The following is a 72,089-nucleotide window of genomic DNA, read 5'->3' on the forward strand; positions in this document are numbered from 1 at the left end:
CATTTTGATGGTTGTTTTCCGTTTTCTTCCATGCATGTTTTTTTTGTTTTTTTTTTGTCCATTTCAAAGCATTGGAGATCATTGTAGATGAACAGCCTATAATTTTTTGCACCTGCGTACAAGTTTTCCCCTCTCCAATCAACTACGCTGTTCTTTCTGAACAATGTCTTGAATGTCCTATTTTCCTCAGGCTTTCAAAGAGGAAAAGCATGTTCAACAGGTGCTGGCTTCATCCTTAAATAGGGGACACCTGATTCACACCTGTTTGTTCCACAAAATTGATGAACTCACTGACTGAATGCCACACTACTATTATTGTGAACACCCCCCTTTTCTACTTTTTCTTACTAATAGCCCAATTTCATAGCCTTAAAAGTGTGCATATCATGAATGCTTGGTCTTGTTGGATTTGTGAGAATCTACTGGTACCTTGTTTCCCATGTAACAATAAGAAACTATACTCAAAACCTGGATTAATCTTTTAGTCACATAGCAGTATTATTATTCTGAACACTACTATATATACACTCAACAAAATATAACGCAACACTTTTGGTTTTGCTCCGTTTGTATGAGATTAACTCAAAGATCTAAAACTTTTTCCACATACACAATATCACCATTTCCCTCAAATATTGTTCACAAACCAGTCTAAATCTGTGATAGTGAGCACTTCTCCTTTGCTGAGATAATCCATCCCACTTCACAGGTGTGCCATATCAAGATACTGATTAGACACCATGATTAGTGCACAGGTGTGCCTTAAACTGTCCCACATAAAAGGCCACTCTGAAAGGTGCAGTTTTGTTTTATTGGGGGGGATACCAGTCATGTATCTGGTGTGACCACCATTTGCCTCATGCCAGTGCAACACATCTCCTTCGAATAGAGTTGATCAGGGTGTCAATTGTGGCCCTGTGGAATGTTGGTCCACTCCTTTCAATGGCTGTGCGAAGTTGCTGGATATTGGCAGGAACTGGTACACGCTGTCGTATACACCGGTCCCAGAGCATCCCAAACATGTTCAGTGGGTGACATGTCAGGTGAGTATGCCGGCCATGCAGAACTGGGACATTTTCAGCTTCCAAGAATTGTGTATAGATCCTTGCAACATGGGGCCGTGCATTATCCTGCTGCAACATGAGGTGATGTTCTTGAATGTATGGCACAACAGTGGGCCTCAGGATCTCGTCACAGTATCTCTGTGCATTCAAAATGCTATCAATAAAATGCACCTGTGTTCTTCGTCCATAACAGACGCCTGCCCATACCATAACCCCCACCGCCACCATGGGCCACTCGATCCACAACACTGGACATCAGAAAACCGCTCACCCACACGACGCCACACACGCTGTCTGCCATCTGCCCTGGACAGTGTGAACCGGATTCATCCGTGAAGAGAACACCTCTCCAACACGCCAAATGCCAGAGAATGTGAGCATTTGCCCCTTCAAGTCGATTACGACAACGAACTGGAGTCAGGTCGAGACCCCGATGAAGGACAGAGCATGCAGAGAGCTTCCTCTGAGACGGTTTCTGACAGTTTGTGCAGAAATTCTTTGGTTATGCAAACCGATTGTTTCAGCAGCTGTCCGAGTGCCTGGTCTCAGACGATCTTGGAGGTGAACATGCTGGATGTGGAGGTCCTCGGCTGGTGTGGTTATACGTTGTCTGCGGTTGTGAGGCTGGTTGGATGTACTGCCAAATTCTCTGAAATGCCTTTGGAGACGGCTTATGGTAGAGAAATGAACATTCAATACACGAGCAAACAGCTCTGTTGACATTCCTGCTGTCAGCTCATGCCAATTGCACGCTTCCCTCAAATCTTGGTGACATCTGTGGCCTTGTGCTGTGTGATAAAACTGCCCTTTCAGAGTGGCCTTTTACTGTGGGCAGTCTAAGGCACACCTGTGCACTAATCATGGTGTCTAATCAGCAATCTTGGTATGGCACACCTGTGAGGTGGATTATCTCAGCAAAGGAGAAGTGCTCACTATCACAGATTAGACTGGTTTGTGAACATATTTGAGGGAAATGGTGATATTGTGTATGTGGAAAACGTTTTAGATCTTTGAGTTCATCTCATACAAAATGGGAGCAAAACCAAAAGTATTGCGTTTATATTTTTGTTGAGTGTGTATATATATATATGTGTGTATACATATTATATACTCACAAAAATATAAACCAACACTTTTGGTTTTGCTCCCATTTTGTTTTAGATGAACTCAAAGATCTAAAACTTTTTCCACATACACAATATCACCATTTCCCTCAAATATTGTTCACAAACCAGTCTAAATCTGTGATAGTGACACTTCTCCTTTGCTGAGATAATCCCCCACCACAGTGTGCCACAAACTGTCAGAAACCGTCTCAGGGAAGCTCATCTGCATGCTTGTCGTCCTCATCGGGGTCTCGACCTGACTCCAGTTCGTTGTTGTAACCGACTTGAGTGGGCAAATACTCACCTTCGTTGGCGTTTGGCACGTTGGAGAGGTGTTCTCTTCAACTCTATGCGAAGGAGATGTGTTGCACTGCATGAGGCAAATGGTGGTCACACCAGATACTGACTGGTATCCCCCCCAATAAAACAAAACTGCACCTTTCAGAGTGGCCTTTTATTGTGGGCAGTCTAAGGCACACCTGTGCACTAATCATGGTGTCTAATCAGCATCTTGGTATGGCACACCTGTGAGGTGGGATGGATTATCTCAGCAAAGAAGTGCTCACTATCACAGATTTAGACTGGTTTGTGAACAATATTTGAGGGAAATGGTGATATTGTGTATGTGGAAAAAGTTTTAGATCTTTGATTCATCTCATACAAAATGGGAGCAAAACCAAAAGTGTTGCGTTTATATTTTTGTTGAGTGTATATATATATATAATACACACACAACACACCCCTGGCAATAATTATGGAATCACCAGCCTTGGAGGATGTTCATTCAGTTGTTTAATTTTGTAGAAATAAAAAGCAGATCACAGACATGACACAAAACTAAAGTCATTTCAAATGGCAACTTTCTGGCTTTAAGAAACACTATAAGAAATCAGGAAAAAAAAGTGGCAGTCAGTAACAGTTACTTTTTTAGACCAAGCAGAGGGAAAAAAAATATGGACTCACTCAATTCTGAGGAATAAATTATGTAATCACCTTGTAAATTTTCATCCCCAAAACTACACCTGCATCAAATCAGATTGTCTGCTTAGTCTGCATCTAAAAAGGAGTGAACACACCTTGGAGAGCTGTTGCACCAAGTGGACTGACATGAATCATGGCTCCAACACGAGAGTGTCAATTGACAAAGGAGAGGATTATCAAACTCTTAAAAGAGGGTAAATCATCACGCAATGTTGCAAAAGATGTTGGTTGTTCACAGTCAGCTGTGTCTAAACTCTGGGCCAAATACAAACAACATGGGAACGTTGTTAAAGGCAAACATACTGGTAGACCAAGGAAGACATCAAAGCGTCAAGACAGAAAACTTAAAGCAATATGTCTCAAAAATTGAAAATGCACAACACAAATGAGGAACAAATTGGAGGAAACTGGAGTCAACATCTGTGACCAAACTGTAAGAATCTGCCTAAAGGAAATGGGATTTACAGAAAAGCTAAACGAAAGCCATCATTAACACCTAAACAGAAAAAAATGAAGGTTACAATGGGCTAAGGAAAAGCAATCGTGGACTGTGGATGACTGGATGAAAGTCATTCAGTGATGAATCTCGAATCTGCATTGGGCAAGGTGATGATGCTGGAACTTTGTTTGGTGCCGTTCCAATGAGATTTATAAGATGACTGCCTGAAGAACATGTAAATTTCCACAGTCATTGATGATATGGGCTGCATGTCAGGTAAAGGCACTGGGGAGATGGCTGTCATTACATCATCAATAAATGCACAAGTTTCGTTATTTTGGACACTTTTCTTATCCCATCAATTGAAAGGATGTTTGGGGATGATGAAATCATTTTTCAAGATGATAATGCATCTTGCCATAGAGCAAAAACTGTGAAAACATTCCTTGCAAAAAGACACATAGGGTCAATGTCATGGCCTGCAAATAGTCCGGATCTTAATCCAATTGAAAATCTTTGGTGGAAGTTGAAGAAATGCCATGACAGGCTCCAACCTGCAAAGCTGATCTGGCAACAACAATCAGAGAAAGTTGAGCCAGATTGATGAAGAGTACTGTTTGTCACTCATTAAGTCCATGCCTCAGAGACTGCAAGCTGTTATAAAAGCCAGAGGTGGTGCACAACAATACTAGTGATGTGTTGGAGCGTTCTTTTGTTTTTCATGATCCCATAATTTTTTCCTCAGAATTGATGATTCCATATTTTTTTCCCCTCTGCTTGGTCTTAAAAAAGTAACCGTTACTGACTGCCACAATTTTTTTTTTCTGATTTCTTATAGTGTTTCTTAAAGCCAGAAAGTTGCCATTTGAAATGACTTTAGTTTGTGTCATGTCTGTGATTTGCTTTTTTCTACAAAATTAAACAGCTGAATGAACATCCTCCGAAGCCGGTGATTCCATAATTTTTGCCAGGGGTTGTGTGTGTGTGGTGTGTATTATACATAATATATATATACACACATACACATACCAAAAAACAAACCATGCATTATAGTTACAATCCATGTCAGGCTCAATGATAAAGTGCAAAATTTGTCCAATGTCTAAAAACAACCAAGGCATCACCTAACATCTCTGTGAGATCAAAGGTCACCAACAGCTCATGTACCAATGTTAAACTTTCCTTTATAGATACAAACTTATTAAAACAATCTATATTTAATTGCAAACTTAGATTACAGAAAAGGGTATTTGGAAGAGTCAGTACGTGTTGCTCGGTTTTAAAAGGGAGATCTTTGAAGGGAGTACACAGACTACAACCACACATTTGATACATTAATAATTTCAGGTCTAGCTGTACCACTGGCCTCTAGATGCTATAAGCTACAATCATCATAGGATTCAGATACGCAATCAACAAAGCTTATTTTCCTATTGGGGTTTTAGGTTCTCTAGAAGTCTTGACCTTGCTGGTGCACTTCTTTTGTAAACACTACCAAGTGTGACAGGGTGGTGATGGTGAATTCCTCAACTCTGGTATACAAAAAAAACTAGAAACAAGATCATGAAAGCAGCTGCCTACAGAATACAAAGAGCCAGGGCAATGTAACAAGGATGCAAGTTTGAAATTACAGCGAAACAAAAAAGTATCAAACATTAGATGGTGCCCCATCTGGGATGCATGACAAATGGGGCCATATAGAAATCATGTAGTATGCCAACACGCAATAAAACAGACACTTGGGCCAACCTGGAACATTTGATCATAGGTTATGACATCTGCAATGGCAACATAACAGGGACAACTATTCAAGCAACTACTTATACATTCTCCAACAGCAGTAGTTTTCATTCAAAGGGATGCTTATGGGATTGGAGTAGACATACAAGACTTCGGCATGGTGTCCAGGTTTTAAACTACAGTTCCCTGGACAACAGCTCGCCGAGAGCTGTGGTGCAGCTGCACATGATTCCGGAGCTGGAAAGAGTGGGTGCAAAGTACACCTCTGCGCTTTCAAAATTCATCTACACCCCTGAGAAGCCACGAGACATACAGGCATGGAAAGGGGAGCGAGTTTGAAGAAGCACACGTGAAAGGGGACTAAATTCCCCATGGTGAAGGTGGTTCGTAGGACTGTGCTTGTTGGAGGGTTGTGATCCACAGACAGGTTAGTCATCATCATCATTTTCGTCATAGTCATCCTCTTCATCGTCATCCCCCATGTATGATACTGGAGTCTCGACACGAGACCCACTGTAGTGAGATTCTTAGAGCTTGAGGCCATGGTCCCGTCAGCACAGCCGTCACTAGAATGACAAAAATTCATGGCTTTGAAAACACAGTGATATTGGGAAAAAGTGGCTTTATAAGGACCAGGAAGAACACCTGACTATGTCTTTACAGCCTCTCACCTGCTTGCAGGACACGAGCTCCATTCGCAGAAGACCCTCCGGTGATGTAGACATTGCTGATGGGACCCTTCGCCATCCTATGAAAAGCAACGTGATCATAAATAAATGACTTCATAACTGCATTTTCGCTTCCGATCTGATAATGTGCAGTGGCTTCTTCTTTTTTTTTTAATTTTTCAATTTGTACTGCACCCAGCTGTACAAAGTCAGAATTACACAACCAAAAGCCAGTATGATTGCTTCAGGACCATGGTGGCAAACTGCAAGATGGCATCCCTTGATGAAATCTACTCAAAATAGGAGTGTGGCCAGAGAATGTAGACAACATGCACTGGCAGCAATTCTGTTGAAGCTGAGAGTGCTGCCTGTTTGAACTGCTCCACTGTGCTAATGAAATGACCGAGACAGAACATTCACTGTCTTAAGAAGTCCCCCCTTTAAAAAAAAGATACTTTAGTATAATGCCCTGCGATGCATATCAAAATGTTCGAACAATTTCAGCTTTTTCAATGTGACATATATTTGTATAGAAAACTGTGTAAGATATGATCTATGAACAGAAATATGATGAAAAATGGACCATGATCGAAAAGAGCGTCATTAGGGTTCTGATGCCTAATTTACACACACACACAAAAAACGCAACCTTGATTGGGTCTGAATCCAACTGCCCTCAATATCCCAAGTATACATTTTATGTCAGCGGTAGCAAATCTGTTGTAATTAAATACACAAATTAATGAAGTCATCACCGTCTGTACGGAAGACCTCAACAAGTCTGTTTTACATGTAATTAACAAGTACAATGTAACAAATCAATAACTGGGAAGGGAGGAGAAGAAAAACACTAGGCATGTGGAGATTAATCATACAACTGGTATCTACACTCAAAATATAAATGCAACACTTTTGGTTTTGCTCCCATTTTGTATGAGATGAACTCAAAGATCTAAAACTTTTTCCACATACACAATATCACCATTTCCCTCAAATATTGTTCACAAAACCAGTCGAAATCTGTGATAGTGAGCACTTCTCCTTGCTGAGATAATCCATCCCACCTCACAGGTGTGCCATATCAGATACTGATTAGACACATGATTAGTGCACAGGTGTGCCTTAGACTGTCCACAATAAAAGGCTACTCTGAAAAGGTGCAGTTTTGTTTTATGGGGGATACCAGTCAGTATCTGGTGTGACCACCATTTGCCTCATGCAGTGCAACACATCTCCTCGCATAGAGTTGAGCAGGTTGTCAATTGTGGCCTATGGAATGTTGGTCCACTCCTCTTCAATGGCTGTGCGAAGTTGCTGGTACTCAGGAACTGGTACACGCTGTCGTATACGCCGGTTCAGAGCATCCCAAACATGCTCAATGGGTAACATGTCCGGTGAGTATGCCGGCCATGCAAACTGGGACATTTTCAGCTTCCAAGAATTGTGTACAGATCCTTGGCAACATGGAGCCGTGCATTATCCTGCTGCAACATGAGGTGATGTCTTGGATTGGCACAACAATGGCCTCAGTCTCGTCACGGTATCTCTGTGCATTCAAAATGCCATCAATAAAATGCACCTGTGTTCTTCGTCCATAACAGACGCCTGCCCTCATAACCCACCACCACCATGGGCCACTCGATCCACAACATTGACATCAGAAAACGCTCACCCACATGACGCCACACACGCTGTCTGCCATCTGCCCTGAACAGTTTGAACCGGGATTCATCCGTGAAGAGAACACCTCTCCAACGTGCCAAACTCCAGCGAATGTGAGCATTTGCCACTCAAGTCGGTTACGACGACGAAACTGGAGTCAGGTCGAGACCCCGATGAGCGACAAGCATGCGAATGAGCTTCCCTGAGACGGTTTCTGACAGTTTGTGCAGAAATTCTTTGGCTGTGCAAACCGTTGTTCAGCAGCTGTATGAGTGGCTGGTCTCAGACGATCTTGGAGGTGAACATGCTGGATGTGGATGTCGTGGGCTGGTGTGGTTACACGTTGGTCTCGGTTGTGAGCTGGTTTGGATGTACTGCCAAATTCTCTGAAACGCCTTTGGAGACGGCTTATGGTAGAGAATGAACATTCAATCACGAGCAACAGCTCTGGTTGACATTCTGCTGTCAGCATGCCAATTGCACGCTCCCTCAAATCTTGCGACATCTGTGGCATTGTGCTGTGTGATAAAACTGCAACCTTCAGAGTGGCCTTTTATTGTGGACAGTTTAAGGCACACCTGTGCACTAATCATGGTGTCTAATCAGCATCTTGGTATGGCACACTGTGAGGTGGTGGATTATCTCAGCCAAAGGAGAAGTGCTCACTATCACAGATTTAGACTGGTTTGTGAACAATATTTGAGGGAAATGGTGATAGTGTATGTGGAAAAGGTTTTAGATCTTTGAGTTCATCTCATACAAATGGGAGCAAAACCAAAAGTGTTGCATTTATATTTTGTTGAGTGTAGATACAAACGTGCGCGATGGAAGTCTATTAATTCATTCAGCGTGCATCAATTCAATTGACAGGTAAATCGTGATCGTGTCGCTTGCTGCCTGCTTGCATCGATTTTTTTCCGAGGCACACTGATGCACCATTCCTGCTTTGCTTTTGTTTTGAACATGGACAGACCTGAAAGCACATTACTACCACAACAAAATGGAGGTCCGAGCGATCAGTTGGAGATTTTTGACACACCTAAACATCTAAATAAGGCGTTTGGAGATACTTTGGCTCTTTTTAAAAAGATGTGAAACTCACAATACAGGTCATTTGTAAAGAATGCCGTGCTGCTAAACCATACGGCCGCTGCTGCTCCACTCAGATATCCTCAGATTGCGAACTGAGCTCCAGCAAAACTGGTGAGAAAAATCTCATACAACCCTGGCAAAAATTATGGATCACCGGGCCTCTGGAGATGTTCATTCAGTTGTTTAATTTTGTAGAAAAAAAGCAGATTCACAGACATGACACAAAAACTAAAGTCATTTCAAATGGCAACTTTCTGGCTTTAAGAAACACTAAAGAAATCAAGAAAAATATTGTGGCAGTCAGTAACGGTTACTTTTTAAGACCAAGACAGGGAAAAAAATATGGAATCACTCATTCTGAGGAAAAAAATTATGGAATCATGAAAAACAAAGAACGCTCCAACACATCACTAGTATTTTGTTGCACCACCTCTGGCTTTTATAACAGCTTGCAGTTCTTTGAGGCATGGACTTAATGAGGGACAACAGTACTCTTCAATCAATCTGGCTCAACTTTCTCTGATTGTTGTTCCAGATCAGCTTTGCAGGTGGAGCCTTGTCATGGACCATTTCTTCAACTTCCACCAAAGATTTTCAATTGGATTAAGATCCGGACTATTTGCAGGCCATTGACATTGACCCTATGTGTCTTTTTGCAAGGAATGTTTTCACGTTTTTGCTCTATGGCAAGATGCATTATCATCTTGAAAAATGATTTCATCATCCCCAAACATCCTTTCAATTGATGGGATAAAGAAAAGTGTCCAAAATATCACGTAAACGTGTGCATTTATTGATGATAGTAATGACAGCCATCTCCCCAGTGCCTTTACCTGACATGCGCCCCGTATCATCAATGACTGTGGAAATTACATGTTCTCTTCAGGCAGTCATCTTTATAAATCTAATTGGAACGGCACCAAACAAAAGTTCCAGCATCATCACCTTGCCCAATGCAGATTCGAGATTCATCACTGAATATGACTTTCATCCAGTCATCCACAGTCCACGATTGCTTTTCCTTAGCCCATTGTAACCTTGTTTTTTTCTATTTAGGTGTTAATGATGGCTTTCGTTCAGCTTTTCTGTATGTAAATCCCATTTCCTTTAGGTGGGTTCTTACAGTTCGGTCACAGACGTTGACTCCAGTTTCCTCCCATTCGTTCCTCATTGTTTTGTTGTGCATTTTTGATTTTTGAGACATATTGCTTTAAGTTTTCTGTCTTGACGCTTTGATGTCTTCCTTGGTCTACCAGTATGTTTGCCTTTAACAACTTCCCATGTTTGTATTTGGTCCAGAGTTTAGACACAGCTGAACAACCAACATCTTTTGCAACATTGCGTGATGATTTACCCTCTTTTAATAGTTTGATAATCCTCTCCTTTGTTTCAATTGACATCTCTCATGTTGGAGCCATGATTCATGTCAGTTCACTTGGTGCAACAGCTCTCCAAGGTGTGATCACTCCTTTTTAGATGCAGACTAATGAGCAGATCTGATTTGATGCAGGTGTAGATTTGGGATGAAAATTACAGGGTGATTCCATAATTTTTCCTCAGAACTGAGTGAGTCCATATTTTTTTCCTCTGCTTGGTCTAAAAAAGTAACTGTTACTGACTGTCACAATTTTTTTTCCTGATTTCTTATAGTGTTTCTTAAAGCCAGAAAGTTGCCATTTGAAATGACTTTAGTTTTGTGTCATGTCTGTGATCTGCTTTTTTTCTACAAAATTAAACAACTGAGAACATCCTCCGAGGCCGGTGATTCCATAATTTTTGCCAGGGGTTGTATTACTTTTGCCAAGGCGGTACTATATAAGTGAGTGACTCACTTTAAGTCACTCATTAAGAGTGATCTTGTCTTACTGTTTAAGTTCAGAGAGTGTGATGAAGCAGGTTGCAGGTATGAGTGAACTGATTTGTGCTCCATAATGTTGAATCTGGTAATTTGCTGCTTATAAGGAGTAAAAACAAATCCTTTGCCTCTAGTAGAATCAGAAGAAGAATGCCATAACACCATACTGAACTGCAGCTTCTTATTTTCCATTAAAATTTTTGGTATAATTTCTTTGCAACATGTTGAATCGCAAAGTCTTACACCAAATGGCATCGTATCGCATTGCGAGGAATGAATCACCATCATACATACCAAATCACATTGAATTGGAACAGGGTGAATCTATCTATCGTTGTAGTGTATCGAGATGCGTACGAATCGTTGTTGGTGATGAGATTCACAGCCTAAAAAACACCATAGAAATCCAGTCCATTTAACATTTAGGTAGGAAGGCACCATGCACTGACCTATAACATAGGGCTCCAGGGCTTTGGGTACCAGACTGCGTGCCACTTTTAGGTCCTCTGGAGAACACTTCCCGACCTCCCAAACCACAGGCCATGCCCATGCGTTTCAGCACCTCTATGTCATCATGGATCTCAAACATGCTGTCAAGTTGAACAAATATTCAAACCTGCAAAGAAGAGGAAGAAATTAAACAGGAAATATGTAATTATCTCAAAATCCAGTGCATGCCTAAACAGAGAGCCAAGTATTTGATCCAACTGACTACTCAGTAATTATCATGTCCATGAAACATCATCACATTCATGCCTGTTCATGTGAGCTAACAGTGGCGCAGCTTAACTATAATTTCCATAAAATTGGAGCAACTGTAACTTTTGACCCCTGTACAAACTGAACTTTGTCACCATTTTTGCTGTTTTTACCCTATAACATTCGGTCATAGATAGCCCAGACTATACCTTTTTGGATTGTTGGGATTGGACATTAATGTGGGTCTGTTTTCAACATGATTGGAGCTTTTTTTTTTTATTTGACCCTGTGTAATTCTTATTGCCCCCTGTAGCTTTTTATAGGTCAGCTCCCAGGATGGCCCCATATCTGAAAACAAAATGTGTGTGCCAAAATTGATGCTTTTATCCACAGATGCACAATTGTTTTGCTATGCCGCCCCACTATATGATAGGAAGGCTGTTTTGTTGCTTTTATTTAAACAGCTTGGTGCAAACCTCTGCACAAATGCCAGCATTTTGGGACCTCAAACTGGATGGTAGCATTTCAAAATGGATGACAACTACTACTTTCAACTTTCAGCCATCTCCAACTCAACTTGTCCTTTGCATCCTTCTGTCACTCCACCACTTGCGTATTCCCTTATCACATCTATAACCCCTCTGAACTCTTTTTCTCCACTTACCTGGTGGCTCCATCCTCAACATCTTTCTCCTTATATACCTGGATCTCTCCTCTGCACATCCAAACTATCTCAACTGACCCTCTATAAAAAGGTCCTACCTGTGTTGTTCCTTTGACATGTTCATTCCTAATCCTGTCCATCCTCGTCACTCCTGAAGGAAATCACTCGCCAACTCTGCAACCTCCAACTCATCCTCATCTTATTGTTAGCACCTTCATCTCTACACTGTACAACTACCCCTCTCATTTGTCATAAATCACTATTGCTACCTTTCTCCACCTTTCATGCACTCTCTTCCACACTCTCCATTACTTTGGACAGTTGACCCAAGTATTTAAATTTACCTACCTTACGCCTCCACTCCTTGGAACCCACACTACTCCACCAGGCTCCCTTTCACTCACACACGTACTCCGTCTTGCTCCTACTGATTTTAATTCCCTTTCTCTCCAGAGCGTATCTCCACCTTTTCAGGCTAGTGTCAACCCGCTCTCTGCTCTCACTACAAATGTCATAATGTCATCTGCAAACATCAGAGTTCATGAAGACTCCTGCTAAAACATGACACTTGATTTGAATTGTCCCTGTCCAGCCAGATTTAAATGGTTACCAGCTTTGGCTGGGGAAGTAACCTCCAAGGACTGGCATTGCAGCCTGTTCCAGGGAGGACTCAGACTCTCATCCGCTTTACGCTAAAGCATCCAGAAATAAACACCACTGTGTGTGAATACAAACTAAGTAAAGAAACTGGTGGGCTACTTGAGGTTCTTTAATTATGTACGGCAAAAATGGTGCAGCTTGTCAGCTGATCAGTTCACAACATTCAAAGAACTTGACCATTAAGTTCTAGCGCTCTTGTGATTTTGACACTAAGCTTTGAAGTTTGCAAACAACGGGTCTTTGTCGCAAATCCAAGACTTGGACAGTCACAAAGTCTTGCAAAAAAAATGAATAAAAATAAATAAATACAGTGAATGTGGCGTAAAGATACACATCATCTATTAAGGTCTTGAAAACTTTTTTTTTTTCAGCAGAGCAAAAAGACGCCAAAGTGTGATGAGCTCTTAAACCCAAATTCCTTGGACATACTGTCATCAAACTGCACAGTGCTTATTGTGTCATTATCTAGTAAGTGTTACAAATTAAGTTTTGTGGTCACATACTTATCATTGGAGATGCTGCAGTCGATGACTGTTTTCTTGCTGGTGTTGACGATAATGAAAGGAAGGTGGATGATGGAGTTGGGAGGTGGAGGTCTGTTAGCCTGCTGCTCTGTCTGCCTGTTCCTCTGAACCAGGTTCTTAAAAGCTATTTGCTGCAAGATAAAAATGGAAAAATGATAAGGCATTACACATTCTGCTACTTATGCTTTCAGTGTTGCTTTGTCCTCTTAATGAATGATGATTAGTGATAACATCCAGAATTTAAGCAATCACGAGACACCAAGGCAGCTACACTTACATTTAGCCAGTTAGCATACCATGCCATTTCTGTGTGGGGAAATAAATCTGCATTTCCTGGTGTTTGATGTAGAGGACACGGTGGCACAAGCAGTTAGTATGCTTGCCTCCCAACAAGAAGGTCCCCAGAGGCGTTGTGTGAAGAAGGGCATCTGGCGTAAAACCTCTGCCAAATCAACACGCGACCCCCAAGCAACATGGGAGAAGATAAGCAAAGAAATTACTTTTTGTTGATGTAACATCCAACTCCTGGATGTTGTGTGCCATTTTGTCATGGTACTGGCTTGTTGTGCAACATGCTGTTTTGAGGTGGGCATCCATATCAGTGTGTTCAAAGCCTATTCAGCATTTGATTACCCATAATCCTCCTCTTTGCTTCAGCCAGTGGTAGCACACACATACAGCAAAAAGAGCATAAATTGAGGTTGTTCAAGCCCTTAAGACTTTCCTGCTATGAAGCTCCTTACAAGAGGCCAAAATAACTTAAATGGAACTTTGTACAATTCTTAGAATTCACTTGCAACATAGCACAGAAGACTGTAATGACTTTTTATAAAACTGTTCCGTAATAAACTTGTAACAAATGGCAAGAATCTCTCATCATTTTCTCAACTGGATAATCATCCAGTTTCAAATAAACATCACTATAGTTTGAGAACAATAAGACAGTTGTTCCATATTAAAAAATTAGTATGACGCCTGATTAATTCCTACCTGCAGTATGAGTTCCTGAAGCTGTGACTGTTTCTGCTTAATCCGCTCCAGTCGCCTCTGTCTCTCCACCTGCATTTAACAAAAGTGTGACTGTGAGTGATAACCGAGGTTAACATTTTAAAAGAGGACATTCTCGGTAGAGGCTGATATGAAAAAGGTCTTCATGGTCTTTGTACCTCAAGGTTTTGGCACTCCTGAGCAGAGTTAGTGGGCAAACCAATCCATTTGATTTCTTTCTTCTCTTTAGAGATAATGTTCATGGCCATGAGCACATTAAGTGCATCGTACACACGGCGCCGAATGTTCTTCTGGTCATAGACATGCTACAAGAAAAAGACAAAAACAAAGAGATTCAAGTGGTGAAAAATGTCAATAGTACTTGTGTTAGGAAGGGTATTCTGTGTGAAACTTGTGCCAAGTCAAAATGAGGCTCCACATCAGATCTAATGTGGAGACCCAGAGCAGCAACAGGAGGAGCCAAAAGAAATTACTTGTGTTTTCCCAAAGTCTTAAGATGATGCCCTCAAATATCTGGAACGTGACACAAAGCTATTCAGTTTGCTGTCTGAAGCCCTGTTTGGACACAATTAGTTTTATATCGGGAGGAGGGCAAAGTAATTATTACCAGGCTTCATCTGTGATTCTTAACCAGTACAGATGCGCCGTGTTAGTCATGTTCACCAAGTGCAATGTTCACAGGTTGGTTAACATTATGGCCACATTATACATCTCTGTAAAATGATCTACAGAAATTATGAAAAGGTCTTTTTTTTTTTTAAGAGCTGACGTAACATGTGAATTTCTCCTCTGTGAGATCAATAAAGTTTATCTTTATATTAAATTCTGTGCGAATAGAGATGTCAGTATTATCCTCAAGAAAAGGAGTTTTCCAGCGTTTATCTCAAGCATGGAAATGCTTTGAGGAGCATTTTGAAGACAATCATTACACCAACAGCAGAGATTTGACATTCACACTTGAGATGCATTTACATAGAATTTTTGTATTGTGTTCATACATCGCTGCTATGAAATCATGCCATGATATGTCTCACCTCACTTCTGTGTTGCCTCAGTGTGCATCTCTGGAACACCTGCTGTTTGTCAAACAAACAGTGAAGAGGCTGCAACTAAACTCAAATTCTGTTGCACAAAACATGCTTGTATACGAGGTGTTCCAACCACTTGAATCGGCACACTGAAAAATGTTATAAATTCAGATGTGCCATTTTATTTCTCTTTAATTATTTTTTTTATGACACTGACATTCTTATTCACTAGCACTGTTTATACTGTAATTTAATACAACAAACTGTATTTTGAGATGTTATTTATACATTGCACACCTTGTTTTATTACCTTCTTGGCTTTTTTAATATTTGTCTCCACCCACTCCCCTTCTTTCTGATGAATTAAAAAAAAGAAACCCTATCCAATTTATGACTAAAAACCTGGATGCAATTAGAACCATGACTTGTAACATGCAACACCCCTAGGTTTGATATTTTAAGAAAAATACTCAAAACCACAAATCAGTTATTGTTAAAATTATCTTGCTCATCTGTGTGCAAGTGTTTTACTTAAGTTTAATGATGTTAATTTTATTTTTATTATTTTAATGTAACCATGATGCTGCCCTCTTGACCAAGGTCTCCCTTGGAAAAGAGATCTTGATCTCAATGGGACTAACCTGGTAGATGAAAGAAGTTATTAAAATAGCTACTGATTAATTTAGTGGTCGATTTATCGCTGTAGCTCCACAAATGTGTTCTGTGTGTTGTGAAAAATGTCAGCAGGTGTGCCGCTCACCGACTCATTGGGTGACATGTGATTGTCTGTAGAGCTGAATTCTGCGACCAACTCGTCAGCCACTTCATTGTACGTGGTAACTCCTTTCTTCTGCACTTTCTCACAAACTTTCATAGAGAAATGCCTCAATCCCTTCCCGTTCTTTTCCCCTTTCTTCCCCCGCTTTCTGCTGACAAAACAGAAATTTTATATTAAGTTACACAACGGAAGCCATTTATATACATATGATGACTTCAGGCGACTCACCCCCGACGACCACGGAGAGGCATCTGGAGGCTGGCTCTGAGTGAGGAACTGCGAACTGGGCGTATGTGGACTGTGACCAATACTGCATTAGATACGGTTGGTCTCTGAGGTGTTCCTATCACCTACATGGAGAAAAAAAAAAAAATAAAAGAGGGGGGAAATAAAAGTAAAAAACACACAGCACTGCTTCACATTACAAAACAAATCTACGGCATGATTCTCCATGATTCAGTTCCCATTCAACTGAATGGGAAAGTGTGTCCAAACTTTTGGCTGGTAGTGTACTTACAATATAAACCACACAGTGCTTATTTTAGAGATTATTATACACAACTTGGCATGTCACACAAATTTGTCATTCCCCCCTCGAATCTTTTCAGCAGCTACTTGGCCATCAGCAATTGAAGCGAGGGCAGAAATTCTGAGCGATGCAATTTGACTGGCCAACTACGTATACACACACACACTTTTATGAGATTTATTCAGGCTGGCATTCTTTAAACATTCAACATTCAATGTTTTGTTGTTACCCACAATGCAATGTGGCACAGTATTACAGAGCATGCGCACAAAACTGCTGGGAGATTTACAGTTCATGTTTCTCTCTAATCCATCCATTTTCTTCCGCTTTATCCAGAGTCGGGTCGCGGGGGCAGCAGCTCAAGCAAAGCCGCCCAGACCTCCCAATCCACACACACCTCCCCCAGCTCCTCCGGGAGAACCCCAAGGCGTTCCCAAGCCAGCCAAGAGATATAATCCTTCCAGCGTGTCCTGGGTCTTCCCTGGGGCCTCCTCCCAATGGGACGTGCCCGGAACACCTCTCCAGCGAGGCGTCCAGGGGGCAATCCGGAAAAAGATGCCCAAGCCACCTCAACTGACTCCTTTCGATGTGGAGGAGCAGCGGCTCGACTCCGAGCTCCTCCCAAGTGACCGAGCTACTCACCCTATCTCTAAGGGAGTGCCCAGCCACCCTGCAGAGGAAACTCATCTCAGCCGCTTGTACCCGCGATCTCGTTCTTTCGGTCAGGACCTCCATGACCAGTGACAGATCAAGGACCGAGACGTCCCCCGGTATGGCGGAGCCGGGGTCCCACGGGGCCCGGCCGGGCTCAGCCCGAAGGAGCCAACGTGGGCCCGCCCCTTCTGTGGGTTCACCACCTGCAGAGGGGGCCATGGGGTCAGGTACAGAGAGGATTGGGGTGGCGGTCGAGGGCGGGTGGCCCGGTCCATGCTCACAGCCCCTGGCTGCTGGGACATGTTTCTCTCTATATGGATAAAATTTTCCCTAGACTAATATTTAGTGTGTTTCAGGAATATGGCCGTCTTACGATCACCAAAGCTTAGAAGCGTGTCAGCAAATCAAACTGTAGCTATTAATTGGGCACCGCAGTCTCGTTTGGGGACAGGCGCTCTAAAGGGGTAAAATATGACACAAAACATGTAATTTCTCTACTTCTGGGGGACAAACCCACAGCATTTCAATGGGGTTTTTTGGGCAAACTACATGCAAACCAAGTGAAAATGCAAAGAAAAAGATGCGGTGGTAAAGTGAACATGCGTTGCTGTTTGTTTATGGCCCGGAGCACAAACGTGTAGAGGCGGTTTTGCAGGCGAGAGAACGGAGCTGCCTCTGGTTAGCTGTGTAGGCTAACACTTACCGACACAACGTCTCCCATCTGCCTCGTCTTTTCTTCTCCACTGGGAATCGGGGGGGGGGGGGGGGGGGGGGGGGGGGGACCTTTTCGCGACTGCTTTGGTGATTGCAGCCAAAAACAAAACAGTACACCATTTATCCGTGTGAACTTATGCTGTGTATATAGTGCGCAACGGAGCGGAGGTCCTCGTAAGTGGTCAAATCCCACGATATCACGCAGGGTTCAAACGAGACTGCGGTGCCCTATACTCAAGGAATGAACCAAATAACCAAGTAACAAGCACAGCCTCAAAACAAAACTCTTCCACAGATTTAATGCATATGCACAGTTGTATATAAATACACTGCACTGTGAGTAAAGGAAAAACACTAAACTTATCCACTGTACACTATAAAGGACCAAATGCTGCATTTCAACAGACTTGAATGAGCAGAAGACACATACACACACACGCCCCATGTACAGAAAGTTAATCATGTCTACTACCTAATGCCAGCTCCCCTTCAGTTACAGAGACAGAATATTAGATATACTTTGGCTCACTTATTTATTATTTAAGACAAAATTCTAGGCAGACAACCAGCACAGATTTAGTCATTTTGTGATTCAAACAATTCACATAAAGCCAATTACAATATTAACTTCAAATGTCTAAAAACCTTTGTTCTGTACAAGTAGCTCTTACTCTCTGACTATGTTGAACTTTGAGTTTAGTACTTAAGCATTTATGTGAAAGTGTGTGTGTGTATATATATATATATTTTTTTTTTCCCTTTTTAAATGTGAACTACATAGGAGATAAGTGATCTATTCCTTCACTAAGGTGATATCTAAGCTGATTTCCGTTATGTATACATTCCTTGTATATAATGGGATGACGGGTGTATCCTGCTGACCAAAGAGTTGATAAGCTCAGGCTAAACTGCCTCCACCCACCCTCCGCCCGGTCACCTCACAATGATAATTTCAGGGAATTACACAACAGTTAGACATAGCAGAGACATGCAGTGTCCAATGCACAAATCCTTCAAAACGTACAGCTGTCACAGACGACCACACGTCAAATTATGAAAGGGATCACAAAATTTCAGGCAAAAAAAAAATAAAAAATAAAGTAAAAATTCACAAAGCCTGACATGTTAATAATGTGTTGTATGGTGGATGTATGAAATAGTTCTCACCACATGTGGCACATGTTGCCACGTGTGCAGCAACATTCACATTAGACGGCCCAAGGTTTTTAGGCAGTAGCTGCTGGCCACAGGAGCAGCTGCAGGCTGAACAGTAACCAAAGATAGGACACCTAGCACAAAAGACATGAGAACACCAGATAATTAGCAGCTCTTCAATGAAACTACATTGCCCCCTGTTGTCCATCTACAGCACCTATGAGGAAAAAAAAAGTGTTGTTCCCATGGAATGTTTACATACTTATTGATATCAAATTCAAAATTCTAGCTTCTTTGTACACCAATTTTAAAAATTAGATATTTACATTTACAAAGTGAAAACAAATCTGTGCAACACGATGTCAATGAAACACCAATTTACAACACGACAACCGACTGCTGAAGCATTCACTCCCTCCAGGTCATTTTGTTTATCAGCAATTATTTTAGCAGACATTCACCCAGAAACTTCAAAGTGGTGAAGCGGGTTGAGCGGGCAGCAGGAGCAACAGACATCGTCAGTGCTGTTAACAGCTTCCCGACAAAATGTGGTCATAACATTGGACTGTTTTAGGGAAAACTTTAAGTCATCTTGGTAAGTCCCGATAAATTTGCCTCACGTTAGCATCCACAGTGATGCATTAACTTCCACAGTAAAAGTCCAACAGTGCAGCTGCATTAACATTAAATTATTTCATCGTGAAAACAGATGGCCAGGAAAGCAAGTCCACCACCAGCAGTGGACATTTAACTTGCTGCCTGCAGCAAGAGAAGATACCAGATGTTGGAACAAACCTACCCTGGTTTTAGGAAGCACAGCTGCAACATCAAGAGTAGCTACACCTCAGTCTAGCGGCACTGGTAGGCTGTATAATCTGACGGGAATCCCAATTCAATTCATGTATACAGCGGCAACTCTCAACGCAAATCGCCCCAAAGTGCCACACATCCCAGTTATAGACTTTGTGTTGGCACGTCTGTTAGCTTGTATGTCTCAACGCAGCAATTTTTTCTCCTTCTCTGTAAGACTGCTGGAATTTTGTAAAACCAAGAGAGGGATCACAAGTAAACAACCTTTGACAAATAAAGTCACAATTCTAATAATAGAGACGAAGGGCCTCATGTACACAGGCTCAAAAACGTGGCGCACGTCCATCTCCATGCTAACATTTAGATGTATCAAAAGTGAAATGACTGTGGAACATGCGGTGCGTCATGGTCACAAGCAAGTTCTGGCTTGGTGTACGTACGTTTCTACAGTCATACGCATGTTTCACTGGTGACACGTATCGTGATGCTAGGAAACTGTTAATACTGTGAAATCAAAAAAAATCATTAGAGTGATGTGCACACCAGAGACAACCGCAATGAACAACTAACATCTACCTAACCTACGTGTTTGCAGTTATATGGGTGGACATAGAAGCATTGGCAAAGTGATGCGTAAAATGGCATTACAATGGCTGCATCAGTGTGTTAGAATACCTTGCAAATGGGAACGCGAGGATTTACTTGCACATGATGATAATTGGCTCATAAGCCGATTTCGTTTGCCACAGCCACTTTTACTAGAGTTGTGCGCAGAACTGCGGCCGGCCCAGAAAAGCACTACAGCAAAACTGACTTCAGAACGATTAAGAGGTTTTACTTTGTCATCTGATGGTTAATAATCACATAATATCCTCTGATTGGTTTAGGTGTAGAGAGTCAGTGCTATGATCACTTCCCCTGTCTTTTATTAATAATGCTGAATTTATGTGGAAATTATTGTTGTACAAAAGCTTCAGCGATCTGTCACTGAGATAGATGATGAAAAAAGTGCAGATTTAAACAGAAACGAGGCATAATCAGTGAATTGCTGCGGACACTTCGAAAATGACGCATGCGCAGTGAAGACGGGGGGCTGATCAGTCTGCGACACCAGTTTCCCTAATACAACCCCTGGCAAAAATTATGGAATCACCGGCCTCGGAGGATGTTCATTCAGTTGTTTAATTTTGTAGAAAAAAGCAGATCACAGACATGACACAAAACTAAAGTCATTTCAAATGGCAACTTTCTGGCTTTAAGAAACACTAAGAAATAAAGAAAAAAAAAATTGTGGCAGTCAGTAACGGTTACTTTTTAGACCAAGCAGAGGGAAAAAAATATGGAATCACTCAATTCTGAGGAAAAAATTATGGAATCATGAAAAACAAAAGAACGCTCCAACACATCACTAGTATTTTGTTGCACCACCTCTGGCTTGTATAACAGCTGGCAGTCTCTGAGGCATGGACTTAATGAGTGACAAACAGTACTCTTCATCAATCTGGCTCCAACTTTCTCTGATTGCTGTTGCCAGATCAGCTTTGCAGGTTGGAACCTTGTCATGGACCATTTTCTTCAACTTCCACCAAAGATTTTCAATTGGATTAAGATCCGGACTATTTGCAGGCCATGACATTGACCCTATGTGTCTTTTGCAAGGAATGTTTTCACAGTTTTTGCTCTATGGCAAGATGCATTATCATCTTGAAAAATGATTTCATCATCCCCAAACATCCTTTCAATTGATGGGATAAGAAAAGTGTCCAAAATATCAATGTAAACTTGTGCATTTATTGATGATGTAATGACAGCCATCTCCCCAGTGCCTTTACCTGACATGCAGCCCCATATCATCAATGACTGTGGAAATTTACATCTTCTCTTCAGGCAATCATCTTTATAAATCTCATTGGAACGGCACCAAACAAAAGTTCCAACATCATCACCTTGCCCAATGCAGATTCGAGATTCATCACTGAATATGACTTTCATCCAGTCATCCAGTCCACGATTGCTTTTCCTTAGCCCATTGTAACCTTGTTATTTTCTGTTTAGGTGTTAATGATGGCTTTCGTTTAGCTTTTCTGTAAATCCCATTTCCTTTAGGCGGTTTCTTACAGTTTGGTCACAGACGTTGACTCCAGTTTCCTCCCATTCATTCCTCATTTGTTTTGTTGTGCATTTTTGATTTTTGAGACATATTGCTTTAAGTTTTCTGTCTTGACACTTTGAAGTCTTCCTTGGTCTACCAGTATGTTTGCCTTTAACAACCTTCCCATGTTTGTATTTGGTCCAGAGTTTAGACACAGCTGACTGTGAACAACCAACACCTTTTGCAACATTGCGTGATGATTACCCCCTTTTAAGAGTTTGATAATCCTCTCCTTTGTTTCAATTGACATCTCTCGTGTTGGAGCCATGATTCATGTTAGTCCACTTGGTGCAACAGCTCTCCAAGGTGTTATCACTCCTTTTAGATGCAGACTAATGAGCAGATCTGATCTGATGCAGGTGTTAGTTTTGGGGTGAAAATTTACAGGGTGATTCCATAATTTATTCCTCAGATTGAGTGAGTCCATATTTTTGTTCCCTCTGCTTGGTCTAAAACAGTAACCGTTACTGACTCCCCACAATTTTTTTTCTTTATTTCTTATAGTGTTTCTTAAAGCAAGAAAGTTGCCATTTGAAATGACTTAGTTTTGTGTCATATCTGTGATCTGCTTTTTTTCTACAAAATTAAACATCTGAATGGACATCCTCCGAGGCCGGTGATTCCATAATTTTTGCCAGGGGTTGTATAATCTGAACTATTGACTGCACAGGTTATGATGAATTTGTTTTGTTAATAGGAAACATTTTTATTCCATCAATGTTCAAATCATGTGATGCACAAATGCGCCGAGTTGGGAACAGGCTAGAAGCTTTCACAGTGCGCGATGGGTGGTTGCTTGGTGAGGAAATGGTTTAGTCATGTAATTCTTCCGAATGAAAACCAGCGCAGACACATTTGGGCATGTGTGCAAGCAAATATGTCCACGCTGATTGGTATGTATAAAAGGAATGTGCCTGGATCCATGCGTACGCAGACTTTGATACATCTGAATTTTTTATGTGCATACAACAGTTTCTGGGGTTTAGCGTATGCCATGTTTCAGCAGGAAATCCACTCAAGTCGTACATGAAGAAAAGTGTGGTTTGAAACCCTTTAAATTCATGCTTATGTTTGCTGTCCATTTTTTTCCTCTCCCTTTTTTTCTTTGTAGCTTACCGTTTTAATCCTTTTTCTTCTCAAAACCAAAAGGGGGAAAACATAACATGGGGAAAATCTGAAAATTAAAACTGTAAATTAAACATAAAAAGTGTCTGCTTATATAAACATTTGTATCCAAATCCCTGTTTGTCCCAACTGTTCAGACATTGTACATGTATTGTTCACGTGTTGTAGATGCATATATCCAAATTCCCCCCCAAGAAGAATTGAAATTAAAATCTTGTTGAAGTTAGAGGGCGTAACCTTATTAACATCAAAGTTCGACCAGTTTTTCTTCAAAAATATCAACTCGATTCTTCAATTTGAATGTGGTCCTCGCCATGATATATACACATTATTTTACCTTGACAGGTCATGCTTTGCATGTACACTTTCAAAATGGAAAGTGTAAACAGAGATGTTTATAGGAGCTTGAAAAGAGCTTTAAAATGACACCAAATCCAGCTCACTGGCTGCTGAATCATTTGAGATATGGGCATGTAAAATCATGTGTGGCAATCAGTTGAAAATTAGTTGGTGTGTGTCTCATTAATTTTAGGATATGAGCAATAACATGAGAATTTTGAGCATTACGGTACTCATGAATCCTAAAGCCCCTTTCACACCAGGCCTGCGCAGCATTGCATTGTGCTGCATATCGAGTACGCTGGAATGGCTACATCATGAAAAAAAAAAAAAAATGTTGCACGCAGGGGGAAGCTTGGCCTGCTTCTTGAAACTTTGCTGCCAGCAAAGTTTAGAATAAAATCTAGCAATGCAGATACATACTGATAAAAAGCCTAAAAGGATTTTTTTTTTTTTTTTTGCCAGACTGGCATAGGGTAGCATACAATTGCGTAAGCATGGTGTACAGTAGCGTAGTGTTGCACAGACTGGCATAAAAATATCTGAGAAAAAAAAAATTCAACTTTAATTTTTTTGCATCCCTTGGCGGATTGTCACGTAGGGCTGCATAAACTCAATGTAGTCGGTACGCTGCATAAACTCAATGTAGTCGGTACGCCACATTATGGAGCGCTATGCAGGCCTGGTGTGAGAGGGGCTTAATCATCCCACAATGACTTGCGTTAACAGATTCTTTGCTGATTTGACACAATGTCCCAAAATGTGAATATCCACAAGGAAAACACCATGGGATTTTTTTTTTTTTTTTTAAATCAATACAGTTGTATGTAAAACTTTTGGCACCCCTGATGATTTCCATCATTTTCCTTTATAAATCATTGGTTGTTTGGATCAGCAATTTCAGTTAAATATATCATACGTATAGCAGACAAACACAGTGATATTTGAAAATTGAAGTTTATAGGATTTACAGAAAGTGTGCAATAATTCTTTAAACAAAATTAGGCAGGTGCATAAATTTGGGCACCCAACAGAAAAAAAAAAAAAATACATCAATATTTAGTAGAGCCGCAGAAATAACAGCCTCTAAATGCTTCTTATAACTTTCTTTCTGGTTGAAGGTATTTTGGACCATTCTTCTTTACAAAACATCTCCAGTTCAGTCAGGTTTGCTGGTTTCCGAGCATGAACAACCCGCTTAAAATTACACCACAGATTTTCCAATAATATTCAGGTCTGCGGACTGAGATGGCCATTCCAGAACATTATACTTGTTCCTCTGCATGAATACCTTAGTAGATTTTGAGCAGTGTTTAGGGTTGTTGTCTTGTTGCAAGATCCAGCCCCGGCGCAACTTCAACTTTGTCACTGATTCATGAACATTGTTCTCAAGAATCTGTTGATATTGACTGGAATCCATGTGACCCTCAACTTTAACAAGATTCCCAGTACCTGCACTGGCCACACAGCCCCACAGCATGATGGAACTGGAACCACCTCCAAATTTTCTTGGAATGCTGTGTTCTTTTTCAGCCATGCATACCGCCCATTGTTATGTCCAAATAACTCAATTTTAGTTTCATCAGTCCAAAGCACCTTATTCCAAAATGAAGCTGCCTTGTCCAAATGTGCTTTAGCATACCTCAAGCGACTGTGGCGTGTCCGCAGAAAAGGGCTTCCTCTGCAATACAGCGTCTCCTTGTGCAAAATGCGCTGTGTAGTTGAACAATGCTATCTGCAGCAAGATCATGTTGTAGGTCTTTGAAGCAGGTCTGTGAGTTGACTATGACTGTTCTCACCATGCTTCACTTCAGCTTATTTGAGATTTTTCTTGGCCTGCCACTTCGGGCCTTAACTAGTACTGTGCCTGTGGTCTTCCATTTCCTCACTGTGTTCCTCAGATAACTCTTTGTATCCTTCCCCAAAAACATGATGTTTTTTCAGGTCATTTGGGAGTTGTTTAGAGGCTCCCATTTCGCCACCCATTAGAAGAGATGCAAAGAGGAGAAACATTTGCAAATGGCCACCTTAAATATCCTTTCTCATGATTGGATTCACCTGTGTAAGGAGGTTACCAAACCAATTTTGTGTTCCAATAATTAGTGCTAAATGTATTCAAATCAATAAAATGACAAGGGTGCCCAAATTTATGCACCTGCCTAATTTTGTTTAAATAATTATTGCACACTTTCTGTACATACTAGAAAATTAATTTCACTTCTCAAATATCAGTGTGTTTGTCTGCTACATAATATATTTAACTGAAATGTCTTATCCAGACAGCCAATGATTCATAAAGGAAAATCATGGAATCATCAGGGGAGCCCACTACTTTTACATATCACTGTATATATGAAGTAACAAACATCCACTTTGGAACCAGTAAAGATTTAAACTAACAATAATGATTTTTTTTGTTTTAGTTAACAATGGAGTGTTGTTCAAACATATGCAGTGCTGTAAAAGTCACGATTATTAGTCACCTTTGCTGGGGCTCAGATTCTGATCGATGAAAACCTTCAGCTCCCCATTAGTTTCAATCAGACCAGCCTGTGGAAGACAAAAACATCATGGATAGCAACTTGCTCCTTAAACAACAGGTGGACAGAAGAGCAGGTTTGGCATAATTCTAATGACAGACGCAAGACAGCTTGCATTAAAATCTGCTTCACTGCACATTTTAAAACACCATTAAAGAATCACATATCAACAGGTCAGCCAAAGGTTAAGCAAACCAATACAACTTTATTCTTTCAAATACATCTTCAATGTTTGTTTGGTCTGTCACCTTCTGGGACTTAACAGAAATTAATGTTGCAATCCACTGGGGCTCAAACTACCAGACTGTCTCCACAGTTGCAATCTACACTCAACAAAAATATAAACACTTTTGTTTTTGTTCCCATTTTTCATGAGCTGAACTCAAAGAGCTAAAAATGTATCTCTCTCAAATATTGTTCACAAATCTGTGTTAGTGAGCACATCAACGCACTCAAAAACATTCAAAGGAGAACCACAAACTTCTACCTGGATTTAAGGACCTTACTTACAACTGGAGAAACTGAAGCTCCCTACCCTAGCATATCAAGCTCTACCAAATATTGACAGGGAAATATGATGCCGCAGTCTCTAACTTCATAAATTTAAGCCATAGCATGTCATCAAGGGGCCACCAACTTAAAATTGAACATCTGGAATAACCTACCCAAACATGTGAGTGCACCAACCCTCAACAGCTTTAAAAACCACCTTGGCAAACATTGGAGAGTTCATCTAGATCGCCACCCGTTAGATTTGAAAAAATTAGCGCTGCAGCCCACTACTGATTTCCTTTTGTTTGTTAGGTCTGATTATTCCAAACTTCTTCAAGATCTATATAATGTATTTAAATATATTCCTTATTTAATTTGATTTGTGCAGCACAATATTATTTGACAGCAGATATATTCACAAAGTACAGAGACTAAAGTACTGCCAACCTGTTTGATTTACAAGCAGGAGTTGGACTGCTGGACCCAACTTTAGGTCTGGGCGCATCTGTTGGTGCTGTGCTTCGCTGCATCTATCACACTATGGAACCACATTAGGTCCCATATGGCAACTACCCTGGTAGGCAACGGTCCATCTCCACCCCTCAAAAATAGCCATCTGCAGCAGCCTGGTGGAATGTGGGCATATCCTTGTCCTTTTCTACAACCCCTGGCAAAAATTATGGAATCACCGGCCTCAGAGGATGTTCATTCAGTTGTTTAATTTTGTAGAAAAAAGCAGATCACAGACATGACAAAACTAAAGTCATTTCAAATGGCAACTTTCTGGCTTTAAGAAACACTATAAGAAATCAAGAAAAAAAGATTGTGGCAGTCACCAACGGTTACTTTTTTAGACCAAGCAGAGGAAAAAAATATGGAATCACTCAATTCTGAGGAAAAAATTATGGAATCACCCTGTAAATTTTCATCCCCCAAATTAACACCTGCATCAAATCAGATCTGCTCATTGACATTGACCCTATGTGTCTTTTTGCAAGGAATGTTTTTGCAGTTTTTGCTCTATGGCAAGATGCATTATCATCTTGAAAAATGATTTCATCATCCCCAAACATCCTTTCAATTGTCCAAAATATCAATTTAAACTTGTGCATTTATTGATGATGTAATGACAGCCATCTCCCCAGTGCCTTTACCTGACATGCAGCCCCATATCATCAATGACTGTGGAAATTTACATGTTCTCTTCAAGCAGTCATCTTTATAAATCTCATTGGAAAGGCACCAAACAAAAGTTCCAGCATCATCACCTTGCCCAATGCAGATTCGAGATTCATCACTGAATATGACTTTCATCCAGTCATCCACAGTCCACGATTTTTTCCTTAGCCCATTGTAACCTTGTTTTTTTTCTGTTTAGGTGTTAATGATGCCTTTCGTTTAGCTTTTCTGTATGTAAATCCCATTTCCTTTAGGCAGTTTCTTACAGTTCTGTCACAGACGTTGACTCCAGTTTCCTCCCATTCGTTCCTCATTTGTTTTGTTGTACATTTTTCGATTTTTGAGACATATTGCTTTAAGTTTTCTGTCTTGACGCTTTGTCTTCCTTGGTCTACCAGTATGTTTGCCTTTAACAACCTTCCCATGTTGTTTGTATTTGGTCCAGAGTTTAGACACAGCTGACTGTGAACAACCAACATCTTTTGCAACATTGCGTGATGATTTACCCTCTTAAGAGTTTGATAATCCTCTCCTTGTTTCAATTGACATCTCTTGTGTTGGAGCCATGATTCATGTCAGTCCACTTGGTGCAACAGCTCTCCAAGATGTGTTCACTCCTTTTTAGATGCAGACTAACGAGCAGATCTGATATGATGCAGGTGTTAGTTTTGGGGATGAAAATTTACAGGGTGATTCCATAATTTTTTCCTCAGAATTGAGTGATTCCATATTTTTTTTCCTCTGCTTGGTCTAAAAAAGTAACCGTTACTGACTGCCACAATCTTTTTTTCTTGATTTCTTATAGTGTTTCTTAAAGCCAGAAAGTTGCCATTTGAAATGACTTTAGTTTTGTGTCATGTCTGTGATCTGCTTTTTTCTACAAAATTAAACAACTGAATGAACATCCTCCGAGGCCGGTGATTCCATAATTTTTGCCAGGGGTTGTAGTTGTCTGTGTCCTCATCACTGAGGCACCTGCTTGCTGGCTCATGCCCAGAGAGTGTGTCACATGGCCAAATTGTCATAGCTGTCAAATCACCCAGGGCCCTTGGGTGAGGTCCTTAATCCCCAAATTGCTCCCAATGTGTAGGGGAGGGCCTTGTATGTCAGCACCCTGACATCAGGGTGAATGGGAACATGAGGCATCACTGTAAAGCGATTGGACTATAAAAGTGCTATATAAATGCAGTCCATTTACAATTTTGGTCTCAAAAGTAATTTACAAAACATTTTCATACTAAATGTAGCTGCAGACAAATTAAAGGTAATCCAAAGGACTCCTTATTTAAATAAATTCTGCCAACAGTTGTGACTGCTGCCAGTAAGTGACATCAATTTTAGAAAGAGAGAAAATTTTAAAAGACACCAACTTGCATGTGACTTTTGGTTGGTGGTGGGAAAAAAAAGGACACCTCTTCTAAACAACGGAGCAAAAATTCAAGGCAAGCATCCATGGATACCCAGTCTTTCAGCCTGCCCACTGCAACTGAAATAAGAAGGTTTGGTAAATGAATGAATTGATGAGTCCACTTGAGGTAAATTCAGTTGACTGGATATGATTTGGAAAAGCACACACCTGTCTACATACGTATAAGGTCCCACAGTTAACAGTGGATGTCAGAGCACAAACCAAGCATAAAGTCAAATAAATTCTCTGCAGACCTCAGACAGGATTGTCTAGAGGTACAAATCTGGGGAAGGGTACAGAAACATTTATGCTGCGTTGAAGGTCCCAATGAGCACAGTGGCCTCCATCATCCACAAATGGAAGAAGTTCAGACCCACCAGGACTCTTTCTAGATCTGGCTGCACGTCTAAATTGGGCGATCGGGGGAAAAGGGCCTTTAGTCAGGGAGGTGATCAAGAACCCAATGGTCTGTCAGAGCTCCAGCATTCCTCTGTGGTGAGAAGAGAAACTTCCAGAAGGACAACAATCTCTGCATTAATCCACCAATCAGGCCTGTATGGTAGAGTGGCCAGACGGAAACCACTCCTTAGTAAAAGGCACATGGGAGACTAGTCAGGCTTGAGGGTAAGATGAATGCAGCAATGTACAGAGACATCCTGGATGAAAACCTGCTCTAGAGCGCTGCTGACCTCAGACTGGGGTGTTGGTTCGTCTTTCAGCAGGACAATGACCCCAAGCACACAGCCAAGATATCAAAGGAGTGGCTTCAAGACAACCCTGTGAATGTCCTTGAGTGGCCCATCCACAGCCGAGACCTGGATCCGACTGAACATCTCTGAAGAGATCTGAAATGGCTGTGCAGATAGAGAAAGATAGGTGCACCAAGCTTGTGGCATCATATTCAAGTAGACTTGAAGCTGTAATTGCTGCCAAAGGTGCATCAACAAAGTATTGAGCAAAGGTTGTGAATACTTATGTACATGTGATTTCTTAGTTTTTATTTTCAATAAATTTGAAAAAAATAAAAACTTTTCATTTTGTCATTATAGGGTGTTGTGAGTAGAATTTTGAGGGAAAAACAAATTTACTCCATTTTGGAATAAGGCTGTTACATAACAAAATGTGGAAAAAGTGAAGCACTGAATATTTTCCAGTAGCACTGTATGAAGACTCCAAGCAGTAAAGTGTTTTGAGGTAAAGTTGCATATAAATTTGGAATGTTCCATAATTCACCTCATAATGGCCATTTTTGTCTCAAGGTTTGGCCAGTCATTTGCCTGTTCACAGTAATACAGTCAAAACTTGGCGGATAAACAGCGTACCACCCTTTTACAATAGCCATGTTGAGGACAAGTCAGAGGCCATCATCTAAAAGACCATACTGAACAAATCTCAGGAAACAGAGGACATACTGAAACATTTTTTTTTGTGCACAGACATCTGTTCTACTGAGGCACATATGCACCAGACCCCTTGTCTCTGTGTCACATGATGATTTCAAATGAAATCCAAAAATTAACTGGGGGTGGTGAGGCACTGCAATCATCTGGATGCCTTGTTTGAGTGGAACAACCATTCCATTTTACTTTTCCATGTGTTGTAGCTCTGAGCACAAAGGACTGTACAACAAGATGACATACAGACCACACTTGTAGTGACTTACATCTTTAGCCATAATCCCAGACGACCAGGGAAGTTGATCTTCAGGCTAAAGAGAATTTTTTTTCTTCCCTTTACCAATTACACCACTGCAAAAGAAACAAAAAATAAAACATGCAATTAATAATGTCAGCTTTCATTTCCAACCAATGTATCATAATGTAAAAAGCATCCTATAATATTAAATATGGTGTACAATATCAGATACTAAAAATTAAACTTATTTTAGGTTAAGGCCCCATCCTTGCACCCAGCACACACACTGACTAATCACTAACGTTAACTTCGAAATTTTTTGATAAATGTGCACAATGAGCACCGAACACACTTCTGCAATAGTATCGACGTGACTGCGCACATGTACAGAACCCAATTAAAGTCATATTAAATGTTTGCAACTTTTCCCATGCTAAGCAAGCACAAGGCCTACTTCAGGTACCGAACACGTCCGGACAAGAACTTCTGCTACAGGTCACACAAACACACCAACTTCATCACACCGTCGCAAAGCTGCCATTGCAATCAAAACCACGCAATAACCTGGTTAAACAAGCGTGCGTGCGGTGGCAACAGCTGCATAAATACGAGAAAAAAACCCGACGGCAGCGAACAGTCTTTTGTTGGGATGCAGCAAGCTAACTCTAGGTGCTAAGAGTTAACGCTCGGTAGCTAGCGAGTTAGCTTAAACACGTTTTAGATTTTTTTTTATTTATTACCTCCATCTTACAAAAGCTGACCAAGGTTAGATACATATTAACATTAGAGTGATATGTTTTCCACTCGCGCGGTGAGTAGAGTTAATATTAAGATTTTTCTGGTGCACTTACGGAGTGCACACTCTTGCTTCTTCGACGGCTGTTGTTGGCATACAAGAATGGAGGAAGAGGAGGTCTAAATCTCCAATAAACAGGAAACAAACTGGCCAATGCCTAATTATTTTATTTTATTATTATTTGCTCCCCGATTTCAGGATCGTGATTACTTACGAATGCGAAGTTTGGCCGATTTTTATTTATGTTTGGCAGCGTTGAGCAGTCAGTGCCAGGACCTCCCTGCTGGCTGACGATGGTAGTTGTTTTCATATCAACGCAGTAACGACCAATAAAAAAGCGCATATATTTCATGTATAACTACTTATTACAGCCACATCAACAAACATATGCCGTATTTATACATAAAATAGAACTTTTGGCCAAGATATTAAACATTCAGTTCTGCTTTACTGCGCGCTGTGAACATTTTATAACCAGCGAAAAACAAAATTTCTACATCTGGCACCTTCCTGTAAAAACAAACAAAATTATACATTTCATAAATGTTATAACAAAGTAACACACGTAGTTCACACATAATCTCTTGGCTCGACGTTTTTGCACAGCAGCTCGACATGTAGCCAACTCAAAGACTCAAACTCTGCAAACGAGACTCCCTGAGCTGTCAAAAACCAAACACGCCAACTCCATCCATGAACTGTTAACTAGTTACCAACAGGTTTTGCAACAACTAAGCACCGAACAAACCCGCGGATTCGATTCAAGAGCGAAAGCAACACTACAGCGCTTTGTTAGCCAACAGCTAACTAGCAGGTTCACAAACCACCACCCCCCAGCCACCTGTCACAAACCACTCTGCCGCCGACTAAAATATTTTAGCGACATACTATCTGCTAAACTTACAGAAACAAACAAAAAACACGTATATACAACGTTATGAACCATGCAGTTGGCAGGTTACACCACAACGAGCACGGCTTACCACTGCAGGTTAGCCTCCTCTATTCACTCTCCACTAGCTTTGTTGCTGCACTGCTTCGCACAATCGGATCTTGGCGGTGTCTCGCTTCGTCGGCCTCTGATTGGACGGCAGAGAACAAACGTAAGAAAACAGCCGTCAAAGTGGAGCCAAAGATACTACATTCGGACAAGAGAAACAACTTAAGCAAAAGCTCACTGACATTGCTGTCTCACAAATTTGCGGAAATAGAGGCAAAATTATTTTTTCTTCTTTTTCTCGAATCCCATTGGAACTGTTTTGATATATATACTGATCCTAGGTTTGTAAAGTTATCAAATCTTTGCAATATCGAAATTTTGATCCTTATTAAACATCAAATATTATTCTTTCTATTCATCTTTAATAGATTAGTTGTAATTATTGTAGTATGTCTCTTCTTTTATGTGCATAAATGTGTTCCTGGAGTTTGGATTTTTTGTTTGTTTCATTTACACATGCATTTGCTGACTTCCAAACCAATATATTTAGATATCGCTGGCTAAGACTTTCTTTGCAGTTTGGAGACAAATCACAATTAGAATAGCTTTTATTTGCCAAGTATCCACAGAATACAAGGAATTAGAGGTGGGCGATACCAGGAATTTTGTTATTGATCCGATACCAAGTAAATACAGGCCCAGTATCGCAGATATCGATATCGATACCGATACTTTTTCATATTTAAGCTTCATAGATCCAAAGGATCCAAAAGACCTAGGATAGAATTTTGCCAAACATTGTACGTGACAACAAAATACTTTATTATCACAATCAACATTTTTGTTTACAAAAATATCACTCAACACAACTTAAAACAAAATCTCCTGAGGTAGAGGACTGACAAACCACAATACAAGGGTGCACTGCTCCATGTTGTGTGACACAGCGCAGCGCTGCTCTTACAGATGGAGAGTTTGATGAATCTGCGTGCGCAGCAGTCAGTGCATGCGGGAGAGAAAAAAAAGCTTGAGTATCGATCTTTTTACACGAGGAACATTCAATATCAATACCAATGTTGGTGTCAATATTATCGATATTAGGGTCGATCCGCCCAGCTCTACAAGGAATCTGACTTCGGTTTGAGCTGCACTCTTTCTGTATGGCATGTATAAATATACATTAAGCAGAATAATTCACAGAAATGTGCAAGAAAAATAAAATATGCAATAAGAGAAAAAATGTGTGAAACAAACAGATTGAAGTTGTACATGAGGTATATGAATTAATGAGTTTTTATGGCAGGTTAAGTTGTTCATCAATGTGATGGCCTGTGGAAAGAAACTGTTTCTGTGTCTGGTTGTTTTGATGTACATAGCTCTGTAACATTGACCAGAGGGAGGAGTTAACAGTGTGTGTCCAGGGTGTGAGGGATCTGCAGAGATGATACCAGCTTGCTTCCTGGTCCTGGATTGGTATAAGTCCTGGATGGAGGGCAGGGTGGCTCCAATGATTTTTTTTTTCTGCGGACCTGACAGTTCATTGAAGTCTGTGCCTGTCATGTTTGGAGGCAGAGGGGAACCAAACAGAGATGGAGATGCACAGGACAGACTGGATGATGGATGCGTAAAAGATGCTGAACAGGGGCAGGTTGAACTTCCTGAGTTGTCTGAGGAAGTACATCCTCTGCTGTGCCTTTTTCCTGATGGAGTCGATGTGGAAGGTCCACTTCAGATCTTGGCAGATGGTGGATCCCAGGAACTGGAACGTGTCCACAGTAGGCACAGTGTTGTTGAGGAAGGCTGGGGTGAGTGGTGGTGGATTCCTCCTGAAGTCTATCATCTCCACAATCTTGAGCAGGTTCAACTCCAGGTTGTTCTGACCACACCAGACAACCAACTGTTCCACTTCCTCTCTGTATGCAGCCTGATAACTGTCCTGGATGAGTCCAATGATGATGGTGTCTGTAGTTTAACAGAGGGGTTCCTTGTGGTTCCTTGTGTTTGTGTAGAGGGAGGAGAGCAGTGGGGAGCGCACACACCCCTGAGGGGCGCCAGTGCTGGTTGTCTGTGTGCTAGATGTGATGCTCCCCAGCCTCATCTGTGGTGTCCTGTCTGTCAGGAAGTTGGTGATTCACTGACAGGTGGGAGCTGGCACAGAGAGGTTGGAGAGTTTTTGATAAAGAATGTCGGGGGTGATGGTGTTGAAGCCCGAGCTGAAGTTCACGAACAGGATCCTCACCTACGTCTCTGCCGCATTCAGGTGCTGTAGGATGTAATACAGATCCATGTTGACTGCATCCTCAACTGACCTGTTTACCTGGTAGGCAAACTGCAGGGGTCCTAGCAGCGATCCTGTGATATCCTTCAGGTGGCTCAACACCAGCTGTTCAAAAGACTTCATGACTACAGATGTCAGGGTGACAGGCCGGTAGTCATTTAGTCCTGTTATGGAGGGTTTCTTTGGAACTGGTGCATTTGAAGCAGGAAGCGACCTCGCACATCTGTTGAAGATCTGGGTGAAGATGGGCGCCAGCTGGTCAGCACATGCTCTCAGACGTGAGGGGAAGACACCATCAGATCCTGGAGCCTTTTTGATCTTTTGTTTGCAAAAGTGCTGGCATCCGCTAACACATTTTCTAAACTCCACCCAACCTCTCCTCTCATCCATGATTCATTGAAATTGTTTGATATGTATTTTTGTAATGCACTCTAACATCTTAAGAACACTCTGGATAAAGACATTTTTGCAAACCTGTACAAGTTACAGCAGGAGCCTTTGCAGGCCAACATGAGTGTTGCCATCATTTGAATTAAAAGCATGAATCAGTTTTTAGATTTGAAGAAGCTCGGAAAGGATTACTTTGAAATTCAATCTGAATCTTTCCAGCTCCGTGACATTCCAGCAGTAGTCTGCTGTTTGGAATCTCCCTGAGGGCGGAATTAGGTTGGCGTGAGTTCTCTTGACTATATAGGCCCACAACCCATCACATCCACTTTACAAAATGTTGGTAGCGCCTCCTGCTGCACTGGAGGCGCCAGTATCCACTCATCTTCACGAAAAAGTCTCATGCTGTTAAGTTCCGATGCTCCGCAATGCGTTCGGGTCTCACACTCACAACTTTGGGATATTTTAAGAGTATCCTAAAAGTACTGTAAAGATACTAATTGAGTACATACTTAAAGTGCAAGTATGCACTAAATCATATGAGCCATTAACTCATGATTATGACATACTAAGCTATAATTAACAAATACTTTGGGATACTTTGGACTAGAGTATTATAAAAGTAAGGATTTGGTATGTACTTGAAGTAGCAAGTATGTAGTAAATCGTAGTTATGAACTATTAATTCATAATAATGATATATGAGGCTGTAATTAAGAAATACTTACTTTCGTATACTTGGTGAATATTGTACGACACTTTAAGAGTATGCAAAAAGTAAGGATTTGGTGTACGTGAAGTAGTAAGTAGGTAAATCACAATTATGAATGATTACATATTCATAATAATGATATACGAAGCTGTAATTAACAAATGTTTACTTTAGGATACTTTAAGAGTATTGTAAAAGTAAGGATTTGGTATGTAAATAAAATAGTAACTAAATCATAGTTATGAACTATTAATTCATAATAATGATATATGAAGCTGTTATGAACAAATACTTTAACATACTTTAGGATTATTGTAAAAGTAACTATTTGGTATATACATAAAATAGTAAGTATGTACTAAATTGTAGTTATAAACTATTAATTCATAATAATGATATATGACGCTGTTATTAGCAAATACTTTAAGATACTTTAAGACTACTGTAGGATACTTTAAGAGTGTTGTAAAAGTAAGGATTTGGTATGTACTTAAAGTATTAAGTATGTACTAAATCGCAGTTGTGAACTATTAATTCATAATTCTGATATATGAAGCTGTAATTACCAAATACTTACTTTAGGATCCTTTAGGAATATTGTTAAAGTAAGGTTTTGGTATATACATAAAGTAGTAAGTATGTACTATATCACAGTTATGAACTATTAATTTATAATTATGATATATGAAGCTGTAAATAATACTTTAGGATACATTAAGAGGATTGTAAAAGTAAAGATTTAGTACATACCTATAGCAAGTATGTACTAAATTATAAAATATGAACTACTAATTCATTAGCCACACTATAATTATGTAAACACTCATAAAAGCTGAGGTTTTTTTTTTTTCTCAGCTGGTAAAGCTAACAGCGTTCAAAATGTGTTTACAGCCTGGATATAACAAAAGATAAGATAAGATAAGACAAGATTGATCAAGGAAATTCCCTTGTGTGTGTGTGTGTGTGGGGGGGGGGGGGGGGAATACAATTATACAAAAACAAAAAGAATAGATATGTATAAAGACAGACACTATGGAAAGCTATATACAGTATTTATATACATAGTCGTATGTTCGGTTACATTTTGTGTGTGTGTGTGTATATATATATATATATATATATATATATATAATATAAAATGTGATGTCACAGGGCAGTGCAGGTGATAATGTTGTGATGGGAAGGTGTATATTTTATTTGTTTGTTTCACTGGTATTTGAATGAGGCTAATTTGACAGCAAACCGTCTCCGCGTGCCACCCAAAGATAGTAGATAAGTACAGAGAAGTGACACCGACACCGGGAAGAAAAAAAAAAAAAAAAAAACGACAGCTGTCTACTTCCGCGCATGCGCAGAATGCCAGCGACGGTTGAGCTACCAAACTGGTCAAACAGCGGCTGTGAAAATGGTAGGTAACCAAAATAAACACAAAGCCAGGCGCAGCTTCTGCTGCTGATAAATGCTGAGCCGTGCCGCCGGTGTTTTGTGATTAAAGTCAAAGCAGTATCGCGTTTTGTTGAAGTCTCCAGCTCGGGTTTTTCTCAGTTAGCCGCTCCTGTAGCGAAGGTCAGCTGGTGATATTTTGAGCGATGCTAGCTGTTAGCACCTAAAAACAGCACACCTCGAGCTGTCCGAGACAAATCCCGCAACATCTGTGCGGGACACGCTCTTATTCTGCGTTATTAACACGGCGTTAGTGTCGCAGAGAGGGGTTGTTTTTTTTTTGAAGCTCACTCAGCTAACCTTAAGGAGGTAAGTTAGGAGCTGGCGGTGTGTCGGCAATGCTAACTTTCTCCATTTGTCCCCTCGGTGAAGTGATCTGTAAACCAATACTGCAGTTTACTTTGTGTTCTTTGTACTAGTTTGGAAGTGTCATTCTGTAAAGCGGTGTTAACTGTTGGAAGACACTGCAGAGTATCAGGATGTATATGTAGGGCAGCAATAATATTGTATCAAATTAGTTACTTAACAGTAAAGATCAACAAGAGTCCTGGTCATTTTTCAAACAAAAATGCCAGACATCCACTGGTTAATGTTCACGTTCATTGTACTCTGTGTACCTTTAAAGACCATAACATTTTTGGAGACCTTTTTGAGAAGTCAAGAATATGTTTTTTTTTTGTCATAGCGAATGACTCGCCCATTACTATAGATACAGTCGTGTACAAAAAACACAAATTTCCATGAGTATGACACCCGTTGTTATTAAACTACCCAATGTCACGGTTTATAGAGGGTTTTCATGTGACATATTGGTCACGTCATTTTGTGTCTCGCGCCCATTCTGAATTATGATGCGGTGGCCGCTGTGATACGCTACATGCATTTGGCGAACAATTGCAGAAGCTTCAACGTCGATGTGAAGAAGCCTCATGGCACCATGGCGCTGAGAGAGATCCGCCGGTACCAGAAATCCACTGCTACCAGAATTTTATTTTATTCGGCAATAAAATTATATAAGAATATATAAAAATACCGCCGAGGATAACACAAGAACGCTTCCAATACGGATGCTTCTTTGCATTGTGGTCCCCAAGCACCGAGCTGCTGATCCGCAAGCTGCCCTGGTGAGAGAAATCGCTCAGGACTTCAAGACGACCTCTGCTTTCAGAGCTCCGCTGTGATGCTCTGCAGGAGGCCGGCGAGGCTGACTTGGTCGGCAGATTCCTAGTTCACAATATCGCAGTGTGACACTGTCGGCCAGTTCGTTATATCACCACTAAATTCACTATCTGGTATAAGATACGGATCCACTGAACCAACTGCTACACATCTATCACGATAAATAGCTTTATCTCGAGGATTTAAAGCATCGTAATAACTGTACATTCTCTCCATTTTTCTATCACGCGCCAGCCTCTTTGTAATCCAGAATGGAGATGGCACCTGTCCTGCAGCAAATCGGTCACGTGATTGAAAACCCTCTATACACAACACCGAAACCTAAGTTTGGAGTTTGAAATTCATCAACTGCTTCCTGCACAGCTTCAACACTGTGTTGTCACTCTTATCTTGCCATAATCGTGGTAGCTCCTTAATGGATGCCATACGATCATGGCGGTTTGTTATTGGATACTATACAAAGTGCTGGAGTACGGTATCGTATCAATACCCATTTCAAAAGAAATATTCTGTTCTGACATGTCAGTGTTTGCTGCTATGATGTTAATGAGCATTATATTTAGTATTCTTGGGCTTTTCCGAAGCCTGTGCATTTTAAAATGCAATAAGTGAATACATGGAAAAACTACTCTCCCACCTCCACCAAGATCCAGGCTTTCAACAGCTTCCTGGATGCAGTTATCCGAAGTGTATCTGTATTCGGTGAAAGCGTGGAAGTTGTTGTACATTCACTTTTCTCAGCGGTGACATTTATATCTCTGGATACTCCGCCTTTGAGATTGGAAGATGCCTGGGAAGAGCTTATGGAATCATCATGTGACTGGGTAGAGGTGTTTTGGTGATGCCGATGTCTTTGCAAAAGGAAGGTCCAGGGGCCTGTACTACGAAGCGGGGTTAACTTACTCAGATGTAACCCAGGGTCAACCTCTTAAACCGGGGTTGACAAAACCTGGTTTCCTCAAGTGGTGTTAATCGGTACTACGACGCTGAATAAGATGTTGATTTGTTGAACCTGTGTTAACCTAATTGGAGTTTGTGCGCGTTCACATAAAAGGGGCGGGTTGCAGCGTACGTCACCATTTTTCAGTGATGGCGCAGTCACCTTACTTTACCAAAGAAGAATGCACGATTATTATGCGGAGCTACGAGGAATTTAAATTAATGTTAAGGGGGAAATCAAACACATCGTCTGCCAATAAAGCAAGACAGGCTTGTTGGCAACGTATTGCTGATTGGGTAAATGCGTACGTACAATTCAATTGTTCCCCAAATCTGTTACAGATGATTAACCTGTGGAATGTCTAATATGTGTAAAAAATGACCTTCTTTCATTAATTACGCCCAGATGCAACACGATTCAGAAGTGGGCATAGGCCTACTAATAAATGTTAGGTTAATTTAATGTTTCCTAAATAGGCTACCTTGACTGTATGATTGCTATTCCTAATCCTGTCAGTATTTCAGATGCAATAGCAGTGCCAAACGCACCTGGCAGCAGGTGAAGAAGAAATATAAAAACATCCTTCAGAACGGTAGGTTTATATTCATAGCTTGATAAGCCCCACTTCGCCTAATTAATGGACATGCATTAGACCTATTTTGATATTAGTAATTACCCGCGATTGCATAAAACCCTTCTTTGATTTGCATTGTGGATAAATGGCCAGGGAAAACGACAAATGCATCCAACAGTTTAGATAGAGCAAGTACTACCTTGCGAATCATACGACATACAGTATTCTTGCTCAGATGTTCAGCATCACTGATGGAATACATAAATTGTCCACTGGCAAAATAGGCACAAGGCACATTATCTGCTCGATTGTCGGGGCATTGCTACACTGTAAAAAATGACTTGTTTTTACAGGAAAACGCTGGCAGCTGTGGTTACCGGGGAATTCCTGTAAAACATACAGCAGCACAGTAGATAACATTACAGACATAATATGTATATGAATTTACAGTGATTGAACCACGGCTGACTCACATTAAAGGAACTGTTAAATCTACAAACGAGCTCTCTTTTTTTGTACATTTAACTGCTGTATTTTTTACAGGAATTCCCTGGTAACCACAGCTGCCAGTGTTTTCCTGTAAAAACAACAGTCTTTTTTTTTTTACAGTGTACGATGGGTGATGTTACAGACTTCTGGCCCGATCAGCTGACAAAGATAACGAATTCCCTCTGCCGAAAATCTATATCTTTCATAGAGAATATCATCCGGGTATGTCAGCGGATTCTGGCGGTCTTTAAAAGCCCTCGCCCTGCGAAGAGAGCCCCTCACAATTTGTGCCCCAATATCAAACGGATCATCCAGATAGGCCGGCATTGTCTTCGGAGTGATTGACAGTGGATGGATGGTACTTATAAAGGGAGTGGTTAAGCGAAAACCTCAAGCTAACCGAGAACATAACCTGCTCGGAGCAGGTTTGGCACACAGCATAAATTGCCATGGCAGCATACCTCGATCAAAACCTGTCCACCTTTCGTAGTACGGGTTAACCGGGAAGTTACTCCACACATCATCAACTTACTCCCAAAGTTACCCTGATAAGCCAGTAACCCCGCTTCGTAGTACAGACCCCAGGTCTTTAGGATCCCTGTGTTTTGTTTTGTTTTTTTATTTTGTTGTTGGGATTTTTTTCTGCCACAGTTAGCCATACAGCAAAGACTGTCCATGAACCAGTGACTAGCACAACAGCCATAACTATTACTCCAGTAGCCAGGGTGTTGTTTTTTTTTTTTTTTGTTTTTGTTTTTTTTTTTTTGTTTTTTTTTTTAAATAAATAGCAAATAAATCTTTAGGATTCCAAGAATGTGTCTCAGTTTTGAACACTTTCGCTACCTGTGTCACTCATTGGTTTAATTAATGAATAAAACATCAATACAATTGCAGTTTACTGCATTTGTTTCTGCTTGGAGGAATGCAGAAGGCAGAGTTTGGTGGCTTAGCTGTCTGCTTCATAGACACATGCTTATCAAAGGTTGTCCCCCAAAAAGTTGGGCAGCGTAGTGCTGTTTCACTGTCACCTCTGCAGCCTATTTTTTCAAAACAGGAAGAGTGAACAAGTCCTCAAAATAGGAAGAATACGTGTTGGATTTGAAACAGTTTCACATCTTCTGTCATTAGTTGTTGGAATTAATTAGTAAAACATAGACATTTTTTTAAAAGTATTATCTACTGTCATCTCCCTGTTGTAAATTGAGCATTCACCTGCTGCATTACCAGGGTCATAGACTCATCCTGATTGATTATCAGAGTAATTAATGATCATCATGAAATGACAGCATAGTTGATCAGTAGAAAAATAATTGGCAAATTATTTTATAATCAGTTATCATTAACAAAAATACCAAACCTGCGTCTTCTAAAAAGTGAAGATTTCTTTTTTATACTTCCCATCATTGCAAATGGAACATGTTTGGATTCAAGGGTGCAAAATAGTCATTTAAAACATCACCTTTGGCTTTGGGAGACTTTGTGATATTTCGCAGAAGACATGTATACGCTGCATCCAGAAAGTATTCACAGCGCTTCACTTTTTCCACATTTTATTTTACAGCTTCACTCCAACTTCTTCTTTTCCCTCAAACCTCTATACACAGTGCTCCATAATGACAATATGAAGAGGTTTTTTGAGACTTCTGCAAATGTGTGTGTATGTATATATATATATATATATATATATATGCCTTTGTCATGAAGCTCAAAATTGACCTCAGGTGCCTCCTGTTTCCACTGCTCATCCTTGAGATGTTACTTAATTGGAGTCCACCTGTGTTAAATTCAGTTGATTGGACATGATTTGGAAAGACACACACCTGTCTACATATAAGGTCCCACAGTTGACAGTGCATGTCAGGACACAAACCAAGCATGAAGTCAAAGGAATTATCTGTAGACCTCCGGGAGAGGATTGTCTTGTGGCATCAATCCGGGGAAGGGTACAGAAATATTTCTGCTGCTTTGAAGGTCCTGATGAGCACAGTGGCCTCCATCATACATAAATGGAAGAAGTTCAGATCCACCAGGACTCTTCCTAGAGCTGGTCGCCTGTCTAAACTGAGCAATTGGGGGAAAAGGGCTTTAGTGAGGGAGTTGACCACAAACCCGATGGTCACTCTGTCAAAGCTCCAGCATTCCTCTGTGGAGAGAGGAGAACCTTCCAGAAGAACAACCATCTCTGCAGCAATCCACCAATCAGGCCTGCCTTGAGGAATGGCCAGATGGGAGCTGGATGAAAACCTGCTCCAGAGCGCTCTTGACCTCAGATGGGGGCAACGGTTCATCTTTCAGCAGGCCAGTGACCCTAAGCACACAGCCAAGATGTCAAAGGAGTGGCTTCAGGACAACTCTGTGAATGTCCTTGAGTGGCCCAGCCAGAGCCCAGACCTGAACCCGATTGAACATCTCTGGAGAGATCTGAAAATGGCTGTGCACCAACGCTTCCCATCCAACCTGTTGGAGCTTGAGAGGTGCTGCAAAGAGGAATGGACAAAACTGTCCAAAAATAGCTGCACCAAACATGTGGCATCATACTCAAGTACACTTGAGGCTGTAATTGCTGCCAAACGTGCATGAACAAAGCGTTGTGCAAAGGGTGTGAATACTTATGTACATGTGATTTCTTATTTATTTTTTAAATAAATTTGCAAAAATATAAAAAAAAAATACTTTTTCATGTTGTCATTATGGGGTGTTGTGGGTAGAATTTTGAAGGGGAAAACATGAATTTACTCCATTTTTGAATAAGGCTATAACATAACAAAATGTGGAAAAAAAGTGAAGTGGTGTGAACACTTTGAGTATAAGTAATTAATTCTTTTAAAAATGTAAACTTTACATAACAGTCAAGACTATTAAACTTAGCCCTTGTTGGAATTTTGTACACTTTGTTTTTTTAACTTATGCATATATTATTTTTCTGTGTTTCATCTTGAAGTGAAAAGTGCACATATTTTCTGTTTCCTGTCCTATAAATTAGAGAAAGTAGCAAATTGTCATGTTAAAAAGGTCAGAATGTCATCCATTTCCTGATCTAAAAACGGTTCAGTCGATTGTCATGCCTTGTTCTGTAATTGTCTGTTGCTCGTCTGCTTGACTAACTTTCTGATGCACTTGTTTGTTTTTTATGGTGTCAAAGTAATGCCGTCATGTTTTCACCGTTGCATCATTCTTTCATACATATTGTGATGTTTTGATTTTTGCGGAGAGAGCTAAGCCGTGCTGGGGGGGGGGGCGGTCAAATTAACACTCCAGACTCGCAGCACCTCGGGGTCCCGAGGACGGCATCAGTTTCAGTGCTCATGTTACATCTGTGAGTGTAGTTCAGCGAGGGGCCCTTCTGGGTATAGCATGTGATTTCACAGAACACCACCCATCAGAAAAGCTTGTTTTGCCTTCGGGCGGAACATATTTACCACAATGTCCGCGCGGCAGTGCGAGCGTCCCCCTGGCTCTCAAGTCTGTCTCGTCCTCATCACCGTCGCCTGAATGCCTGTAGACACGTGTGTGTCATTGTGTGTTCTCGTCTGCATTTCCGTTTGCGTTTGCGTGCTGCTGTCTGTCCTCTCTGAACTGATTACACCTGTACCTGACAGTCCGTGTCCCGTACTCCTGCAGCATAAGCTAAAGTCTTCACAGCGGGACAAGGTACGGCAGTTCATGTCCTTCACACAAGCTGGAGAAAAGACAGCCGTGTACTGCCTGACGCAAAATGACTGGAAACTAGAAGTTGCGACAGATAACTACTTCCAGAATCCAGATCTCTACTCTAAGGAATCTATGAAAACAACAGTCGACAGGAAAAAACTGGAGCAGCTCTACAATCGCTACAGAGGTAAGCAGGAGTTTGTGTTGTAGATTTTGACCAGAGAGTTTTCTGAAATGTTTCCACAGTATCTTTAGAGAGATTATACTTTGTCTCTGGTTTAGTGTTGTAACAATTAGATTGATTAGAAAAAAATCTAATCATCTATTTGGATAACTGATTAACTAGTTTTCAAGGAAAAATGTCAAAACCTCACACATTATGGATTCTCGCCGCTTCTCTCATTGGAGTCACGTCTGGGAGCGTGCACAGGGGCCGCATCCACGGCACCACAGAACCGAATTGGGTCTTGGATGGCAGCCACCCAGGCAGAGAACCGGTCCATCACCACATCTCTAAAATAGCAATCTCTCTGTCACAGCCAGGCGAGGCGTGGGCGCCCCCTTGGCCTTCTCCGGCCATTGGGGTCCTCTTCACTCAAACACCTGTGGGTTGGATTGTTCACAGAATGTTTGGAATCAGTGTTAATTAAACTTTACTGACAAAGTGCAGTTATTGTAAAAGTAATCAACATTGAAAATAGGTTTTTTATTGTTGTTTTAACTCCAGTCTGTTTTTGTTGTTGTTTGTTTGTTTGTTTGTTTTTAGCGGGATTTAAAAAAAAAATCTAGAAAAATAGCAATTCAGATGCACATCTCTGAATCTGATTTCTTCTTTGGAGTTAGTTCTATGAAATATCAAGAGAGACACTGGAGGGCACGTAGGTCATACAATTTTTATATCTTTATGTATTTATGTGTTTGAAACACTGCAGGATGAAGCATTTGGCCACTGATGGGGTTATGTATCCTAATACATGCTCTTATACTTTTTTTTTTTTTTTTTTTTGTAAAGAAACTGGAAAAAAAAATGTATGAAGGAGGTTTTTTTTGGAAAAATTTCTGGAGACATTTTGTTGTTGAAAAAGAATGAACCCATTAAGTTTGGTTTTTGATCAAGATCTGCCTGAGGATCCAGGATCAAATTCAAAAACTAAAGCATGAAAATTCAGTGAGGTATGTCTTCTGTAATACATACCAATTCTAAGGTAGAACTCTACAAGTGCTAAGGTATATCTAAATAAAGTAGAATAGAAGAGTAGAGTCACTTTATTGCCTGGTCTTGTGAACCAGGGATGGTAGGTACACCATACATAAAATGTCTACCATCCTATAGGATGATCGGTATGTATCTTGAATGGGGAATCTGGTGGATTTCAGTACATCTTGGGTCTGGTGGAGCCACATATATGGGTTGAATGTTTTTGTTCAGACGTCATCATCCTCTTTGTTTGTTGTTTAAGAACGTCAGGACGCCGTTAGCTCACTGACGAGTGCTACTGTAGTCTATGCTTGCATTATAATGTGTTACTGAATGTGATGCGTGTGATTCTGACAGATCCCCAGGATGAGAATAAGATCGGTATTGACGGGATCCAGCAGTTTTGTGATGACCTCTCACTGGATCCTGCCAGCATCTCCGTCTTGGTTGTCGCCTGGAAATTTCGTGCTGCCACTCAGTGCGAGTTCACCAAGAAGGAGTTTCTGGACGGAATGACAGAACTGGGGTGAGCAATCTTCCACACAGAATTGATTAATTCATCAACAGACAACTAGTCATCCTTGAGTTTGAAAAGGTGTGTTAAAGTTGTTCATTTAATATTAAATAAATAAAAAAGGCTAACTGACTTGTTGCTGCACTTTGAACATTAGCATTTTCTTCTTTTATGTCATTTTTAAATGCACTCTTCTTTCATTTGGGAACAGTTTGAACAAAAGTTATTTGACATTGTTGTCTTGTTATATTTTGTGTGCAGTGATCTAATAATCAGAGTGATCAGTAATAATAGTGAAGTGCAGCTGCAGACACAAACAGAGCGCCTGAAGTGTGTTGTGGTTGTGTTTGTGCGGCACTGTGGAGGGAAGACTTTCTATATTTATCCTCGCCGGCCCCCTTGAGTATTTTGTGCCGGGTGGAATGTCTGAATGAAACAGCTGCAGTGTTTTTGACTTGTGAAGTTTGCGTATCATCCACAGCGTCATCGTGTTTACATCTGGCGGGGTTGTTTGTGTGGAGCGCTTTGTTGATTTGTGTTCTCTCTGTAGGTGTGACAGCCCAGAGAAACTAAAGGCCCTTTTGCCAAGATTAGAGCAGGAGCTCAAAGACAGCGGCAAGTTCAAAGACTTTTACCAGTTCACCTTTAATTTTGCTAAAAATCCCGGACAGAAGGGTCTTGGTAAGCAGAGACGTCAATAAAGGGAATTCAGTGTCTGTTCCGCCAACGTGTTTGACTTTCATCTTCTCTCTGCAGACTTGGAGATGGCTGTAGCCTACTGGAATCTGGTTCTGTCAGGGCGTTTTAAGTTCCTTGATCTTTGGAATAGATTCTTATTGGTGAGTCAAGAAAATGAAGTCTGTTTCAAACTTGTGTCTGAAAGGGCTGATAATTGGCACAGCTTAAGTGGGGGGGGGGGAAACCCCAGAACTACCTGGTTCCTGGAGCCAGTTTATTTGGTCACATTCTTTTGGCTAGCATTCATGATGCTCAGTTATGATTTCCTGCATTTGTTTGTTTGTTTGACAGCATAGAAATAGATCAGTGTTTTCCCATAGAATCCCCCCCCCCCCCAAGGTCCAGTGGTACTCATGTGGGGCGGGGGGTGCATTGTGAGGTGCAGAACACAGAAAAACGTGACAGGCCCAGAAGTGTAACAGCTAAAGTGATGCGCCCGTTGTTTACATAATCTTACCATAGTCCTGCAAAGTTTTATCATTGGTTAAAAAAGATAGATTTCACTGAAAAATCATACATATGTATCATTTTTCCAGCAATATATCCAAAGATGTGGATCAGTCAGTTTGAGCATCACTAACCTCCCCACCATCATCTGCATGGGTGCAAACAATATACATGGGTATAACTAAAATTTAATATGGATATTTGTTGTCAGAATTCCTCCCAGTCATCACTCGCAGATCTCAGGATGCAGGGGCACCCACTTAAAAAAAAAAAAAAAAAAAAAAAACTTTAATCCTAGGTCAGGACAAATGTGGCCCGTGGGCTATAAATTAGTAGCCTTGATTCGGGCACTGTACATCTGTCACAAATAAAAACCATCACGCAGAACACAAAAAAGCATCCCCCTTTTTTATGACACTTTTTTATCATACAGTTTTTCATTGTTTCATTGGCGTTACAAAAAAGTATTTCTGTCCTGGCAGGCCTATAATACTGTAGGGATAACGCTGTCTGATACCTGCATTTACATGGTGTTGATCTAAAAGTCCACATATTCAAAGGCGTAGGTTCGTGCATTTGCAGCTTTGCGAGGCAGACGTAAACAAAATATTGCAACAGATGAAAACAAAATATTGCAACAGATGAGAGAGAGAGAGACAGACAGAGAGAGAGTGATGGTTCTACAGGGTATTTATTTTTTTAAAGCTTCTTCAAAGTTTTACAAAGAATCATGTTTTCAGACCAAGTGAAAATCATTAAGATGCATTCAGCGGTGATCGCTGCCACGTTTGTTAGCAGGAAAATACTAACAATGCAATTCCCATCTGTGTGTTTTAGGGTTATCAGAAAAATTGTTAGATACCAATCAATTCTAAAAATTAATATCAGATTGGATGCTCATTTGCAACAGTATTGATACCAACAGCACCTTTTTCGCCTCCTCCAATTAACACACAACTTTCGAACAGCACCTCTGAAGACAGGCAGGCGCACGGCCCCTCCCCACAGTCGTTTAACTGTCGTTAAATTTCAAGCACCAAAAAAAAAAAAATTGATTTGAAACAACTGATGCACCAGCACTTTGTACCACCTGGCTAAGACATAAAGTCAGAAAGAACCAGATGTGATGCAACATTACTTTACTGGTAACTTACTGGATTGCGAACATTCTGCTGCCGAAAACTGCAGTGTTTCAGCAAACTAGTAGTAACTGTAAAAGAAGTTAGCATTTGAGAGGCTAATCAACATCAGAAACATCGGCACTGTTACTTGAACTTGCTGTTATGGATCAGCTTCCGCTGTCTACCTTTTTGTTTGACATTCATCCGTGGCGGTTGCTGGGTTAGCCGGTTACTCCGATGGGATGACATCAGAGAAGTTTTAAATATAGAAAAAAAAGATTTGACATTTAGGTGAGTGAAACCGTGTCCAGAAATGTGTTCACCAGCACTTGTTTGTTGCAGGAGCACCATAAACGATCCATCCCAAAGGACACATGGAACTTATTGTTGGATTTTGGTAACATGATCGCCGATGACATGTCAAACTATGATGAAGAAGGTGAGTTCGGTGAAACGCTGTTGATTGATCCAGTGTACTTTAGTTGTAACATGTAAATCCATGATTTTAATGATGTCTGTGTTTTGTTTTTTGTTTGTTTTTCCTCTTAGGCGCATGGCCGGTGCTTATAGATGATTTTGTGGAATTTGCACGACCAATCGTGATGGGATCAAAACGTAAAACTCTTTAAATCAAACCCCAGCTATGGAGAGCCCAAACATTGTTTCTTTTACGGTGACTTCATAGTTTTGTTTTTAAGACTTCTACAAAAAAAGGAAAAAGATGAGTGAAAGTTGTAGACTGTGGCGAGATAACGGAAGCACTTGAAGCTGTCAGGAAACCACCTTTCAGGGAACTGTCTAAAATCAATGAGAACTGGCCACATTTTCGTCCTCGTTAGACCGAGGCACGAGACGGACATTGCCAGGATGGACTCCGCCTCTCTTGACGGAACATTAGCATCATGGACACAGCCTTCCTGGTTTGTTTTTTTGCTCCAGGAGAAGCGCTGCCTGCCGCGCCGCTGTGGACTGGTCGGCGTGGATGCACGCAGCACTGAGAGGAGGCTCGCTGGCCCTGTGTACTCTTTAAACAGACTGGAGAAGAGAAAACATTGTCTTTTTAAGGTTGATTGTTTCTTAGTCGGCTTTGTTTTGTTGTCTGAAGCTCGGAGTGAGCGCGCCGCGTTCCCTCGTGTCTGGCTCTAACTTTGAGACGTGCTAACGACACCAGCACCTACAGAACTGTTGCAGTTTTTACTGTAAATAATGTATCTATTGGGACAGTTTACAAAGAGAGCTATATGAAGAATAATATAAATATGTTCAATTTCTAAATGCAAAAAGATGATTCTTTTATGTCGAATAAGTGTTGGGGTCCCTTAACAGGATGCCTCGATCCTATGAACGGTATGCTGTCGGTATAGATGTTAAGTGGATCTGTCAAGTGATGGAATCAGTGAGCTTCTCATCGAGAGCATGTTCAGCACATTTTAGTACCTCTTGCTGGTTTCACAAATAAATCTTCATGAAAGTAACGGCAGTGCCATAAGAGGTTCTGTTTTCACCCGTGTGTTTGTTGGTTTGTTAGCAGCATTTCTCAAATACCTATGAAGTGATTTGCACGAAGCATGAGTGAGAAGTTTATGTCGGACTACGAGAACCCTACCAGCTATGACAGCTGGCCACGTGTCACCTTTCTCTGTGCGTGATCCAGCGCAGAGCCTGCAGGAGATATCAGGGTGGGCAGTGAGGGCTGAGACAGCGCAGGTTTCCCTGGAAACCGATCACCTCAGCAGGTGGTTTTACTGATGAATCCTGATCATCTGTGAAGTCATCTGCTGAGGTGATCATTCACGAGGAAAACCTACATCCACTTGGCCCTTCATGGCACACTACTGCCCATCCCTGACATAGAGGGTTGCTTCCTGTGAGGTGGTAATGGATCAGTTGTCTGCTAGGGTGGTTGCCATGTAAGACCTGGGAGAGTTCTGTGATGTGGTGGACGCAACAACAGCACATTCTCCCAGATCTGCTTCAACTTAAAACCTTCATATTTGGAGTGTAAGAGGACTTCTTAGTTAAGTCACGTTAACGTGACCTATTTCCTTGAACCCTTTGGAAAGGGTTGAGGCTATACTGCAGTAGGTCAGGTTAGAGCCTAACCCTTGTCCTCAGCACATCCATCTCTCTGATGAGCTTGTTTAAGAGCAGACAGACACCTGAATGAGCTAATCACCTTTTGGTGGCACAAGGAGAGGTGCAGGTCAGGGAGTCCCTGATGACCAGGGTTGGCAACCATTGCTCCACACCACAAAACCAACCTGGCAGAAAACTGGTCCATCCCCACTTGTCAAAAGTAACCATCTATCTGATACAGCCAAGTGTATCCTTGGCCGTCTCCAGCCGTGATGGGTCATGCCCGGAGAAATGAGCCACATGGTCAAAATGACAGAGTTAATGTTCCCAACCTACGCAAGCGATACTACGCATCTGAATCTGCAGTACATTCACATTAATCCTTAATTTAAATTAATTAATTGGACAGTGATTTTTTTTTTTTTTTTTTTTAACCAAACAAAATGTTTGGGCTTGAAAAATGTTTATAAATAGAATCCATTTTCACAAAATGCAGTGAAAAATGTTGGGTTTGGAGCCAGGAAATGTTTAAAGCCATTTTTTGGGGGGGGGTCATGGGGTATTTTAAGCTTTGGCTGTGGTATGCACTCTGAGTGCCCTCTTAGTTTGAAGATTTTGATTTGTGTTATCGTAGAATAGGATATTGTTGGAATGGCTTTTTTATTCAAAATGTTCCTCTGTCCTGTCATCAGTACCAAATTTTTCTTTGGAACTCATTTCTGAAAAAGTGAAAAAAGCAAAAGAGTTTCTCAGATGAATCAATGCCAAACATGGTAATCAGGAACAATTATAATGAAAAGTCTGTTAATATTACATGACATGTAGTGTGTGTGTGTGTGTGTATGAACGTGTGTTATTTATGGTGATGCAAAGTCTTTAGTGAAACTTTGGACACCAAAGGCTTCCAAATCAGGATGACAGGTTACATATGTTTGTTTGCTTGTTTTCATTTTTTTCAGTGTTGCTGCAGGTTCTGAAAGTTGATTACATCATGTGCATAGTCTTAGAATATTGTTAATTTAAGAAAGGTAAATAAAGCATGACTTTGTCAATAATCATATGTAGTTACAAAGTACTTTATGAGCCAACACTGGAGAGATATGAAAAGGTACAACCTGCTGATCACAGTCTACATTTGAACAAGAACTAATTCTCAATGATAAATCGTGTTTTAAGTCCTGGTCACAGTTACAGTGCATCCAGAAAGCATTCACAGAGCTTCACTCTTTCCACATTTTGTTATGTTCCAGCCTTATTCCAAAATGGAGTAAATTCATTTTTCCCTCAAAATTCTACTCACAACACCCCATAATGACAACATGAAAAGGGTTTTTTTTTTTTCCTTCCAAATTGAAAATAAAAACTAAGAAATCACATGTATTCACACCCTTTGCTCAATATTTTCTTGATGCACCTTTGGCAGCAATTACAGCCGCAAGTCTACTTGAATATGATGCCACAAGCTTGGTGCACCTATCTTTGGGCAGTTTTGCCCATTCCTCTTTGCAGCACCTCTCAAGCTCCAGCAGGTTGGCTGGGTAGTGCTGGTGCACAGCCATTTTCAGATCTTTCCAGAGATGTTCAATCGAATTCAGGTCTGGGCTCTGGCTGGGCCACTCAAGGACATTCACAGAGTTGTCCTGAAGCCACTGCTTTGATATCTTGGCTGTGTGCTTTGGGTCAGTGTCCTGCTGAAAGATGAACCGTCACCTCAGTCTGAGGTCAAGAGCGCTCTGCAGCAGATTTTCATCCAGGAAGTCTCTGTACATTGCTGCATTCATCTTTCCCTCAATCCTGACTAGACTCCCAGTTCCTGCTGCTGAAAAACATCCCCACAGCATGATGCTGCCACCACCATGCTTCACTGTAGGGATGGTGCCTGGTTTCCTCCAAACATGACACCTGGCATTCACAACAAAGAGTTCAATCTTTGTCTCATCAGACCAGAGAATTTTGTTTCTCATGGTCTGAGAGTCCTTCAGGTGCCTTTTGGAAAATTCCAGCCAGGCTGTCATGTGCCTTTTACTAAGGAGTGGCTTCCGTCTGGCCACTTTACCATACAGGCCTGATTGGTGAATTGCTGCAGAGATGGTTGTCCCTCTGGAAAGATCTCTCTCCACAAAGGAATGCTGTAGCTCTGACAGAGTGACTATGGGGTTCTAGGTCACCTCGCTGACTAAGGTCCCTTCTCCCCCAGTTGCTCAGTTTAGATAGCTTTAGGAAGCTTCTTGGTGGAGCCAAACTTCTTCCTTTTACAGATCATGGAGGTCACTGTGCTCATTGGGGCCTTCAAAGCAGCAGAAATGTTTCTGTACCCTTCCTCAGATTTGTGCCTCAAGACAATACTGTCTAGGAGGTCTACAGACAATTCCTTTGACTTCTTGCTTGGTTTGTGCTCTGACATGTACTGTCAACTGTGGGACCTTATATGTAGACAGGCGTGTGCCTTTCCAAATCATGTCCAATCAACTGAATTTATCCCAGGTGGACTCCAGTTAAGCTTCAGAAACATCTCAAGGATGATCAGTGGAAATGGGAGCCATCTGAGCTCAATTTTGAGTTTCATGGCAAAGGCTGTGAATACTTACGTACATGTGATTTCTTAGTTTTTAAATTGTCAAAAATCTCAAAACTTTTGCACAATTTTGGAATAAGGCTGCAACGTAACAAAATGTAGAAAAAGAAGTGCTGTATATACTATAGCTCATCTCAACCTGCTCCCAACGCTCACTATAGATCATGATGTCATCTGTTTTTGGAGACTCTTGTCTTGTGATAGTAGCAAAGCGGGCCTGCTCAACTCCAGAAACCAAAGTACTTCAAGTGCAAGTTAAAAGGACTGTCAATATAATGTGAAGAACCACACTCTCAAGCTTATTCTCATGTTTTGTTTTGTTCTTTACTTTATTGGACCATGTCCACTACACAAATGTGTTTTGACCCTAAGCTATTATCAGTTTTGTTCAGTCATATTTTTTGGCTGGGGGGGTTGACATTTTACTTTTTAATTTCTCTGGAAGTAAAACAAGGACTATGAGGTGTACAGATGACATTTTGATCTGTCTTGAGAGTCGGATGCACGTTGAGATTAGCCTGGAGAGGGGGAGGTGCACTCTGGAGAGAAGGGGAATGAAATTGAGAGCAAAGCAAACAAGTGAACTAAACAATAGCGCAAATGGGTATGTGCAAGAGTGGAAGGGAGAGTTTACAAGACTGTAGTGAGACCAGCTATGTCAGGGGTGGCCAAGTTCGGTCCCCCATTTCATCCCCATCCAATGAAAGGCTCATTAAAAGTCTGCTAACGAGTCTTTCATTGGATTCAGGTGTGTTGGAGCAGGGAGACAACTAAGAGTGTCAGGAAGGTGGCTCTCAGGGACCGAACTTGGCCACCCCTGAGCTATGTTGTGCAGCTTAGAGATGGTAGCACTAACAAAAAAGTCAGGAGGCAGAGCTGAAGATGCTGCCATTTTGGGGGGGGCGTGATGATATGGATGGACAGCATTAGGAATGAATAAATCAGGGACAGCACAGGTAGAGTGGATTGGAGACAAAGTCAGAGAGGTGAGATTGAGACGTTTTGGACGTGCAGAGGAGGGAGCCAGTGTATATCGGGAGAAGGATGATAAGAATGGGGTCACCAGGCAGGAGGAGAAGAGGGAGGCCAAAGAGGGGGTTTTTGGATGTGATGAGGGAGGACAGGCAGAAGGAGTTTCTGGACGGAATGACAGAACTGGGGTGAGCAATCTTCCACACAGAATTGATTAATTCATCGACAGACAACTAGTCATCCTTGAGTTTGAAAAGGTGTGTTAAAGTTGTTCATTTAATATTAAATAAATAAAAGGCAAACTGACTTGTTGCTGCACTTTGAACATTAGCATTTTCTTCTTTTATGTCATTTTTAAATGCACTCTTCTTTCATTTGGGAACAGTTTGAACAAAACAAGTTATTTGACATAGTTGTTATATATACAAAATTTGACAGTAAATCCTTACATCACGAGACAAACCTTTGTGTACCTGTTTTGTAGACGGGTAAAAAGCGCACCTGTGGATCTACTGCCCATTTAAGTACTGTAGCTCCGCCTCTCAGTGAAGGCAGAAAGGTGACACTTGGACAGCTTTGTTATTGACCCTGACGGCAGTTGCTTCTTTTCACCTTCACGGTGCAGTGTGTAGTTGAGGCTTTAGCGTAGGAGTCGTTCCTGCACACAAAAGGAAGGAGGGATGGAAGAACCCACTGCTGCTGTTCCATGTAACAGTATCAGTAACAGGTAAGATTGATGGTGATGCGTTATGTCTTTGTCTCTTTTATCTCACTATGGGCTGGATGTCAATTTGCTTTTGCAAACATTTTCCAACGCTGCCTGAGAGCATCTTGATGTAGATGCATCCTTGTTCTTATCTCTGTCATCAGCTCAGTGTTTGCACTTTAGATTTTACTGTCACTTTTGAAAGAGGCTTTAAGTAATATTCTCTTCAAAGTAAATTGCCTGCATGGAAAATAAAAATTATAAGTCCCACTCAAAAGTAATTTGAAGCTGAATTGAAATCCGACTTGGTCATTCGAGCTCCGAGCAACAGAAACCTAATCCAGTGGCGTCTGTCTTTGGGAATATGCCAGAAAAGGGAAAGAGGAAGAAGGTCCCAGACCTTGAGGCCAGTCGGTGTCGATGCTTATCACTGGATTTCACAGCATGTTGGTAAGAGTCCAGTACTCTAGTACTCCTCCTGGACAGGACACCAGTCCAATGCAGGTTACTTCCTCAGCCAAGGCTTGTACCTATTTGCGACTGAGTGGACTCGACCAATGTAGATGAAGTGTCTTGTCCAAGAACACAGACAGGTAGCATGACTGGAACGCAAACCAAGATCTACCTATCGGTAGTCCAATTCCTTATTCCACTGAGCTACCCACTCGGGTGCCACATGTTGTTGCTTTTTGAATTGTTACTCTGCTGTGTCTGGGTTTGTCCCAGTAGGACCGACCCTTATGGGTTTGAGAGATGTCATGATTTTGAATCCTACACGGAGATGATGGAGGAGTATGCCACCATCCTCAACAGAAGGTCCATGAGATGGTCCAAGCTCCTTCATGGGAAACCCCTTATAGAGAAAAACATGACAGGTACAATGAACACATTCAGAGTCACATTCAAAATATTTTTGTTTTGCTTATCATTTGTACTTGTGCACAGTGAAGAGGTTTGTACGTAAAGGTGTGCCCAATGAGCTCCGTGCAAAGATCTGGATGGCAGTTAGTGGTGCTCAGGAAAGGCTAGAGAAGAACCCTGGTTACTACGTGTCTCTGCTGGCCATGCAACACGACATGAAGGTTGAGGAGACCATTCGTACAGGTGAGACCGGCTGCCTCTACTGCACTTGTGCTCATGTACACATGGCACAATCCTCCTTATGTTTGTTTGGTAGACTTGCATCGGACATTTCCTGACAACGTCCTCTTCCAGGCCAAAGCACAACCAGGCCTGCAGAGGGCGCTGTGCAACGTGCTGCTGGCCTACGGACACCATAATAAAACAGTCGGCTACTGTCAGGTAAACACACATTCCTTCTATGTAACCATCTGTTTATCAAAAAAAAAAAAAAAAACGACCAGTTTATTCTCGACCTGTTCAAATTCATCTTTACGACTTTCTCCTCACATAACTTTCTGTGCTGCCTTCAGTAATCCCCCAGACTCCCCCAATAAAGCAAAACTGCACATTTCAGAGGCCTTTTATTGTGGCCAGCCTAAGGCACACTTGTGCAATAATCATGCTGACTAATCAGCATCTTGATATGCCACACCTGTGAGGTGACACAGATTTAGACAGATTTGTGAGACATATTTGAGAGAAATAGATCTTTTGTGAGTATAGAAAATGTTTTAGATCTTTGAGTTCAGTTCATGAAAAATGGGAGCAAAAAACAAAAGTGTTGCATTTGTATTTTATGTACAATGACAATAAAGGCACTTCTTCTTCTTCTACTTCTTTTCCATTTACCCGTCTTGTTGTGATGGCCTGTCTGAAATGTATAATTATTTCTAAATGTAGACATTCATTCATGAAAACCAAGTAATTTCAATTTGGAAGAGATGTATACATTTCTGTGAGCCACAAACAGCACTGTCACAACCCCAAAACACACAGTGCACAAACTAAGCACAAACTAAGTGATACCGTTTAGTTTTTTTTTGTTGTTTTTTTAAGTAGCGTACATTTTCACATGAAAATGCTGGTGTTCCTAATACACATGCAGCATTGCTGTGTATGCGGAGTTAACGCATCACTTTATGGGTAAGGCTCATCAGTAGAATTTTTAATATCTTCTGATTAACTTATTCCATCATCCAGCTGTCTTAGTTGCAACATCATGTTGTAGCCGTGTTCCATTAAAAGCTCATTAATATTTAGCTGTATGTATTTGTTTTTATCTGTTTACACGCTATTTGTTGTAGGGTATGAACTTCATTGCAGGCTACCTCATCATCATCACCAAAGATGAAGAAATATCTTTCTGGCTCCTGGATGCGCTGTTGGGGCGAGTTCTCCCAGGTAAAAACTTCTGTTGGATCATTTCGTCATATGAATTTCATGTTTGTGTGACAGTTTAGTTTGTGACTTTACTCCCTTAAACCAGCAACAACAACTAGAACTATTATTGATGTATTTGTACCACACATTTAAGAAAACCAACTTCAAACTGCTTTACAACAAATAAATCATAAAGCCATTAACCTGTTAATGCCCAGATTTGTTTTTATAAGTGGAAAAAGTTGCATACCTTTGAGATTGTTTTATTGTGAGTATAAAATGACAGTTATACACTTCGTCAACAATTGTTGCCAGTGGGGCAAAACGGGTTAAGGCACATGAATTTCAAATAGAATGTTACATCAGTCGTAAACAAGGCGTCAGTCATGCTGCAACTGATGCCATGACTATTTTTTTATGAAGTATAGATGTAGCCAAGCTTTAATTTAGTCACAGCTATAAAGAACTCTATCATTGCAAGTAATGGTAGTGAACCCAGATTTGAGCCTTGTGGCACTCCACTTGAACGTTATTCTTCACAGCATTTCTGTTCTAAAATCAGTTTAAAACTGTCATTGTACAACACAAGCAGAAGTGTATTCCTCTTAATGCGTATTCCGACAGATTACTACACCATGGCCATGCTGGGCCTGAAGACTGACCAGGAGGTTCTTGGTGAACTGGTGAAGGTGAAAGCCCCTGCAGTAGGTCAGCTCATGGACCAGTATCCTGGTGTGTGGACCCTGGTGGTAACACGTTGGTTCATCTGCCTCTATGTTGACATACTTCCCATCGAGGTGTGTTGTAGATGCAATACATGTATGTTCATCTTATTATGGATACAGTAAACACTTAGTGGCCGTGACGACATACTGAACCAAAGTCTTTCTCTCTGTACTTGCAGACAGTTCTAAGGATCTGGGACTGTCTTTTCTACGAAGGTTCTAAAGTACTTTTCCGTGTAGCTTTGACTCTTGTACTTCACCACCAGCCCGCAATCCTGAGAAGCCGATCATTGTGCGACGTGTGCGAGTGCTTCAAACAGATTACCTGTGGAACTTTCACTTTGGACTGCCACACCTTCATGCAGGTACGAAAGGTGAACAAAGTCAGTGCAACACATATAGGCCCTTTGTGGCACTAATTTGTGGAACCCATGAAAAGTTTGTGCCCCAGCCACACGTTCTGTATATTCTGGGTTTCGTCTCCCGTTTTGTTGTATATTTGAGTGTTCAGTTCACATTATGAGGACAAGCTGTTAAATAGACGGGTTGTGCATGTGTCTCATGATTCAGCTTGTTTATGCTTCATTTTACAGAAAATCTTTACACAACCTGGAAACCTGTCCAGGGCAACTATTGACAAACTGAGGGAGAGATGCAGACGACGAATCCAGGAGGAAGAATCTGGACAGCTGTGAGGTTTTTAATTCAAAACAGCTGTTTGTTCTAAGAAAAACTCATGCACTGAACTAATAACTTAATGGACATGAGAGTTTCTGAATACTTCCATTTTGAGTGTATCAATTTACCCTCTAATTCAAGTCATTTACCTTTACATTTCCTATAACTCCCCAAAAATCATGACCTTGGGTCATCTTCAAGGCTCTCTCTGCCCCTTAAATTCAGCTGTCCACTTCTGCACTGTAGATATGGAGGGAGCTTCATCCCCTAATGTAGCAACCATGTCCACATGAATGTCCTTGGGCTTTAACCCCTTCTTATGCAGGTACTTAATCACACCGCGATGCCAGAGTTTGTCCATTTTTGCCGTTTCCCTCTACCACGAACTTTCAAACTTGGCTATGAACCACAAACTACCTCACAACCTGGAAGAAAATAAGTCATCAGAAGAGTTGAACTTAATGCATGCCAAGTTTTATTTAAATGGCATTTCTCCTTCTGGGTGAGCCTTAGAACTTTTCAGCCTACCCTCGTATGCTTAAATTCATTAGGCCCCAGTTTTCCGTTTTTCTTATATATATACAAAAAAATAAAATAAAATTCAGCCCATTTTCTTCAACCTTTGGCAAAATTACTCCAGAATCAGATCGCTGCCAAATATCTGTCTGACCATGACCATTGAGTCATCTTGTCCACAAACACCAGTGAAACTATACCTGCTCTTGCCCCGTCACTGTCATGCAGGGTAAAGATCTGAGTGCAACACAAATCCTGCACAGAGCCATCAAACTGAAATTCAGATTCAGAATGTCATTCATTGCAATGTTCTTTCATGCACTTTTTGTGGAGGTGATGGTCTAGTGGTTAAGCATTGGGCTTGAGACCAGAGGATCCTCAGTTTAAATCCCAACCTGACCAGAAAATCACTAATGGCCCTTGGGCGAGGTCCTTAATCCCCTATTGCTCCCAGTGTGTAGTGGGCGCCTTGCATGGCAGCACTGACATCAGGGTGCATGTGAGGCATTACTATAAAGCACTTTTGAGCATCTGATGCAGATGGAAAAGCGATATGTAAATGCAGTCTAGTTACTATTTTGTCAATTTCAATTTAATAGTACCAAATCACAAGGCTGCCTCAGCAAGCACAGAAGCAACAGTGGTAAGGAAAAACTCCCTCTGATGATAGAGGAAGAAACCTCAAGCAGACCAGACTCAAAGGGGTGACCCACTGCTTTGATCATACTACGAAAAAGGTCAAAGATGAACAGGTTGAACTGCTGATGCATGAACAAAAAAAGAAGTCAAACTTTAATTTCTTTTTACTGACAATCAAAATAGAAATGAAAGTGAAATCACATTTTATTGAGGAAAAGGAATCTGTACCATCACAAACAAAACATTTAGTCACAATAGCAGGTTTAATGAGAACCATTCCAGACTGTGCGAGAGGATGAATGAGTACATTTGCAGCATTAGTTTTACGTCTATCTTGATGTGGTACAACTGGGAAGGCACTGATTAAGCCTGATGGTATTTTGTTTTGTTCAAACCCTTTGATAGACTGTATATTTTCACACTGTATATTTTTAGTAATTAAAATCCTCAAAAATGACTTTTTTTTTGGGGGGGGGGGGGGGGGGGGCAAGTACATACAGTAAGAACTGTTGTATATTCCTGCTGTTTACCGTGATGACCTGAGCACATCCATCCTCACATTTTTCTTAATTTCATGATTTAAATCATCTGAATATTGTAACAACAGCATCTGAATGCATCACTAGTCTGAAGAGGAAGAAAATGAAAAAAAGCTTCATATTTCCTTTGTAAAACTGTCAAGATGCTGTTCTTCATGCCAAATGAGTCAAGGAGCACATATGGCGAAAAGTGTCAGAGCTTTGCATCTCAGACAGTTACTAATCAACATGATTATTCCCTTTACAGTAACAGGCAGCTCCTTTGACCTCTAAACTGGCCACCAAAAAACACACGGCAAGAAATGCAAAAGAGCATCCCTCAAAAGCACAGAAATAAATATTAAATGCAATGCCTGGTGTCAAACCGAACACTAAAGAAGGTAGAGTTTGTCTTTTAATTACAATTCAAAGTATTTATTAAACCAAAACAAGAGGTAAGTCTATTCAGAAAGCGCATGTCAACCTCAAACAGAAGCTACCAAGTGAAAACATCAGTTTCTAGCGTTAAGATGGAGTCACACTGAGGGGGGGGAGCTTTACAGAAGAGGACCAGAGAGGGGCGGGGTCTAAGTCCTGAAAAACAGTGGTTAAGGGTGTAATTGTGTGTTCTGATCTCAGAGACGAGCAACTGACAGTCTCATATGGTCTGGTAGCCGGCGTGGCTCCTCTTCCTGCCGATGAGATACGCCAAAAGCACGATGACGACAAGCCCCGCCAAGGCGGCTCCGACGACGATCGGGATCAACATGTCATCTTCATCCAGCTGGCACTCCTCAGCTGAGACAGAGAGAGGAGGACATGTTCAGGATTCAGGAGAAAGAGCAACACACTTGTTCCACAAAGCTCGTGTGTACCTGATCCAAACTGATCCCCCGTCACACCGAATGGCTGAACCTGCAACTCAAAGGTGCTGACGGAGAAGTCCGGGGTCACACGCAGAGTTTGTGCTGTCCGGCACATGTACGAGTGGCCCAGTGTGCCCCGCAAGTAATCCAGACTGTTATTATGTTCTGTGAAGTGCTCTGAGGGGACAGTCAGAAAAATAAGGTGTTAGTTTAAAAAAAAAAAAAAAAAAACACCTCAATAAATAATAAAAATGAGATTTTTCCCCTGTTTGCAGGATTAATCCAAAACTAATCTGTTTTCAGAAGCACTTATTGAGAAGGTCAACCCTTTTTTACACTGATAAGTCAACTATGCATTAAAGGCGATTTAAATAAAATTAAGGAATATAAACTATTAAAAGGAACAGAAAACTGTTTAACAAAATGTAACAGATGATTTTGGACTTTTGTCACAATAACCATTTTGGAAGTAATACCATCTCTAAAAACATTACTGTCACATTAAGACAGTTTTACAAAGCTGAATACAAGTACACCCTTTCAAAGAGTAATTAAGTTTTAATTCTGAAGTATATTCAGACACTAGAATATAGAAAAAAATATATATACACATCAGTGGCCTAAATAACTAAACAAAATGGACACTGACTCGGACAAAATTTGAAAGGAAAAAAAAAAAACTGCTTGACAGAGCAGAGTTTTGTTCACATTAATGTGAAAACACTCAATTGGCTTAAACCCAAAATGTTTCCACAATAGCGGCGCAGTGGAATGTGGCTTTGAAACAGATCATCTGGATTTAGTCTTTAAAACTTTATGGCTGGAATTATGGAGTCTACACGACACCTGCTACACTGTTGCTGTCTGTGTGTGCACATGTACCAGAGCCCCCCCCCCCCCCGCCAATGGGGAAACGCAACGCTTCATGTACAGTAGATAATACTGCATTAGAAGCACAGAGAAAAGTGCCAGCATGTTTTTATACACACACTTCTGATCATTCAGCTCAGATACTGTGAAATACTGCAGTGCACCATTTTAGTGAAAATACAGTTCATTGGGTCATTTTTGTGTAAACAAACATGCATGTAAACATTGTAGTGAAAATGCAGTTCATTGTGGTGTCATTTTGTGTAAACAGGTAGTATCTGTCTCAAGACAGCTATCAAAATTTTGTCCATAGCTCCTGTGATGTTTATATAGTAAGTAATCAGACAGCCCAAAGCAACAGTACGACATGTACTCTCATAAGGGCCCTTCTAATCTTTAGCGGCTTTCCATAAAATATCTTAAACACCTCTTAATGACACAGTGGGTAGTATTCTGTTGCACGTCTCCACGCTGAGGTCAGACTGAGATCACTGGTTATTTAACAGACACCAAGTAGGAAACAATGAACTAGTCAGAAGATGAAGTTTCTCACTTGTCATGTTTGGCCACAGTGCTGACAAAGACACTCCACTCAGACGGTATTTACCAGATGTAACATTCTGCAGAAAACAAATCAACTTTGTAAGTCATCACCAAGTAGAGACAACAGCCAGCTATTAATTTCAGGCTCAGGCTGCCACCTAGTGGCCATTTCACCACTCAATGACAAAGCCATTCACAGATGTGCAAAGAGTCACTTGCCAGTGTGAAGAAGAAGGTCAGGTTAGTTTTCGGTGTGTCCGATGTGAGCAGCAAGGAGGTGCTGTCTGGGTTACATGATCCAGAGCTGTTTGTATGACTGGGCTGAAGGTTCACAACCTGCACAGCCTAAATGAACACTCAAGGTGTCAGAGAGTACATAACCATTATGGTTTGATGTAGCTGCTCACAAAACTACTTAAGACAACATTTGTAAATACTTTAAGCCTTGCAACAACATAAAAAAAAAAGTCTTAACATGATGCAAAATTTGTCAGGGTGTGTCGTGTCTCCTTTGAAGGAGCAGCACTGGCAGGTTTATCTGAACGCTTCTTCTGCACGAGTAAGATCTGTTACAGAAACACCTGCTTATCTCACTACATTTGGCAGGAAGGCAGACTAGTTAAAGGCCGGCATTACGGTATTTGTGTGATATGCAGGAAGTCGTTAGAAACAGAACCTGTTCTGTGTACCTTGGTCTGGGAGCTGGTGCTGTAGGAGACATTCAGTTGGAGGCCCATATATGCCAGTAGACACACAGTTCCACTGCTGTTCCTGACGGTGTAGTTTCCCCTCTCCGGCGTGCCTGGGTCCTTGTGTGGTGGGGCAGGGGTTTGGGTAGGAGTGGGCGGAGCAACCGTGGCAAAACTCTGCTGGAGCGTGGCAGCTGTTTGGAAACAAGTGTTTCATTAAGTCAAGAGGCCTGTCTATAGAGGATTAGTACATCATGACATTTGCTTTTGTTTAGACACCACTTCTTCGCAGCATGACTGTTACTGCAGTAATTCCGGTCATACAAATAATTTTAAATGATGAAAAATGTCAGCACAGTCAAAGCTTCGATCCTGAAGTTTTGACAAGCTTGCTTTTGTGATGCAGATCTTTACACTACACTGTAAATTCCAAAATAATGCCATGAACATATACATTTAACCTTTGACCTTGAAGTTCATTTTTAAATACTGCAGTATTGACATTTCTGGGCCGAACTCTGGTTTTAAATAAGCTACAGCACTAAACAAATACATGTTCCATGCAATTTTATTTATACAGACCTACTTTCTCAGAAAGAAAGTTAAAACTGAAATTTGAGAAAGATGAGATGCAAGTAAAATTAAACAGCAGCTTCAGTCCTTGCGCCCCCCCCCAAAAAAAACAATCAATACTAGTGCATGTGCACCAGCTCAGATAACAGGTGTCAATGTGAAAGTGGGCACAGCGCACTGACATGCAGATGATGTGTGCAGTGTTCAGTAAACTAGATGTGTTCCACCCAGTATGCGAACCAAACTCAGGATAATTTGCACTCCCAAAACTGGCCTTCACTTCTGGAAGAGCACATTGTAACAAGGTTCTAAACCCAGATGTCTCAGCTGCCTTGGATTAGCATTCAGGCTTAATTTTTCTGAAATGCGTACAAAGTTTTGAAACTTGAGCAGTACTCCCACTTTCAGACCATGACTTGTACACATCTGCACAACTTGCACAATAGCAGAATTCTGATGTGGTCCAGGTTCAATAACGTTACAAGATGAACTGCAGCTGTTTTTAAAGACAAAAGATGAGGAAAGTTGGTTACCGATTTATTCGGTAACTAGTTATATCTTGTAAATCAAATGAGACCTCGCTCATCACCATCAACAACACCTTCTGACTTGATTTTTTTAGTGGCAATAAAATATATACATTGAATTGACACAATAAAGCTTCCAAAAAAACATTGTTGTCGTCAGGGTTAAAAAAGGAGAACACAAGTGTTTTAAACAAGTGATTTAACATTAAATTAAGAAAAGAAGCCCTCATCAAAGTGATGTATTTCTACACATTGTTGTAGCAAATAATTGATTTACTTTGTTTTTTTCCCCAAATGGTGATGCAAGCATCAAATTTGGCACAAATACACCTTAGACATTACCCTTTTGAAAAGTTAGGGCGTCCAATTAATTTTTCAATAGGCAGCCAGGTATTTAAGAATTACACAGGGGTCAAAATTAAAAGATGCTCCAATCTTATTAGAAACTATACCACATTTGTCTGATCAGAGATTCCAAAAAGCTACAGTTTGGACTATATTTGACAATGTTATGGAGTTATGGGGTAAAAACAGCAAGAATGGTGACAAAGGTCAATTTCAGTTTGTACAAGGGTCAACAGTTAAAATTGCTCTATTTTTTTTTTGGAAAATAGAAAGCAAGTTATTGGTTATTAGGGTTTTAAAAAGGAATAGTTTGGATCACGTGTCATGCTTAGTTATGTTACCAGGTGACATGTCACATGCCATAAAATCCAATGTCAGCATTGTTTAACCTTTACTTTGCAGACAAAGCACTCAGTCAAAACTAGTCCATTTTTAATCCTATTAGCTCAACCAGTAATTTGCACCACTTTTTTTTTTAACCAAAATAGGAGCAACTTTAACTTTTGACCCCTGTACAAACTGAAATTGACCTCTCTCACCATTTTTGCTATTTTTTAATCCCATAACTCCACAGAATTCAGACATAGATGGTACAAACTATACCTTTTCGTAATCTTTATGATCAGACAAATATGAAATACCTTTCAATATGATTGAAACATTTTTAAATATTGTCCCGTATGTAATTCTTCAACTGACACCTACCTGGCCGCCTATGACTAAGGACTATTTGTGCCAAATAAGGTGATTGCATCACCATTTGAAGGATTCCCCTGTAAAATAGTTCTTGTGCGTGAGAAATTAAAAAGGTAACGCTATGTTTAAAAAAAAAAAAAAAAAGCTAACTAGCTTAACTTCTGCGCGTGTTATTGGGAAGATACCGGCATCCAAATACATTAAATCAAATCAATACCTACTGAATAATAGGAATAAAGTTACTCCCAGACACGGCGACGGTACACAGCTGATCTGCATCATGTTTGTCCGTTTCAGGGGCTTCAAATCACTTCCACACAAAACGGCGCTACCGCAGGCTAGCGTGCTAAGCTAACGTTAGCAAGAGGCGAAGGAATTCAGCAAGATGGCAACGTGCTGCTCTTCCAAACAAATTCTTGAGGTTTTCAGATAAAACGGCGAACCATTTATACGCGTACCAACGCTCTGTAATTATTTCTTCACGCCTTCAGCACTTCAATGCCGCTAAACAGCCTGACAACAGAGTCATGTGACCAGTCTAAAGAAACAGCCAGAAAAAGCACGTGCGGTAGAACGCTGCAGCTGGTACGGCAGCCCACAACGACCAAACTTAATCAACAGGTGTCAGAGTTGAGTATAAATGCTTTTGAAAATTAATGTTCTAAATTAATGTTAAATGACAGAAAACATTATTGTTTATTGGACAATCTATCACTAATCCAAATTGCCACACACTTTCATAAGTTGTGTGTTTTTCAGAGGATTGTATCCCATATAATCTCACAGAAATTTGATTTCTAAATATTTTCCCAAAGAGGAAGTGAACAAGTTAAGAAGTAAATATATAAAATTTCCTGTCTCTCCAAAAATAAAGGAAGTTCTTTTCAAAATGAAATATATCCTTCCAAGGAATTTCTGAGACTTTGGTTTTGAAGAGAATTACTGCACCTTTTGTGAATGTGAAAGAGACTGTTGATCACTTGTTTTTTGACTGTATAGTTGTCAGTATTTTCTGGAAAGGTTTTTATTTCTGATGTTCATCTAATTTGCATCTCTGTCTCATCTGGACAAAGAGAATGTCTTATTTGGTGTAGCTATAGATGATAGACTGCAAGATTGAGGTTTGAATGTTCTATTAATGATGGAGAAGTTTTTCATCCACAATAACAAATACATGAAGACCAAACTAAACTTCAACATTTTTCACAAAGAATTTCTGAAGAAGAAAAATGGTAGATGAAAACCTAGTGTACATGTAACTTTTTGTTCTTTCTTCTTTTTCATTTTTTTTTTTTATTCCACCAGTACCTTTACGTTTTACTGTGTATTTTATGAATGTCTTTTATGTTTGGATTGTATTATTGATGTTATTTTGTTATTCTTGAATTGCCAATAAAGTTGGCGTATAAAAAATATTTGTTTCCCTACGCTGACGTCACATACCCATAATTCTGTGCGCAACACATCCACGCTAAAGGTGGCAACAACTGGAGTTGTCATGGAAACGCTTTGCCCACTTGAAGGGGTTTTACAGGTTTTTACTGTAGTATTTTAATACAGTGTCGAGAAGGTGAGTGCTGGCTACATTATTGGGGATAACGTCACTGGGATAATGTCATATAGTAAAGAACTTGAATGTTGAATGTCGTCAAGTGTGTTTTGGGCTTGCTACAAACTTACTTCTGATTGGTGGGTTGTATGTCACGTGATATGGATCATTTCATTTAGCGTCAATTTTGGTTATATTTAGTGTACAATTTTGGTTCTATACATTTGTCCTATTGCACACCGCAGGCTCATACTGGCAACGTCGCTTAGCTTAAAAACAAACATGGCAGGGTTTGTTTTATTGATGGCACTTATTCTTGCAACAAAAAACAAATCCAGTAAACTGTCTTGAGGCATTTGCAGTATTCGCTGGGACGCCTCTACCTGAAGTACAACTGCTGTTGGATTAAGAGGTCCACAAATTTCTGTTACAATTTTTTTGCTTGACTGAGGAAAGCAGTCAGCAATTTGTACACGAAGAAGTCAATGCACAGCATCAGGTACGTACTACATCGGCACATTCATCAGGATTGTTAGGCGTTATATAAAACAAATAGTAAATGTATTTTCATTCATGCAATGGTAAGAATATTCTTACTATTGCACTCATAAAAATTCGTTATTTGTATAATATTAGCATTGTCTGCTTGTCTGATGCAGCTCTCTTGCAGTAGGTTAGTCATTTACATCAGTTGTCTGTCCAGACAAGTGCTAAATCGTACTTACATTATGATTGAAGCTATGGTCACATTAGCTCCAAACGCTGGCGACACACAGTTGGTTTTGTCGCTTGATGGATGTTCCCGGGAAGTACACACTACATGTCTGTAAGATGTCTTGTAAATTACTTTAGAGGTGTTATCAGGTTACAAAAAACAGTATTTTTAGATTTAGAAATGTGAATTTCTTGGTAACTTTTACAAAATATGTGAGAAACATATTAGATTTATACCGAAACAACTGTTTTGTAGCATTTTCTGCCATCTTTGATTATTTTGTTTGAGCGAACGACCAGCTACTGTGTCGCGTCATTCAGTATTTGCGTAAAATAGACTTCAGGTCTATTATTCGGCCTAGCTGGCAGAAGAGCAACTGTTGCCTCTTGCTAGTGGAAAACGCCCACTCTGATGGAAAATGGATGACAAGCCGTCGCATTGCTTCTGTCGCTTGCAGCTAATGTGACCATAGGGTCAATCTAGTGATGTCCTGATTGGTATCAGCCTGATGAAAACAATTTTTTTAACTGCCAGTCAGTGCTTATCACAGAGCCGCAATACATGTTTTAAAAGTACATGAACACACTAATTCACTTTAAATGCAAAACAAGTCTATTTTAGTCACACAGATCTATGGTGCACGTCAGTCTCGATGTGTTTCAAAGCGCGGTACCAATGCAGGAAAAACATAAGTATTACATAGTTTAGTATCGGGACAGCCGCCTATCACTTGACCTTCTGAACCTGTGTATTTGCTTTGGACATGCTGTCACCAGACAGAAATGCTGCATCAGTCTTCACCTCTCTCACATTTTACTGGTTGACTGTTAACAAGCATTTGCAACATTCTATACCTTTGCGCTTTGTTGGATTCAACCGCCTGTCTAACAACTTATTTTTTAGGTGGCGGTGGTGCCAAATTTGCAGATAAAGTTGTGTTTTTGAAAGTTTCTTGATGCTTACACTTTCAGAATTTTTTTTTTTATAGTCCATAAATTTCTGAATTGCACATATATCCATCCAACAACAAGACCGGCCTTGAGCCACATTCTCATTTATTATAATTTTCTTTTGTGATATATACAGTTATTTTCTAAACTAACACACCCACACGGTGTGTTTTATTCAGCAATTCAAAATGAGTCTAAAAAGGCAACAAATGTTTATTGGTAGTGAATATTATTAGAGTAAGTAGGTATACAATACAAAATGTTTGTACAGTTATAGTTTTCTTGTGTTTCTTTATTTGTTGACAGGATCAAAGAGCTTTATGATGTGTCAACATGGAAATAATAATGAAGCATTTAATTAAGTAATAACTACAGTAATTATACAATAAAAAAGGATTCCATATATTTGTTTACAAATTAATACATCAATCCATAAACAAATAGACTAACTTATAAAGTAATTCATTATTTTATATTTTAATGGGAAATATTTTAAATTAAACTTTATTTAACAAGGTTAGTCCCATTGATATCAAGATCTCAATTACACAGGAGACCTGGACAGTTATAAAGTTTCTAATCCACCTAACCTGCATGTCTTTGGATGTGGGAGGAAACCAGAGCGCCCGGAGGGAACCCACGCAAACACGGGGAGAACATGCAAACTTTACACAGAAAGACCACAGGTGGGAATCAATCCCATGACCTTCTTGCTGTGAGGTAACAGTTCGAACCGCTAATCCACTGTGCTGCCAAAGATGAATTATCACAAGAATTTACAAATCAAATATTCATCGTGTCCATCAATACATTGTTCAAAAAGGAATTTACAGAAACATTAAATCTAACATTAAACAAGAGTCATCAGGACGTATCCCTCCGGTCCCCACAAATCAGGAATACAAAGTTTCAGTGGATCACCCAAGTACACACTTATGCTAAATATGAATGAAATTGGTCAATTGACTCTTGAGATATCGTGCTAACTATTTGATTTAGATGAGATTAGATTAGTTATAACTTTATTGACCCTTCCCTCAGGGAAATTGAGTTTCCAGCAGCATTGTATAGCAACACACAGGGTAAGAAGCACACAGTGGCAATGATAATATCTTGAATATCTTGCATATCGCGCTGTGACCATGAAATTGACCCCAAAGTCACTGTAATCGACTGGTGTTGGGGGATCACCCAAGCAAACGCTTATGCTAAATATGAATGAAATTGGTCAACTGGTTGTTGAGATATTGTGCTAACAAGCAAAAACAAATGGATGGATGGACATGTTGATGGCTATACCCCCCCCCAGCATTTCATAAGGGGGGGAGGATAAAATGGTGATAATTCAGTGTTTAATCACACTATCCTAACAAAGCAAGCGGAGTCACAAAGAAAATAAATATATCTTGCATGATGTGAGTGGCATGAATCACTGTGCGTAAACAATAGCTGTTGGTTTCTATGGAAACCGGGGGGGGGGGGTGCTACAGGACCATCAGGTCCATTACCCCTGGATCCGCCTATGCTAATTGTCCATGAAGATAATGTGATGTGGTTCTGGATAGTAATGCAGAGCTGTCACATTTGAACATATACAGGGGAGCGAGGGGTCACGCCTATGACCCGTAGCAAGAAATTAAGAGACCCAGTAAGTTTCCAAATGTCTTCAAACCCTGTGATGTTGTGTCACTGCTGCAGGGAGCACAGAGGCCGTGGGGCCTCGATGACACGGGTGATGTTGAGATGAGACAACTGATCGCGCAGGGTTGGTTGGAAACAGTCGGATGTGACAGTTAGTGAGATCCGTGTGGGTGTTGAAGTTTGTCAGATGCTGAAAAGTTCACGCTGAACGGAACCCAGACTCAGTCCACTGGTAGGTAGAGTTTCAGTTCAGCCACTTCCTGACATCAGAGTGAGGGGAAGCAGCAAAGTTAGACACCAGGACACACAGAGAAAAAAATAATCATAAGAAAAAAATAAATGGCCTCACTGCGGATAAGTGTGCTTGTGCTGGCTGTTCTTATCCTGCCCGTATCCACCTCCACGGGTAAGTGAAATAAATAAAAATTAATTAATTAATTAATGCCATAATGGGTTAAATATTTAACAAACAACAGCTGAATTTATTTCAAAGCCATCCTGTTATAGAACCCATGATATTTGCTGTAGCTTGTTCAAAAATATTTTATAGATTCCACATAACATAAGAAGAGAAACAGAGTAGATATTTTTGTGGATCTTTTTGAATTTTTGCTAAAATGCAAACAGCATGTGACTTTATTTCAGTGCTGCAAAATGTGTCTTTATTTAAAACACAGAAATTACAAAATGTTGAGAAACTCAGGTGATGATGCAGAAATTATAATATGATGCATATTAAGTTCTGAAACTCAACAGTATTACGTTGCTGTATTGGTATTTGCCTTTTTGTGCAAGATAAAATATCTTTATGACCTCTGCATGAATAAGGTGTGAAGTATTAACAAAAAAAAAGTTATTTTATAAAATCATGTTCTTTTCTCCGAGTTTAGAATTTTTTTAATGTTCTTCAGTGCGTTTGCAAACATTTGACATTCTCAAGACAATATGTTGGAATTTAAGGTTAAAAAACAATTATAAGCAATTTTAAAAGAAATAACAAATTAGATAGATATTTTTATGATGATTTATAATTTAATCAATCAGATTTTAAAGATATGGTTTAAATACTGCTTAAATAATTATTGCTACTCTTTTTATTTCCAATATTCTTTCTTTTTCTTTCTTTTTTACTTTTCAGTGAATTTTGACTTTAATACTTGCTGTGATTGAGTTAAATCACTTTATCTTCACGTAACACATTCTTGGCATGATAATTTAACAAATTGAACAATAATTTGAAAGTTTCTACTGCCATTTAAACTAACAGTAGGCAAGACAAAGCAATTTTCTTTATAGAGCAATTTTCTATAAAAGAAAACAGCTCGTCATCAACATAAGATGTTCTTTGATGGGTGAACAAATACGTTTTTCTTAATTGTGAAAGTGTTTGAAATATGTCCTGCAATTTATTGCTTGATTTATGTTTTTTCCTTCTCTTTTTTGATGAAGATGATTTAAAATTTAATTAATCAGAGTTTAAATATATGGTTTAATTACTGCTTAAATAATTATTGCTACTTTTTTATTTCCAATCTTTTTTTTCCTTTTCAGTGAATTTTGTCTTTGTTAGCTGCTGTGATTGATTTAAATCACTTTTATCTTCATGTAACACATTGTCATTTAAACTAACAGTAGGCAAGACAAAGCTATTTTTATAGAGCAATTTTCTATAAAAGAAAACAGCACGTCATCAACATAAGATGTTCTTTGTATGGTGAACAAATACAAGGGGTTTTTTTTTATTGAAAAATGTCCTGCAATTTATTGACTGATTTATGTTTTTTCCTTCTTTTTTTTTCTTTTTGTGTGTATGTTTGGGGTTGGCAATTTGTCACCTGACATTGAAATGTACTTTTTTAAACTTAAAAGAACTTTAACAGCCAGTTTGTCTTTATTTGTTTGTCTATTGAACAAGTCAGGAGACACAGAACATTTCCAGATTGCTATATTTTGTCATTTTTAAAATTCTATCAGTAACCAAGAGAAAGTGTAGTGTAGTTTTGTTTAGCGCATGCTCACTTTAGAAACACAGTGATATTAAACAAAGCAAACTTGTGAAGGAAGCTTCCAAAATTGCTAAAATTGGACCTATAGGGCAGCTTTGGCCTGTTGTTTCCACACTTTTAGCATAATGGAGGAGTGGCACAAAGAAGGACTTGGTGAAAGAGAAGACATATAGGCAGACTCAAGCCAAGATTTCACCTGTTTTTGTTTAACAAGTTCTACTGTGTGCAGTCTTGCCTGTGAAGCTGTAACCAGTGAAGCAACAAACAAAAGTAGCCCAGTAACATTTCTTCAGTCACTCCACTGAAGGTTGTTGTCCTTTAGCA

At 40.4% G+C, this 72,089-nt stretch overlaps 5 protein-coding genes across 6 annotated transcripts in view; 3 read left to right on the forward strand and 2 right to left on the reverse strand.

The window, feature by feature from the left end:
• Positions 1-4,756: 4,756 nt before the first annotated feature.
• Positions 4,757-31,607, reverse strand: LOC117524793 (transcription factor Dp-1-like). The gene is given in 17 exon segments (XM_034186612.1): positions 4,757-5,896; positions 6,002-6,078; positions 11,053-11,135; positions 11,137-11,204; positions 11,207-11,223; positions 13,134-13,285; positions 14,145-14,213; positions 14,321-14,467; positions 15,951-16,116; positions 16,198-16,270; positions 16,273-16,318; positions 19,033-19,050; positions 19,052-19,107; positions 19,110-19,154; positions 25,930-25,996; positions 30,729-30,813; positions 31,552-31,607. Coding segments are annotated over 16 exon segments (1,191 nt in total). The 5' UTR covers positions 30,741-30,813; positions 31,552-31,607; the 3' UTR covers positions 4,757-5,801.
• Positions 31,608-37,099: 5,492 nt separating this feature from the next.
• dcun1d2a (DCN1, defective in cullin neddylation 1, domain containing 2a) lies at positions 37,100-56,835 on the forward strand. The gene is made up of 8 exons (XM_034186336.1): positions 37,100-37,221; positions 44,060-44,276; positions 45,645-45,813; positions 46,352-46,482; positions 46,558-46,640; positions 48,450-48,546; positions 48,657-48,838; positions 56,826-56,835. The coding sequence occupies exons 1-7, from the start codon at positions 37,219-37,221 to the stop codon at positions 48,734-48,736; spliced, it is 780 nt and encodes a 259-aa protein (XP_034042227.1). The 5' UTR covers positions 37,100-37,218; the 3' UTR covers positions 48,737-48,838; positions 56,826-56,835.
• LOC117524536 (growth hormone-regulated TBC protein 1-A-like) lies at positions 53,974-58,277 on the forward strand. Its single transcript, XM_034186335.1, has 8 exons — positions 53,974-54,457; positions 55,166-55,311; positions 55,382-55,540; positions 55,614-55,738; positions 56,644-56,740; positions 57,344-57,516; positions 57,624-57,809; positions 58,038-58,277. The coding sequence occupies exons 1-8, from the start codon at positions 54,411-54,413 to the stop codon at positions 58,137-58,139; spliced, it is 1,035 nt and encodes a 344-aa protein (XP_034042226.1). The 5' UTR covers positions 53,974-54,410; the 3' UTR covers positions 58,140-58,277.
• lamp1b (lysosomal associated membrane protein 1b) lies at positions 57,786-65,454 on the reverse strand. 2 transcript variants are annotated; one of them, XM_034186338.1, is made up of 7 exons: positions 65,126-65,454; positions 62,764-62,957; positions 62,294-62,419; positions 62,085-62,151; positions 60,671-60,838; positions 60,450-60,593; positions 57,786-57,799 (listed from the first exon to the last, which is right to left on the reverse strand). In XM_034186338.1, exons 1-6 carry the CDS (start codon positions 65,184-65,186, stop codon positions 60,454-60,456), a joined length of 756 nt encoding a protein of 251 aa, XP_034042229.1. In that variant the 5' UTR covers positions 65,187-65,454; the 3' UTR covers positions 57,786-57,799; positions 60,450-60,453. The 2 variants fall into 2 exon arrangements, with proteins under 2 accessions (XP_034042229.1, XP_034042228.1); XM_034186337.1 differs by lacking the exon at positions 57,786-57,799 and having other exon boundaries at positions 59,713-60,593; positions 65,126-65,452.
• A 4,160-nt stretch (positions 65,455-69,614) lies between these two features.
• Positions 69,615-72,089, forward strand: part of LOC117524539 (T-cell surface glycoprotein CD3 zeta chain-like) — a 13,439-nt gene continuing 10,964 nt past the window's right edge. Inside the window, exon 1 of the mRNA XM_034186339.1 lies at positions 69,615-70,165. Within this exon, the coding sequence (XP_034042230.1) occupies positions 70,099-70,165 (67 nt within the window). The 5' untranslated portion in view covers positions 69,615-70,098. The remainder of the gene's footprint in view (positions 70,166-72,089) is intronic.

This window comes from Thalassophryne amazonica, chromosome 14 (assembly GCF_902500255.1).
Source record: "Thalassophryne amazonica chromosome 14, fThaAma1.1, whole genome shotgun sequence".
NCBI lineage: Eukaryota > Metazoa > Chordata > Actinopteri > Batrachoidiformes > Batrachoididae > Thalassophryne > Thalassophryne amazonica.

Bases quoted from the DNA above. Each gene is read 5' to 3' on its own strand.
- dcun1d2a (XM_034186336.1), top strand. The intron at 45,814-46,351 runs GTGAGCAATCTT...TTCTCTCTGTAG, and splicing joins GACGGAATGACAGAACTGGG to GTGTGACAGCCCAGAGAAAC. The intron at 46,483-46,557 runs GTAAGCAGAGAC...TTCTCTCTGCAG, and splicing joins TCCCGGACAGAAGGGTCTTG to ACTTGGAGATGGCTGTAGCC.
- LOC117524536 (XM_034186335.1), top strand. From the start codon at position 54,411: ATGGAAGAACCCACTGCTGCTGTTCCATGTAACAGTATCAGTAACAG. The intron at 55,541-55,613 runs GTGAGACCGGCT...TTTGTTTGGTAG, and splicing joins TGAGGAGACCATTCGTACAG to ACTTGCATCGGACATTTCCT. The intron at 57,517-57,623 runs GTGTGTTGTAGA...CTGTACTTGCAG, and splicing joins TTGACATACTTCCCATCGAG to ACAGTTCTAAGGATCTGGGA.
- lamp1b (XM_034186338.1), bottom strand. From the start codon at position 65,186: ATGATGCAGATCAGCTGTGTACCGTCGCCGTGTCTGGGAGTAACTTTA. The intron at 62,152-62,293 runs GCAAGTGACTCT...TGTTTTCTGCAG, and splicing joins TGACCTTCTTCTTCACACTG to AATGTTACATCTGGTAAATA. The intron at 60,594-60,670 runs GTACACACGAGC...TCTCTGTCTCAG, and splicing joins GGGGGATCAGTTTGGATCAG to CTGAGGAGTGCCAGCTGGAT.